Source organism: Bos indicus x Bos taurus, chromosome 18 (genome assembly GCF_003369695.1).
Source record: "Bos indicus x Bos taurus breed Angus x Brahman F1 hybrid chromosome 18, Bos_hybrid_MaternalHap_v2.0, whole genome shotgun sequence".
In the NCBI taxonomy this organism is placed as follows: domain Eukaryota; kingdom Metazoa; phylum Chordata; class Mammalia; order Artiodactyla; family Bovidae; genus Bos; species Bos indicus x Bos taurus.
In genome coordinates this window covers 39136656-39208744 of record NC_040093.1, presented here as the reverse complement: position 1 = coordinate 39208744, position 72089 = coordinate 39136656, and positions in this window count along the sequence as shown.

Below are 72089 nucleotides of genomic sequence, written 5' to 3'. Positions count from 1 at the left end.
TGTTGAAAACATAATTGTATAAAATTGGTTGCAGTCACCTTATTCTAGGGCCTTGGCATGGACTCAAACCCTATCCTTCCCTCTGTCAAAATATGTCAGAAATCCTGTGGAGACTTTCCCTCCACAGGTTTTTCAATAACTAACAGTTGAACGTTGAGTCAAGTAATTAAGACAGCTCTATTTGACATAACCAAGAAACATTGCTCTGGGAGCTAGGGAAAAGATAGTATAGCTGGCCTCATATAGCAAATCTACTGAATTATAAATGAATGAATGAATGGCAGAGGGAGAATTCAGGACTTAATACTAATGTCAGCTCTATGCTGGACACTGTATGTCTAGATGCTGTATACTGTGAGAAGTGCAGTTATGGAACAGAATGTTACAATTAAGCAGATAGATAAGACTATGACTGGAGCTGAAAGAAGTATGTGTAGGGATAGATGAATGAGAGGAGGTTGAGAATGAATTGGAACAGCTTTGAGAATGGAGGGGTGCAGTGGTGGTTTCAGCAAAGAGCTGGCATGCGTGTGTCTAAAGGAATGAAGAGAATTTTGCAAGGGAAATTCCGGAAGAGGACAGCAGTGATGCTTGTGGGTAAAGAGTTAAGGCTGTGGGGTCAGCAACCCTTAGTTCTCAGTGGACTCTGCCACATTCTTATCTGACCTGTGAGTCTCAGTTTCCTTGTCTGTGCAATACAGGAGGGGCTGGTGGAGACCAGGCTGGTTGTAAAGATTAAATGAGGTGACGCACATAAGGGACTCTGCATAGAATCAGATCCAGTAAGTGCTCGATAAGTGTTAGCCACTGTTGTAATGATAGTTATTATGATTATTTTCCCATTTTAACTAAATGTAACCCACTCCGGTATTCTAGGCTGGAGAATTCCATGAACAGAGGAGTCTGGCAGGCTCTAGTCCATGGGGTTGCAAAGAGTCGGACACAAATGAGCGACTAAGCACAGCACGAAGTTTTTTGTAGTGGCACGTGTCTAGAAAATCCAGGCAGATCTCCCCATGGAAAGACAAGGAGCAGGTGTGGATTTCAGTGAGAAGAGGTTCGATTCTGCCTGGCAGGGGAATTATGGAGAAGGCAATGCCCTCTTACTAGATACTCACTTCTCTAGATGCTGGGAGCTTTGGAGGGCACAGATGTAGTCCTGCCTTCTGGCACTTGCTTGGTGAAGGTCAGGCAAGAACCCGCATCATCCTGAATGCAAGAAAGACTGCGATTAGAAGTCAGTATGTGTCAGTTGCTCAGTCGTATCTGACTCCTTGCGATTCCATGGACCATGGCCTGCCAGGCTCCTCTCCCTGTGGGATTTCTTGGGCAAGAATACTGGAGAGGGTTGCTGTCTCCTTCTGCAGAGGATCTTCCCTGGACTGAACCCCCATCTCTTCTGTATTCTGCATTGGCAGGTGAATTTTTACCACTGTGCCACCTGGGAAGCCCTGATTAGAGTCTCTAAAAGAGGTGCAATTGTGTCACAGAGAACAGAAGTAGGAGTGATCAATTTCCCTTTGAACTATTAAAAAGAGGTGATATTAATATGCATCTTTTAGAAGTGCCACCAGTTTTCTGGTTCTGACATCAGGGTGAATTGTTTAACCTCTGTGAGCCTTAGCTTTCTTATCTATTAAATAGGGATAATGTGGTACCTATTGCTTAGAGCTATTGTGGGGTTTACAGAAGGTAATCCATGTAAAGGAGCTTACTTGGCACAATGTCAAGGAACTGATTCAGTGAATCACTTGTATTTATTATTATTATTTCAAGACTATTTTATAGGATACAAAGCTTGTTGTTATAGATTATCTCCTTTGATCCTCATAACCTTCTGGTAGCATTGGCAAGATAAACAACTATCATTCCCATTTATTTATTTGGCTGTGCTGCATCTTAGTTGCAGCGTGTGGGATCTTTAGTTGCAGCATACAGAAGTTTTTTATTTTTTTAAGTTGGAGCATATGGCCTCTAGTTGTGGCATGAGATCTAGTTCCCTAACCAGGGATCAAACCTGGGATCCTGCATTGGGAGCTCAGAGTTTTAACTGTTGGACCACCGGGAAAGTTCCTATCATTCCCTTTTAATTGATGAGGAAACTGAAGATTGAAGAGATGGGTTTATCAAGTCTTACAGAACTAGTATGGGTCAGAGTCAGGACTCAATCCCAGATCTAACTCCCTGAGTACGTTTTCTTTCATTTCTGTCTAGTGATATCCAAACCATCCTCAAAAAGATGTAATTGTTATATCGGCTTTAACATTGTGGTTTCTTTAAAACTTCAGAGCTTCTGCTATTCAAATGAAATCTCATTAAACCCCTAATATATACAACAGTAAACAGAGATGCTCTGTTTAAAAACTCAAGACTGTAAGATTCTCTCCATTCCTCTTCCCTCAACAGTGCCATGTAGCCCAACTTGGGAGAAAAAAATAACCTGAAGGAAAGATCTAGATTTGGAGTCACCAAGAACAGCTGAAACAAGGGCTCCGTTGTCTGACAGTCCACAGCCTTTCACAAGCTCAGTGGTCTGAGAGTCCACAGCCTTTCCCAGGCTTGGAGGTCTGAGCCTTTCCCAAGCTCGGTGGTCTGAGAGTCCACAGCCTTTCACAAACTCTTGAGGAGTTTGATGCTCCACCTGCGGCTGGACCAGCTTTGGACTCAGTGCCTGTGAAGTTCATTAACTGTGGCACCTGGGCGTGTCTCTTAAATTCCTTTTGCCTCAATTTTCTCATCTACAACATAACAAGTAATAGCATCTACCTCATGGGTTATTGTAATAATAAGCAAAACATTTATGTTCATGGCATATAGTAAGTGCTCAATAACCATTTACTGCAGATAATTCCATCTTTCTGGGCTTCACTTTTCTCTTCTGCAGAATAAGAACAATAATTTATTAATACCAAGCGCATTTTGGTCAGACTTCCATGGCATAATGCATATCAAATGCCTGGCACATAACTAGTGGTAACTAGATATCATCATAAGATTCTCCTTGTGACTTCTCTCTCTTTTCTGTATCCTAACTTTCTCAGGAAAAGCAAGTCTTCTTTTGTCTTTCCAGTTTCTTCTTCCCCCACCCCTGCTCACACATGAAGGACCTTTCCTGTTTCTGATGTCAGTCCCTCGACTCTTTTCATAGGAAAGACTCATGTCCTTCCAATTAGACCAGTACCAATTGACTCGGGCCCTTCGGCAATCCTGATGCCTTCCACATTAATTTGACATCCTCACTTCACCTTGAAAATATGCTAATTGCAAGAGGGATCTTAAGATTGCATGAAACATGGGTTTGCAAGAGTCTGTGGTATGCTAGGAATAATTGCAAATTTGATTCCCTTTGAGAAGGTGTACAAAAACCTGACCACTCCCATTAGCCCAGAAGAAATTAAAATCTCTGAAATCAAGTGAAATGAACTAAATTAAAGGACAAATATTTCATTTTAGAGGAAAAAAAAGCTCTGCATTTTATAATTTAAAATCTTCCCAGAAAAAACTTTGGTTTGGAAAGAGTGTTTCTCAGCCTATTTGTTTCCATTAGGCAATTAATTTTTAAGAGTTAATATTCTGGAAAACAACTTGCCCAACTTTATTTTTCAGAGACAAGTTTACCTTTAAAAATAAGTAAAAAGATGTATGTAAAAATTCATTGTATAATTGTCAAAGGAGCACTAATTTAAGCTAAGCATGCAGCATTATTGTCAAGAAAAATATAATCTTAAATTTTAAAAACAACTTTATCAAGGTATATTGTATATATCATAAAATTCACCCATTTCAGGAATACCATTCAGTGATTTTTTTTTTTAAATTAACTTACCATTGCCATCACCTTAAATCAGTTTTAGAACATTTTTACTTCTCCAAAAAGATTCTTCATATCTATTTATAAGTTAATCCCCATTCTTTTTTTTAATTTTATTTTTAAACTTTACAATATTGTATTAGTTTTGCCAAATATCGAAATGAATCTGCCACAGGTATACCTGTGTTCCCCATCCTGAACCCTCCTCCCTCCTCCCTCCCCATACCCTCCCTCTGGGTTGTCCCAGTGCACCAGCCCCAGGCATCCAGTATCGTGCATCGAACCTGGACTGGCGACTCGTTTCATACATGATATTATACATGTTTCAATGCCATTTTCCCAAATCTCCCCACCCTCTCCCTCTCCCACAGAGTCCATAAGACTGATCTACACATCAGTGTCTCTTTTGCTGTCTCGTACACAGGGTTATTGTTACCATCTTTCTAAATTCCATATATATGCGTTAGTATACTGTATTGGTGTTTTTTTTTCTGGCTTACTTCACTCTGTATAATAGGTTCCAGTTTCATCCATCTCATTAGAACTCATTCAAATGTATTCTTTTTAATTCTTACCTCTAGCTCCTGGCAACAACTAATTTACTTTCTGTCTCTATAAATTCACCATTTCTGGAAATTTCATATAAATGGAATTACACAGTATTTGGTCTCTACTGTATGGCTTCTCTCACATAGCACAGCATTTCTGAGCTTCATTCATGCTGAAGCATGTGTCAGTAGTTCATTCCTTTTTATTGCTGAGTAGTATTTCACTGCAGAAAGAGACTTCATTTTGTTTATTCATATACCAGGTGATGAACATTTAGGTGGCTTTCAGCTTTGACCTATTGTAATGTAATATTATTTTTTTCACATTGGATAAATTTGACATGTAACATTCTGAAAATTTAAGGTATAAAGTGTGTTACTTTGATATATTTATATATTGTAATATGGTTTCTGTCAGAACAATGTCACATCACATACTTATAGCCCAGTATTATTGTCTATATTCAATATACTGTATGTTAGAGCTCTATAGATGTCATTTTATTTTTATGAGATAAATGTGTTAACAATTTGGTGCTTTTTGGTTCTTCTCTCCTGATCCCAAACAACATGGGGAGTTTTGGAATGAAGCAGAAAGGCATCACCCATTACCACCAATGGCTCCCGAGGCTTCTGTAATCCTCAGCTTTCTTTGTTCAATTCTGCTTAATATTCTTCCTCAGAAGATGAACAACACTTTCTGCAGTTTTGGAGCCTAGTTTAGGTCCATAACTCAAGAACCACAGATTATTTTAATGAACAATGAGGAAGGGGAACTGCTCAATGTTCCATGTTGTACATTGGAGAATTAAGCTTTCAGGGCAAATTCTCTACTCACACTTGGTAAAATTCTCTTTCTGTCAAAATTTCCTTTTCAGCCCAATTGAAGAAATATATCAAAAGTAAGTGGGTGAGTGACTCCCAGTTTAAAATTATACATTCTGTCCATTCTCACCCACATTTTTAATATAAATGTGAAGCCATCATGAGTAGTGTTAAGAGCTCAGCTGGTTGTATTTTCATGGTTTGTGCTTTGCTGAGACAGCTTTATCCATCTCTCCAAGGATGGCTTCGGAATAGCATTTAGAACCCCAGATGGCTCCAAAGGATTCTAGGTAACAAAGTTAGAGAGAGACATAGAGATACAGAGAGACAGAGGGGGACAGAGATATTATTAGTGTCAAAGGAAAAAGAAAATGGGAAATAGAAATGGACTCATCTCCAGGTATTTTCAATTCACAGTCCATATTTGATAGAATCCATTCATTTCTGAGCAGCCAGCACTTACCAAGCACCTGTTATATACAGAATCCTGAATTATTAGCTGGAGATGCAAAGATAAAAATGTTTATCCATTTGATCACTAACAGTATTCACTGAGTAACAATTTTGTGCAATGTACTGTAGATTCTCAGCATTCAAAAGTGAAAGCCACCTTGGTGCCTGCTTTTGTGGAGCTAGCGGGCGAGTGGGAATAAAGATAAAGCAAATGAAGAAATATAAAAAAATAATTGCAATGTAGTGATGAATACTGTGAAGAAATAAAAGAAGCTGGGGTATTGAAGGGGAGTATAAAGAGAGGTATTTAGATCTCTGAGGAGGTGGCAATTAAGCTGAGTCCTAAAGGAAAGGAGGAGACAGATCAGAGTCAGGAAACGGCACAAGCACGGGCTCCGGGAGGGCAGGGAAAGAGTTTGGAAGACAGACATGGCTCTGTGTCTAAACTGTCTGTTTCTGGAAGCAATTGTGGATGACGTACACGCAGGTGCTATGCGGGCAAGAAGCAGCAGCTCAGAATGGTACTTTGCACAGAAAACTAGAAAAATGAGTTTAATGGCTGAATGGATGAATGAATAAATGAAATGACAGAATGGGCAGATGAACGAATGACTGAGTGACAGAATGCATGAATGCATAAGTGGAAAGAAGCCCTTTCTGATAGGTGGGTAGAGAAGACTTATGATACGAAATTTATAATCCAAGGACTGTGAGAGGAAGCAGGCATATAAGCAAATGGGAAGGAAAGGAGACCGAGTTGAGGGTTCTTTCCAGCTTCGTGTTTTTTTTTCCCCCCCCTTAGGGGCTATCTCTGAGTGTCTTCTTGCATTCTAATTTGAAGAACCTTCCCTGCACTATTTTAGGCATAAAATGAGAGCATCCTCCACCCCTGTGACAGCTGCCTGGCGAGCAAAGGAAAATTAATTAACTGGCACGAATGGCCTACAGGTCAGATTTTCCACATAAATAGCGCATAAAACAGTTGTATCTTTTAAGATTGGATTCATCTTGAGAAAGCAGGGGAGGCAGGATATGTGAGCCCAGAGTAATTCAATGAAAACTATCAACTGAGTCATTTAAACATGAATAGACACACACACACACACACACACATATTTGTTGACTTCGGGAGACAGGAGACATTTATCTCCAGTGCAGTCAGATTATATAGCTCCAGGTTGCAGCATCCTCTTGTGTTACACCACAGGGAAGTCTTGACAACTGTATGTATTATGTGATAACCATCGTGGGCCAAGATGGCATACACTATCAATATTTTAAAAAAATTGGGCTTCCCTGATGGCTCAGTGGTAAAAAATCCAGCTGCCAATGCAGGAGACGTGGGTTCGATCCCTGGGTGGGGAAGATCCCCCAAAGAAGGAAATGGCAACCCACTCCAGTATTCTTGCCTGGGAAATCCCATGGACAGAGGAGCCTGGCGGGCTGCAGGCAAAGGGGTCGTGAAAGAGTTGGACAGGACTTAGCGACTAAACAGCAACAACAATTTAATAAATCACCTGTACCTCTTACCAATTTCCAACTGGATGGATTCTTTGTACATGTAGGGAATAAGCAGGAGTGGTCCTGGAAGCCTGAACTTACTGGTTTCCCTCCAGAATTATTTACTTTTGTTTCAGGAGGAAATGAATGCATTCCATCAACTCAGGAAGCCCAGAGTCCTAATGCAATTTCTCACAGCACAAGCAGCACCTCCAGAAAAGACACTTAAGCTCCCCACTCATGGCCGGTAAAATCCTTTTTTTCCTGATAGCATTAATAAAAATGACACATGGAACATTTGCTCAAGTGGCAAAGTGGGACATTCCTGGCTCTAACTTTTGTTTAAATCTTTCTCCTGTTATAGTTTATTCTTTCAGGTCACAAGGAAATCGGTCTAGATGGAGGCCACAGGGAGCCAGTGGCCATAACAGTGACTCCCCCAAATGGCTTAAGTTCTCTGTAAGCAGAGAGCATCTGCTCGCTGCCAGGTAGAGGCTTTTGGGTAGACGGTGCTGACGCCCTGTCCTGACTGCAAACAAGCAATAGGGATAGGAAGTAGTGTCAGAACATGGAAATTGGCTCCTGCTTCTTTGCATGTCTACCGATATCTAAACTTTTTTTAGCTCCTTTTTCTTCTCTCCAGTTTTATTGCCTCACCTCAATGACTTCTGTTGGGTTTTCAAAATACAGTATAGCATCTCTTATTATGCATAGCATTCTTAGGTCCCTCTTCCTTACATTTAGAGCACCTTGCATGTACCATCATCATGTCATGCGTCAAAACTCCTATCAGTTGAAATGATTTGGCTAAATCTCCCACCTAGGCTCTCCTGTTCTTCCTCTTTGACAACAAACTGCTCTGACAGCCATGGCAGGAGATTTATTTAAAATTGTTGTAGGGACTTCCCTGGCAGTCCAGTTGTTAGGACTCCATGCTTCCATCGCAGGAGGCATGGTTCCATCCCTGGTTGGGGACTAAGATCTCACATGCTGTGTGGTACGGCCAAAAAAAAAAAAAAAAAAGTGGTAAATTGTTGTGGTCTTTATCCTGGGGTATTGCTTGTTTCACTGTTGGGGAAAGAACTGAATGCTTTTACCTCTTATTAGGCCTTTCTTCACCTTAGGGAGCTGAGCCCTGTAGGTGCCACCACAGGGCTATAGATTCCTGGAAAAGGCATAAAGATAGAGCCAAGGGAAGACATAAGATAGCTGTTACCATCACACCAGCTCCACATCAAAGCCCCTGCCTTTGAAGGGCTCAGTGGAGGCTGTTTCATCAGACACTTTCCATCTTCATACCTGAGCACAGAATGGATAAAATGTGTTGTACATCTCCTGGGGCAACTTCAGCCTGGTCATGCAAAAACTGTTGAATCTTGATTATCTGGGACTTCTTGATTTTTAAATGGAAACTGTTTCCTCTTTTTATCCCTTTCTGTTGTTTTTCATCATTAAAAAATGAAACTTTGCATCTCTTAAAAATACAGTCTTATTAAATTTGGAGTGTGTTTTAGTGTGTGTGTTTGTGTGTGATGCATATTTTGGATGAATGTTTGGGATGTGGGGCTGATACATACAATTGGTGTGACTTATCTGGTCTGGCTTATGTAGTGGCCATGTCTTGGGTATGTGAGTGTAGGAGAGGTGTATGCAAGAGGCACATGTATTTTGTTTTGTATGAATGTGTGAAGGGTGTGTGTGTATGAATGTAATATTGTGAGTATCAGTATTCATGGGGTATACACTCTGTGCATTGAGTGGGTGTCTGCCATATGTATTTGTTGTGATAGACATGTGGGACTGCGTGTGTGAATATGTATGTGTGTGTCTTCACCTGTCTTTTTATGTTAGTTTTGTATTTTTCGCTGCATTGCTCAAAAGCTATAGAGTTATAGATCAGAATAGTTCTCATAAATAGAAGCATTTGGCTTCTGTGGTTCAGCTGCATTGCAACTGGCAACACACTCCCTCTCAGGGTATCTATTTCTAGAGGTGTGGCTTTGGGGAAATTCCCCAGAACTATCTGGAGGCATGTTGGATGATTCACCTTCTCGGATTGAAACACCCCCGAGATCTTATTGTTTCATGTTAATCACAGCCCTAATTCTGCCTTTCAAATTGATTTTTTTTCACACCCTAAGAATAGAACCACCAGGATCCCACTTCAGCCTCTGTACTGACTCATAAACCCCAACGTTCATAATTCCTTAGGAGAGCTATAGAGTTGGCAGCAATCAGGGATCTTTTTTTAAAAACCCCAACCCAGTGTAAATGTATTTTATCAGGAATAATATGCCCTGTTAATCTGATCATCTGTTCTGCTCACACTGCCTACACATTTGCACTTGGCCCATGCTGAATATTTCCTGCCTTAGGAGGGAATCAGTGTGGGATGTTCCTATAAATCTCTGCAAGGAGGCCTTTCCTCACAGCATCCCCACTGTGCCCTGCAGTGATTGCAGGTGTCATCCCTTTCCGTAAACCTTCCCTGACCATCCCAGTGATGGAGGGGGAAATCCCTTCTCTGTAAGTTTGGAGTTTCTTTACCCTGATCTTTGCACGTCTGGCACATAAATCCAAACTCACAATAGGCACAGGGTCTTCCCCACCAGACTGAAGTGTATCCATATCTGTTCCCTAAGCACTGTGTAGTCTCTGACTTAGAAGAGGAGATAATGGACTCAGAAAAGGAGGAAGGAGGAAGGGAGGGAAGATTAAAAAAAGACAGCCATCAAAAACGTATTTCTTTTCAGTGCCAGTCACTCTTCTCAGTGCTTCATGTTATTACCTCACATAATTCATCTATCAGCCCTATTTAAGTAGGTTCTACCATTCACTGCAAGTTATAGATGAGGAAACAAGTAACAAGCAAGGATCAAATGGCTTGCCCAGCATCATTCAGTTTGCTAATGAGCCAGGCTACAAACCTAGGCAGTCTGGCTCTAGTTTGTTGCTGTTTTTCAGTTGCTAAGACCCCTGAGACCCCATGAGACCCCATGAGTTCGACTGCCTAAGACCCCATGTACTGCTGGACTGCACCGTGCCAGACTCCCCTGTCCTTCACTATCTTCTGGAGTTTGCTCAAATTCATGTCCATTGAGTTGATGATGCTATCTAACCATCTCGTCCTCTGCTGCCCTCTTCTCCTTTTGCCTTTAATCTTTCCCAGCATCAAGGTCTTTTCCAATGAGTCGATTCATTGCATCAGATGGCCAAAGTACTGGCTCTAGTTGCCAGTCTTTAATCAGCCCATGTGTTGCCTGTTTTGGCTTTGTGCCCTGCCCGAAAGTGTGTGTGTTGTTGCTTCTGTGACACTGGGAAGGGACAGCTTCAAACTCAATCCGTGTCTTTGTCCACAGAGACTTTTTCCCTTTTTATCTCCTTAAAGATATTTTTTTTTCTTTTTAATTGATTTTTTTATTGAAGGACAATTGCTTTACAGAATTTTGTTGTTTTCTGTCAAACCTCAACATGAATCAGCCATAGGTATACATATATCCACTCCCTTTTGAACCTCCCTCCCATCTTCCACCCTATTCCACCCCTCTAGATTAATGTAGAGCCCCTGTTTGACTTTCCTGAGCCATACAGCAAATTTCTGTTGGCTATCTATTTTACATATGGTAATGTAAGTTTCCATGTTACTTGTTCCATACGTTTCACCCTCTACTCCCCTCTCCCCATGTCCATAAGTCTGTTCTTTATGTCTGTTTCTCCACTGCTGCCCTGTAAATAAATTCTTCAGTACCATTTTTCTAGATTCCAAATATATGCAATACAGTATTTAGAATATATAATCCATATATATAGAATCCATATACATAGAATCCATATATATAGAATACAATATTTATCTTTCTCTTTCTGACTCACTTCACTCTGTATAATAGGTTCTAGGTTCATCCACCTCATCAGAACTGACTCAAATGCATTCCTTTTTATGGCTGAGTAATACTCCCTTGTGAATATGTACCACAACTTCTTTATCCATTCATCTGTTGATGGACATCTGGGTTGCTTCCATGTCCTAGCTATTGTAAATAGTGCTGCAACAAACAATGGGATACATGTGTCTTTTTCAATTTTGGTTTCCTCAGGGTATATGCCTAGGAGTGGGATTCCTGGGTCATATGGTGGTTTTATTCCTAGTTTTTTAAGATATCTCCATACCATCTCCCATAGTGGCTGTATCAATTTACATTCCCAACAACAGTGCAAGAGCATTCCTTTTCTCCACACCCTCTCCAGCATTTATTGTTTGTAGACTTTTTGATGATGGCCATTCTAATGGGTGTGAGGTTTGTAGTTTTGATTTGCATATCTCAAAATCACTGCAGATGGTGATTGCAGTCATGAAATTAAAAGACGCTTACTCCTTGGAAGGAAAGTTATGACCAACCTAGATAGCATATTGAAAAGCAGAGACATTACTTTGCCAACAAAGGTTCATCTAGTCAAGGCTATGGTTTTTCCAGTGGTCATGTATGGATGTGAGAGTTGGACTGTGAAGAAAGCTGAGCACCAAAGAATTGATGCTTTTGAACTGTGGTGTTGGAGAAGACTCTTGAGAGTCCCTTGGACTGCAAGGAGATCCAACCAGTCCATTCTAAAGGAGATCAGTCCTGGGATTTCTTTGGAAGGAATGATGCTAAAGCTGAAACTCCAGTACTTTGGGCACCTCATGCGAAGAGTTGACTCATTGGAAAAGACTCTGATGCTGGGAGGGATTGGGGGCAAGAGGAGAAGGGGTCGACAGAGGATGAGATGGCTGGATGGCATCACCGACTTGATGAACGTGAGTTTGAGTGAACTCCGGGAGATGGTGATGGACCGGGAGGCCTGGTGTGCTGCAATTCATGGGGTCACAAAGAGTCGGATACACTTGAGCGACTGAACTGAACTGAACTGAATAATTAGTGATGTTAAGCATCCTTACATATGTTTGTTAGCCATCTGTATGTCTTCTTTAGAAAAATGTCAATCACTTCTCGGCCTTATGGCTAAGATCAAGTGTAGAAAAATGTCTGTATAGGTCTTTTCCCCAATTTTTGATTAGGTGGTTTGTTTTTCTGGCATTGAGTTGTATGAGGTGCTTATATATTTTAGAGATTAATCCTTTGTCAGTTGTTTCATTTGCTATTCTTTTCTCCCATTCTGAGGGTTGTCTTTTCAACTTGCTTATAGTTTCCTTTGCTGTGCAAAAGCTTTTCAGTTTAATCACGTCCCACTTGTTTACTTTAGTTTTTATTTCTGTTGCTCTAGGAGGTGGGTCATAGAAGATCTTGCTTTGATTTATGTCATCGAGTGTTCTGCCTATGTTTTCCTCTAAGAGTTTTATAGTTCCTGGTATTACATTTAGGTCTTTAATCCATTTTGAGTTTATCTTTGTGTATGGAGTTAGGAAGTGTTGTAATTTCATTCTTTTACATATCACTATCCAGTTTTCCCAGCACCATTTATTGAAGAGGCTGTCTTTGCCGCATTGTATATTCTTGCCTCCTTTGTCAAAAATAAGGTCCCCTGGGTGCATGGATTTATTTCTGGGCTTTCTATCTTGTTCCATTGGTCTATATTTCTGTTTTTGTGCCAGTACCATACTGTCTCAGAGAAGGCAATGGCAGCCCACTCCAGTACTCTTGCTTGGAAAATCCCATGGACGGAGGAGCCTGGTGGGCTGCACTCCTGGTGGGGTCACTAGGAGTCGGACACGACTGAGCGACTTCACTTTCACTTTTCACTTTCATGCACTGGAGAAGGAAATGGCAACCCACTCCAGTGTTCTTGCCTGGAGAATCCCAGGGACGGGGGAGCCTGGTGGGCTGCCATCTCTGGGGTCGCACAGAGTCGGACACGACTGAAGCAACTTAGCAGCAGCAGCAGCAACCATACTGTCTTGATGACTGTAGCTTTGTAGTATAATCTGAAGTCAGGAAGGTTGATTCCTCTAGTTCCATTCTTCTTTCTCAAGACTGCTTTGGCTATTCAGGATCTTTTGTGTTTCCATATGAATTGTGAAATTTTTTGTTCTAGTTCTGTGAAAAATGCCATTGTAATTTGGTAGGGATCACATTGAATCTGTAGATTGCATTTGGTAGTATAATCATTTTCACAATATTGATTCTTCCTACCCAGAAACATGGGATATCTCTCCATCTGTTTATGTCATCTTTGATTTCTTTCATTAGTGTCTAATAATTTTCTGTGTACAGTTCTTTTGTCTCCTGAGGTAAGTTTCTTTCTAGATATTTAATTCTTTTTGTTGCAATGGTGAATGGGACTGACTCCTTACTTTCTCTTTCTGACTTTTCATTGTTAGTATATAGAAATGCAAGTGATTTCTGTGTATTGATTTTGTATCCTGCAACTTTGCTAAATTCACTGATGAGCTCTAGTAATTTTCTGATATTATCTTTAGGGTTTTTTATGTACAGTATCATGTCATCTTCAAACAGTGAGAGCTTTACTTCTTTTCTGGTCTGGATTCCTTTTATTTCTTTTTGTTCTCTGATTGCTGTAGCTGGGACTTCCAGAACTATGTTGAGTAATAGTGGGGAAAGTAAACACCCTTGTCTTGTTCCTGATCTTAGGGGGAATGCTTTCAGTTTTTCACCATTGAGAATAATGTTTGCTGTAGGCTTATCATATATGGCCTTTACTATGTTGGGGTAGACTCCTTCTATGCCCATTTTTGGAAGAGTTTTAATAAGAAATGGGTGCTGAATTTTGTCAAAGGGTTTTTCTGCATCTATTGAGATTATCATATGGTTTTTGTCTTTCAATTTGTTGATATGGTATACCACATTGATTGATTTGCATATATTGAAGAATCCTTGCATTCCTGGAATAAACCCAACTTGATTATGGTGTCTGAGCTTTTCGGTGTGTTGCTGAATTCTGTCTGCTAAAAATTTGTTGAGGATTTTTGCATCTATGTTCATCAGTGATATTGGCCTGTAGTTTCCTTTTTTTGTGTTGTCTTTGTCTTGTTTTGGTATCAGGGTGATGGTGGCCTCATAGAATGAGTTTGGAAGTGCTCCTTCCTCTGCAATTTTTTGAAAGAGTTTTAGAAGGATAGGCATTCACTCTTCTCTAAATGTTTGATAGAATTCTCCTGTGAAGCCATCTGGTGTGAGCTTTTGTTTTTGTGGAGATTTTTGATCACAGACATTTTTCCTCCCTGATAATTTCTGTTGGGTTGGCCAAAAGTTCATTCGGGTTTTTCCACGAGATGAGATGGTACAGAAAAAACCAAATGAACTTTTTAGCCAACCCAATGCAAAAGTCTCAGGAGTGTTCTCACAGGTTAGGCTTAGTCCACGCCTACCATAAAACTGTCACTGGTGGGGTTGATGCTTACCTTGTTTGGCTGGGCCAACCTCAACTGTCCCCTACTGGAATGACGGGGGTGGGGGCGCTCCTCTTAGACCACAGGGTCTGAAGATGGAAAAGCGTGGTCCCCACAGACACCCGCGGCAATCTTGAGTAGAAGCAGATCTGTCACTGTGTCTCCTCTGATCTCTTTCCCTCTATTATCTTCTTTCCTTAATCGGTAGACGTGGGCATGAATCTGCAGTTACTCTGAAATAAGTATATTTGTGCTAATACTCTGGGGTCTGGGACACCAGAGAGCAAAAACCATGCTCTTCCAACCCAGAGTTCTTATCTAACTAAAGGGCTTTCTCATAATTTGAGTGGATCATGCTGGCCCAAAGACCAATGGATTCAGTGAGTTCTTTGCACATGAAAAAAAGACCTATTTGAATTTGAAATGAGGATCAGCCTTGTAACCCTGGATACAGTCAGAGAGACAAAAAAAATCTTTAGGGCCATAAGGAAAGGAGACTGCATTCATAATACAAGAGGAGATGGTTTAGATTGTTTAAAGACAGAATATATTTTTGATAACAGAAGTGTGAAGAAGCATTTATACACCATCCTGCATTTTTAAGCAACTGGAGAACAAACAAAACCAGGGGAAATTATCATTGGCAAGTGCCATTCTTTCCACTCAGACATTCCGTTCAAGTACCTGAGGGAGGGTCCTATAATTCAGATTTAACTGCTCCACTCTCTAGCTCAATGATCCCCCATTCCCTGCAAGATAAAGTTCAGAGTCTTAGACATAACAAAAGAGCTAGGCTAAAACCTTTAGAGACTGTAAGCGCTGAAAATATTGTAGTATATACTTCATATGTAATAAAAGGTGAAAACAATACTATGATTTTTCATAGTATTCTAAGTTTTCCCATGGTCACTTCTTGTGATTTGGTTTGCATCTGTAATAACAATTTTTTTCTCTCTCTTTCCTCTCCTGAGTGCTATAGCATATGCCAAGTCTCTCTGTAGCTTGTTATGTCTGTGCTTGTTATAATTGGTCTCAGATTAATGTGTGTGCTAATCACATGACATCTTGTTAAAATGCATATTCAGATTCAGTAAATCTGGGACAGGGCCTGGAATTTTTTTTTTTTTTCTTAATCTCCATTACCTTCAGTTCCAGAACCTGGAGGATGGGCCGTTTTGATTTTAGATTTCCTGGTGATTACTCTTTAGCTTTAAGCTATACACTTGTAACTCCTTTTCCTTTTTTAAAAATCAACTTAAGGCATTACTATTTACTCCCTTTTATGAAATATGAAAATTTTGTAATGCCACCTCTTTACCCCACCTTTCTTCCTTCCAATTTTTAATAGTTTGATGTTAATTTTAGTTTTACTGTTACTTCCTTGTTTCACATTCCATCACCTCTAGTCAATAGTCATCTCTGCTTTGTGTGTGGTAAGAGTTACCGCACCCCTTCATTCCCCTTGTCTTTGCATCTGTATTCCACCTTTCATCTTCTACCGTCTGTCATTTCTAATTTTACTCTTACTTTTAAAAGAATTCCATTTATTTTATTTTATATTTTGTTGTTGTTGATGAGCTGTGCAGCATGTGAGACCTTAGTTCCCTGACCAGGGACTGAATCAGTCCCCGGCAGTGGAAGTGCAGAGTCCAGAGTCCTAACCACTAGACTGCCAGGGAAGTCCCTTTACTGCTGCTAATGGATAATCCTTTCCTTCTGCAGAACTGTAGGGGTGCTTTAGTAAAAACAACTGGGGAGAAATGGGATGAACTTGATCAGTGGTTCCCAGACCTAGAAAGACTTCCCAACCTGAAAGTTTTGGACCATACACCTGAAAATTCTTCATTTCTAGGGCTTTAGAATCTGTATTTTATTAAACATTTTCAGGTGGGTTTGGCGATTCACCAGATGTGGGAATCAGTGAATGAGAGACTTCATTTGTTCTTTGGATGGTGTTTTAGTCAGGATAGTCGATATCAGCTGCTGCAGCACATAACCCTGCAATCAAGGAGTTTAACATACTAAGGGTTTATTTCTTACTCTCAATCTCTTGTGAATCAGCAGCATCATGAGGGACAGGAGTTTCTGCTTCATTCAATCAGGGACTCAAACTTCCTCCAGTGGTTCTATAGACACTGAAACGTTAACTGAATCCTAGGCTTTTGGCTAGGAAACAAAGAAAGAAGGAGAGTATGGAGTATCACATAGCAGATCTTAGCAGTGGTTGCAGGAGCTGGCTCAAACTGGGTTGTGAGAAGCAACTGCTAAATTTGTAGGAATTTTGTGAATTGTTTTGAAAATATGACCACTATGAACAATTAAATTACGTAAACTTACAATTAACTAAATTATATTAAAAATAAACATCATTTCCTAATATTACTACATTTTTATGTGCTCTTAAGGTTATTTCCATCTACTGTTCCTATGTGATGGAAATACTACATAATACACTTTTCCCCCAACTCCATGTTTAGTAACATTATGTTGGTACTTTGAAATTAGGCATGGTGGGAGAAGTTTACCATGGAAATCAGCAAATGCTGCAAACCAAGATTCCCCCCCTCACTTTCTCAATAGTTGGTTGTTAAATCTTTACTAGCACATACTTATTTAGGGCTGGAAGTGGCATATATCCCTTTAGTATGTATTCCATTCACCAATACATGTTAGTTAGTGTTGGTGGCTTCACCTAGATGTATGGGTTTAGTTTAGTTGATCCATCAAAGACCATGGATATTGGTAGGCAGGCATTTAGAACCTTATCCCAAAAGACAATTTACCCATTGAAATGACTACTTTCTAGGACATTTCCGTAGGTAAATTATATAACATGTATATATAATGTGCTGATATATGTAGTCACTTAGGAAAATTCATGAATCCCCAGAAACTAGGATTGGGGGTATCATGTGAAGAAAGGCATGGTAATGCTAAGCTTTAATATTTGAATATTATATTTCAATTGATCATGTACATTGCTACTCTAAAATTCTCCCATATCTCAAGACCTGCAATTTTATATTGACCTTGTAATTGTGAATCAGAGTATAGTATGTCAATGAGAACACCTGCCTCAGGATAAACATATTTAAAAATCAGCCTTTTACTCTGATTGGCTTTGAAAGTTCTACTGATTAGATATAGATATTTAAAGCCTTAATTCCTAAAAAAGATATAAAAAATGAGTATATAATTAATTCTCAAATAACTCATTCATCAAAATGCTAGGAATTTCCACATGGTAGTAAAACTTGTGACCAAAGTGACCTGGGTCTCAGATAAATTGAGTTGATAGTAACATTTAGATATTTAACATGAATCGAGAAACTTAATGTATTAATTTCCATTTTGTATTTGTATACTATTATTATTCTTAAGGAAACTGTACATTTATTAAAAATTTTGTGTGCAGATTTTCTTGAATACATTGCATTTTAAATATGCTGATTGAGTAACAATGGTTTTTTTTTTTTTGGCTGCTCTGGGTCTTAGTCGTGGCATGTTGGATTTTTAGCTGCAGCATGTGAAGACTTAGTAGTGGCATGTGGGATCTAATTTCCTGATTGGGGAACAAACCTGGTCCCCCTGCATTGGGAGTGCAGAGTCTTAATCACTAGACCACCTGGGAAGTCCCCACAGTGGGGATCTTATTCTCTATAATTTCTTTATTTTTTATTTTGTTCATTTTTGCTCTTGTGTCCCTCTATTAATTTCTCCTATGTTTATTCTCCCCCTTTTTTTTAAACTCACGTCTTTATTCAAGTGATTATTCATTTAAAATCTTTCTTTCTTATTGTATCCATTTAAGGCTTTAATTGGGCTTCCCAGCTGGCTCAGCTGGTAAAGAATCCACCTGCAATGGGGGAGACCTGGGTTTGATCCCTGGGTTGGGAAGATCTCCTGGAGAAGGGAATGGCTGCCCACTCCAGTATTCTGGCCTGGAGAATTCCATGGACTGTATAGTCCATGGGATCGAAAAGAGTCAGACACAACTGAGTGACTTTTACTTTCAAGGCTTTAATCTCCCTATAATTATTTGCTTTAGAAATAGCTCTTCACTTTTACTAGTTAATTTTTAATACAAAATTATATATATTTTAAAGTGTACAGTGTGGTGTTTTAATATAGATATACATTGTGAAGTTATTATGACAGTCAGGCTAATTAACATATCTACCACCTCAAATATTTATTTATTTTGAGGTGAGAGTACTTAATAATCTACCCTCTTAGCCTATTTTGAGTATATTATGCAGCATATGATGCAGCAAATATAGCATAATATTATGTTATATTATTAACTATGGTCCCCATACTCATTTCTACACTTCAGTTCAGTTCAGTTCAGTCGCTCAGTCGTGTCTGACTCTTTGTGACCCCATGAATCGCAGCACGCCAGGCCTCCCTGTCCATCACCAACTCCATGAGTTCATTCAGACTCACGTCCATCAAGTCAGTGATGCCATCCAGCCATCTCATCCTCTGTTGTCCCCTTCTCCTCCTGCCCCCAATCCTTCCCAGCATCAGAGTCTTTTCCAATGAGTCAACTCTTCTCATGAGGTGGCCAAAGTACTGGACTTTCAGCTTTAGCATCATTCCTTCCAAAGGAATCCCAGGGCTGATCTCCTTCAGAATGGACTGGTTGGATCTCCTTGCAGTCCAAGGGACTCTCAAGAGTCTTCTCCAACACCACAGTTCAAAAGCATCAGTTCTTCAGTGCTCAGTCTTCTTCACAGTCCAACTCTCACATCCGTACATGACCACTGGAAAAACCATAGCCTTGACTAGACAAACCTTTGTTGGCAAAATAATGTCTCTGCTTTTCAATATTCTATCTAGGTTGGTTATAACTTTTCTTCAAAGGAATAAGCATCTTTAAATTTCATGGCTGCAGTCACCATCTGCAGTGATTTTGGAGCCCCCCAAAATAAAGTCTGACACTGTTTCCACTGTTTCCCCATCTATTTCCCATGAAGTGAAGGGACCACATGCCATGATCTTCGTTTTCTGAATGTTGAGCTTTAAGCCAACTTTTTCACTCTCCACTTTCACTTTCATCAAGAGGCTTTTTAGTTCCTCTTCACTTTCTGCCTTACTCATCCCATATAACTGCTATTTCGTACTCTTTGATCAATATCTGCCCATTAGTCCTTCCTTAGTTCCCAGCAACCACCATTTTACTCTCTGCTTTGTATGAATTTGACTTTTTTCAGATTTCATATATGAGTGAAATAATGCAGTAGCTTTCTTTCTGTCTTTGGCTTATTTCACTTAGCATAATATCTTCCAGGTTCATCCATCTTGTTGAAAATGGCAGAATTTTCTTCTTTTTAAAGGCTGAATAATGTTACGTTGTATATATATATGTGTGTATATATACACACACACACATATATATGCTGCTGCTGCTGCTGCTACTAAGTCGCTTCAGTCGTGTCCGACTCTGTGACCCCATAGACAGCAGCCCACCAGGCTCCCCTGTCCCTGGGATTCTCCAGGCAAGAATACTGGAGTGGGTTGCCATTTCCTTCTGCAACGCATGAAAGTGAAAAGTGAAAGCGAAGTAACTCAGTCGTGTTCGACTCTTCGCGACCCCATGTACTGCAGCCTACCAGGCTCCTCCGCCCATGGGATTTTCCAGACAAGAGTACTGGAGTGGGGTGCCATTGCCTTCTCTGACACATATACATGGTTAAAGTTAAATATATAGTCAAATATAGATAATGTAATACTGTAATGGTAGTGTGTAAATAACTTATGTAAAATTTAAAAGGCAAAAATATTAAGAATAATAAGAATCACAAAATTTTATTGATGGATATATAATGTAAAAAGAAGTAAACTTGGACTAAAAAAACAAAGTATAAATTGGGAGTGGTTAAATTGCAGTTTTTGAATGCAATTAAAGTCAAGTAGTTACCAGCTTGAAATAGATGATTATACCTGTATTTTGTGCAAACCTTGCAGAAACCACCAAGAAAAAGCTTATGATATATATAGTCAAAAGATGAAAAGAATCAAAGTAATCATTATAAATTCATCAATAACAAAGGAAGATAGTAGGAGAAGAAGAGGGGAACAAAACAATAGCAAAAGAGACAGAAAACTATTAAAATGGCAATACCAAGTCATTGCCCATCAATGATTTCTTTGAATGTGAAAGAATTAAAGTCCCCAGTCCAAAGCCTGAGAGTGTCTGAATGGATTTAAAATCCATAATTTCCAATGACCTACCTTTGAGGTCTCTCTTTTTTGTTTGGTTGAGTCAGCTGTTGAAGTTCTGTGCTACATTTTTCATTTCAGCCATTGTGTTCTTCAGCTCCTCAATTTCTGTTTAATACTTTTTTATGATATCTATATCTTTGTTGAGCTTCTTGTTTTGTTAAAGTATTATTTTCTTGATGTCATTGAACTGTTTACCTGTGTTCTCTTGTAACTCATTGATCTTTAAAAAATTATCTTGAATTCTTTGGCAGAGTGTAGATCTCTATTTCTTTGGAGTTGGTTATAGCCAGTTATTGCGTTTCTTTAGCAGTGTCATGTTTCCGTGAATTGTTATGTTTCCTTGTAGTCCTGGACTGTTGTCTTCATATTTGAAGAAGTAGTTTTCCCTTCTAAACATGAAGGACTGGCCAAGGCAGGGAAAGACCTCCTCTCATGGGTGGTTGCAAGGATATTAGCTGGGTGATTAGCTGAGGTGAGCAATAGATCCATGTGGGAAGATGTACGAGGATGCCAGTTCTGGGAGTACACAGTGGTGTGGTCTCAATGGAGCATGCCGGTTGGGTCTTGGGTGTGTGGGGATGCACACGTAGCTGCGGCAGGCAGCTAGGCTCATGGGTGTACCTTTGCAGCTGAGATAGATGCCTGGTCCAGCATGCATGTGGCTGCATGTGTGGTAGTGCTAGTGGGTGCTGGGACCAGTGCATGGGCACATGCTTCATGGTGGGTGTCAGTTCCCAGGCGTGGGGGCTGTGGCCTCACCAGGACTCAGGTCAGGGGAATAGCACCTCTGACTCCAATGGGGAAAGGGTGGCTCTTGATAGCTCCCATTCCAAGGGGCACAGAACCTCTGGCTCCAGGCAGGTCCAGCAGCTGAGTCTGTGTGATGACTCAGGGGGTGCTCTGTGGTAGTAGCTAGGGCTGCTGTGATCAACAGTGGCCAAGGCTGCTGAGATATCCCACTGTTCTTTCCCTCCATGGGAGGAACTCAGGGCCAACAGGATTCTTTATGGTGACACATGAGTGAAGGTGATGGGGCAATGTAGGCAGAATGTTTCTGGCCTCCTTGAATGCTGCCATTCCCAGTCCTCATGCCACTCTGAGTCACTGCAGCCCCCTAATGCTCCCCACAGGGTTCTTCCAGAGCTGTCCTCACCCATGGATCATTTACTTTATCTTTGTTTTTGTGTGGCAGTGAGGGCCAGGATCTCTTTGTCTAATACCTTGCTGATGTCATTCTTACTGTATTATTTAGAAATGAAGCTTTGGGTAATATTAAGTTATGGTTTGGCATATTTTAAGGTATTAACACATACATTAAGGTATGTATTAAAGTGGAATTACCTGGGTTCATTTCCTGGGTAGGGAAGATCCACTGAAGGAGGGCATGGCTCCCCACTCCAGTATTCTTACCTGGAGAATCACATGGACAGAGGAGCCTGCTGGGCTACAGTCCACAGGGTTGCAAAAAGTTGGACACAACTGAAGGAGACTTATCACACACATACAAAGTGGAATTATGTTGCAAGACCCAAGAACCTCTTGCAGAAGAAGTGAACACAAGGAGTAATATGAAGTGGATGCACAGTGCACTGGTGACTGGACCAGGGTTCAGTGCTCTGCAGAACAGCATTTGGGAAAGCAGGTTTGGAGTGTATGTCTTTAGGCTTAAGGCTTAAATGAGATTGCCAGTTTCCCCAAATCCTAATGTAGACTACAGGACCTTATTACCCTATGCTATGCTAAGTCACTTCAGTCGTGCCCGACTCTGTGCGACCCCATAGACGGCAGCCCACCAGGCTCCCCCGTCCCTGGGATTCTCCAGGCAAGAACACTGGAGTGGGTTGCCATTTCCTTCTCCAACGAATGAAAGTGAAAAGTGAAAGTGAAGTCGCTCAGTCGTGTCTGACTGTTAGCGACCCCATGGATTGCAGCCTAACAGGCTCCTCGGTCCATGGGATTTTCCAAACAAGAGTACTGGAGTGGGGTGCCATTGCCTTCTCCATATTACCCTATGGATTACTGCAGTAATAAATCAGTGATGAGGGAACCCTGAGGTTTCAGGCTCTTAAGTTTGCCAACCTAGCTACACTGAGCCACACCCATATGAGTTAATGCTTCATGCAATAGTTATCCTGCTGATTGATAAACACAGACCAGTTTGTGTCCCAGACATTGACAAAATACTTTAACAGTCCTTTCTCCTTGTGAGGCTAAGGGAGAGAGGGTGAGAGTATGTTTCACTCAATCATCAAACCATTGCTTCAAAGAACATATCTCATCAAATACAGTAACTGAAAATAGGGAGCAAATGAAGATATTGCCCCCTGCTTGCTGTGTATATTAAATACCATGGAATTGTTGTCCACATTAATCATCATGCTGCTGCTGCTGCTAAGTCGCTTCAGTCGTGTCCGACTCTGTGTGACCCCATAGACGGCAGCCCACCAGGCTTCCCCATCCCTGGGATTCTCTAGGCAAGAACACTGGAGTGGGTTGCCATTTCCTTCTCCAATGCATGAAAGTGAAAAGTGAAAGTGAAGTGGCTCAGTCGTGTCTGACTCTTCTCGACCCCATGGACTGCAGCCCACCAGGCTCCTCCGTCCATCATATCAATAAAATAAATAAAAAGGAGATATATACCATATATAAACATTTTTCATTTGGAAACATTTATCCTTTGTGAGAGCCGTGAGATTATACCTTGCAAATCTCTAAGTGTAATTGACTAAGAGCACAGGCTGCTGTGTTCTGAAATCCATAGCAGCTTGTGTGTTCAGAGAGTGTTTCCTGCCAGTTGCTCCCAGAATGAAGGAGTGTGGCAGAGTAGTAAAGTGGGCTCATTCCAAGGAGACATGGGGTTCATCTAATGGTGATTCTGGCTTGAGGGCTTGCTGATGGTCTTATGAAAACTTCCTATGATTGCATCACAGTTCAGGATGCCTTGACCCAACCTCTCTGCATCACTTTTTCATTTGAGATTAGATTGCTTCCTGGTTTGACGGTTTTCCCAGCCTTTGCAACTCTCACATAGGTGTTTTCCCTGAGAGCATCTTTGAATGTTTAATTTTTTTATTTAAAAAAATTTTTAAAGATTTTTTTGATGTGGACCATTTTAAAAGTCTTTATTGAATACATTAAAATATTATTTCCATTTTATGTTTTGGTTTTTTTGGCTGCAAGCATGTGGGATCTGAGTTCCCTGATCAAGGATCAAACCTGTACCCCCTGCATTGGAAGGTGAAGTCTTAACCACTGGACTGCCAGGCAAGTCCCTGAATGTTTAATCTTAGATTAACACAACCTTTTAAAATGGTGATCTTTAAAAAAAAAAAAAAATGGTGATCTTTATACAGAGTCCCTTAACCTGAACATTTAAGAAGGACTTGCAAAAGAGTGATTTTAATAATTTTATTAAAAATGTGTAATTTATGATGCCTTTAAGAAAGACTAATGAAAAATATCTAAATTTTTCTTATGGTTTTGCCTTACTATTTAGTTGCAGTTTTCCACATTAAGGAAGTTGTTTCACTGTAAATTTGTTAAGTTTAATAAGCTGCCTTCAAGGATTGCTGTATTTAAGCTTTATTGGTTGAAAGTACATTTTCTCAGAGGCCATGCTTTTAAAGAAATCATTGATTTGGAGGAAACTGAAGAATAAAATTTTCCATAGCTTACCTCATATAGAATCAAGTAGCTAAAGTTCTATCAGATATGATTGATCTACTGATTGATAGATCAGCATCTATTTATCATCAATTATTAGTTTATTGTTTTAAAGTTTGGGCTAATACAGTCTGGCAAACATGTTATCTTCAGCTGATTATCTTAATCTGTAATAAGATTCAAGAAAAATGCAATAGGAAATCTGAATTATTCTAAACAAGGTGTCCATAGGATAAAGGGACTCTGCATTGCTGTGGTAAATGCATAGAGTGTGGTTCATGGTGAATGAGGGCTTGGCTGGGTGTATCCCTTACTCAGGTGGTCTCCACAGGCACGCTTGCCCAAGTTCTAATGAAGCTTGAAATTAACATGGCTCTGTTGGTTTAATTCCTGGTTTCTGCTGGAATTCTAGCAACACTGGTCTATCAGTCTTAAACAGGGGGCCAGTATATTTTTGGCAACATCACTTGTTGATGGGATTTTATCAGGAGAAAAATCGATAGCTGCATAGTTATGCTTATCTTTCTTCTGCCTGGTATGTTTATAGTGGTTAAGCAAAATTAATGTGTATGTGTACATGTGTGTGCATGTGGTGGTTCTTAGAGCAGATCCATCTCAATAAATATTAAGTTGATGAAAATGATGATAAATAGCCTCTGGATAGTATGTAAGAGCTCATAAACCATGTCCACGTGTACTGTGTATTTAAATCCTAATTGTAACTCTGAGGAGATGTAATTATCCCTGTTTTACAAATGAAGGAACTGAGGATCAAAGAGGTTAAGAAACTCCTACAGTTAATAAGAGAACATAAACCAGGAAGGTGTGACTATATTTTCATATTCTTACCAATACATATTACTTCTCTTTTTTGATATAGCTTTGATTGTGCTTATGATGTATATTCAACTAGATATTCTGTGATTTTGGATGACAGATAATTTTCATAAAGTTTGAAATTCCTTTATTATTTTTCTCTTATTAAGAGGAAAAAAGAAAAATATTTTCAAATGTTTATAACATGCTAGGCAATGGTTGGTTATTTTTTACATGTATTATCTCACTTGGTCTTCACAATAACAGTTTAAGAACAAATTATTTCCATTTTTAGAAAAATTAGGAGATTTTCTGGAATGGACTTCTCATTGTTTATGGAGAATATTACAAGAAGAAAACATACTATTATGGAAGACCACATGTAACTTCTACCATAGACATTATTTTTATTATGTCACTTTATTCCCTTAGTCTAATGAGGTAGGCAGCACAGGTCATAATATCCCCAATTTATTTTTATTTACTTTTTAATGTTTATGTTTTTTATTCTTTTTAATTGAAGTATAGTTGATTTACAGTATTATATTAGATTCAGGTATACAACATAATGATTCAATATTTTTATAGAAATATTATACTTCTATACTTCATTTAAAAATATTACAAAATAACGGCTATATTTCCCTGTGCTATGCAATATATCCTTGTTGCTTATCTGTTTTATACACAGTGGTTTGTACCTCTTAGTCCCATACCCCTAACTTGCACCTCCCCTCTTCCTTCTCCCTATTGGTATTGACTAGTTTATTTTCTGTATCTGTGAATCTGCTTCTGTTTTATTATATACATTTATTTGCTTTATTTTTTAGATTCTACGTATGTGTTAACATATATATTTGTCTTTCTCTGTCTGACTTATTTCACTAAGCATAATACTCTATCAGTTCAGTTCAGTTCAGTCGCTCAGTCGTGTCCGACTCTTTGCGACCCCATGAATCGCAGCACGCCAGGCCTCCCTGTCCATCACCAACTCCCAACCAGACTCACGTCCATCAAGTCAGTGATGCCATCCAGCCATCTCATCCTCTGTCATCCCCTTCTCCTCCTGCCCCCAATCCCTCCCAGCATCAGAGTCTTTTCCATTGAGTCAACTCTTCACATGAGGTGGCCAAAGTACTGGAGTTTCAGCTTTAGCATCATTCCTTCCAAAGAAATCCCAGGGCTGATCTCCTTCAGAATGGACTGGTTGGATCTCCTTGCAGTCCAAGGGACTCTCAAGAGTCTTCTCCAACACCACAGTTCAAAAGCATCAATTCTTCGGCACTTATAGGGCCATCCATATTGTTGCAAATGGCAAAATTAATTTCTTTTTATGGCTAATATTTCATTGTGCATACACAGACACACACCCACAACACATCTTCTTTGTCCATTCATCTCTTGATGGATAGTTGAGTTGCTTCTATACCTTTGGCTAGTACAAATTATGCTGCTGTGAAATTGGGGTACATGTATCTTTTCAAATTAATGTTTTCCTTTTGTTTGGATTTATTCCCGGTGGTGGAGTTGCTGGATCATGTGATAGATCTATTTTAATTTTTTGAGGAGCCTCCATACTGTTTTACATAGTGGCATCACCAGTTTACAGTCTGACCAACAGTGTACCTGGATTCCCTTTTCTCCATATCCTTGGCAGCATTTGTTATTTATAGACTTTTTGATTATAACCACTCTGACAGGTTTGAGGGGATATCTCATTGTGATTTTGATTTGCATTTCTCTGATGGCTAGTGATGTTGAGCATCTTCTAATGTGCCTGTCTGGCATCTGTGTGTCCTCTTCAGAAAAACGTTTATTCAGGTCTTCTGCCCATTTAAAAATTGGGTATATCTTTATTTCTTTTTTGATATTGAGTTGTTCATTTGATATTGATATTGTTTGAGCTGTTCATGTATTTTGGATACTAACCCCTTATAGGTCATATAGTTTGCAAATATTTTCTACCATTTAGTAGGTGGCCTTTTTGTTTTGTCATTGGTTTCCTTTGCTGGTACAAAAGGTTTCAAGTTTTATTATGCTCAATTTGCTTATATTTCTTTTGCTTCTTTTGCCTTGGGAGACAGATCCAAAAAAATACTATGATTTAAGCCAAAAAGTGTCCTGCTTATGTTCTCCTCTAGGAGTTTTATGGTTTCAGGTCTTACATTTAGGTCTTCAACCTATTGAGTCTATTTTTGTATATAGTGTGAGGGACTATCCCCAGTTTTAGAGATGGGAAATTGGGATATTAAAGACATAATATGCTACTCAGAATTCTTGGTTGCACTGGATGTTCATCTACTGATGAATGGAAAAAGAAGTTATGGTACATACATATAATAGAATATTGTGTGAATGTGTGCTGAATGCATGCTACATGCTCAGTTGTGTCCGACTCTTTGTGACCCCATCAACTGCAGTCTGCCAGGCCCCTCTGTCCTTGGAATTTTCCAGGTAAGAATACTAGAGTGGGTTGCCATTTCCTATTCCAGGGGATCTTCCTGACCCAGGGATCAAATCCATATCTCCTGTATCAGCAGGCAAATTCTTTACCACTGTGCCACCTGGGAAGTCCAGTAGAATATTACTCAGCCATAAAAAATAATGAATGTGAATCAGTTTTAGTGAGGTGGATGAACCTGGAGCCTGTTATACAGAGTGAAGTTAAGTCAGAAAGAGAAAACAACTATTGTACATTAATATGTATATGGAATCTAGAAAAATGGTACAGATCGACTTATTTGCAGGGAAGGAATGGAAATGCTGGTGGAGAGGACAGATTTGTAGACACAGTAGGGGAGGGAGATAGTGGTACCAATGGAGGAAGTAGCATCACTGTGAATACACTACCATGTGTAAGCTGCTGTATAGCACAGAGAGTGAGCTCAGTGCGCTGTGATGACCTAGAGGGGTGGGATGAGGAGCTGGGAGGTTCATGAGGGAGGGATATATGTATAATTATGGCTGATTCACATTGTTGTACAGAAATCAACACAACATTGTAAAGCAGTTTTCCTCCAATTAAAAAATAAAAAAATAATTTTTGGTTGCAGATGATGAGAAACTTTAACTTATAAAAAAATGATGGTTTATTAGAAGAATATTGGGAAGCCCTGAATTCCACTAAGACTCGAAAAAGAAAAGGCTTCTCCAAAATGTGAAGAGGGATCAGTTCTCAAAATAGGAAATATTTACAATAGTGATAAGTTGCCCAGTGTCACATTTAGAAATGTAGTTGATGCCCAACTCTTCTTTTTATTTAAATTTTTTTAGAACGCCAAACTCACATTTCTCTCTTTTCAAAGTGGAAAGTTTTGTACTTCCTTTCTCATCTTAGGAGAACTCAAAATGTTAAGGTACTCATCATCAATTGTCTATGAGTACTTAGAATTTGTGAAAGTAGCTTTAAGTTTTGTGGTGAGTACAAAGAAAGAAAACATAGCTTTGGTGATCCTTCTTCAAGCCTCCCTTGAGGACTGCTGTGCTGGGCTGGGTAGGGAAACACTTGGACTGGTCTAAGCCTCTGGGCTGGTGGGAGCAACCAGTCCTCTGGTTGGAGTGGCCATATGGTCTTGGCCCTGGAGAAGGAAATGGCAACCCATTCCAGTATTCATTCCTGGAGAATCCCATGGACAGAGGAGCCTGACGGGCTATAGTCCGTAGCATTGCAAAGAGTCGAACATGACTGAAGCAGCCTAGCACATGATCTTGACAGTTACTCATGCACGAGATTGGGGAGGTGATGAAATGCAGAGATGGAGTTAAACTGTTTAATCCCAAGTGATATCAGCGGCTACAAAGCTGAATGAATGACACAGAAAACTCCCCCATCTCCATATTCTGTATTTAGGAGACAGATCATATAGACTTTGAGTAGCCGCCCAAGGATGAATAGATTTATATCGTAAACAATGCTTATTTCATTAAAAACATTCTGTAATGATTAACTCTCTTAAACTACAAAATCCTTCTTCATTAATAATCAACTTCATTATTTAAATGTACTGCTGTAGATTTCAAATATCAGGCCGCTGGTGACTTATTAGCCAGTCTCTAACTAATAAGAACTAATATTTATTAATGAGGGTTTAAAAGATGTAAACCGTATAATTTCTTAATCTAATCCCAATGCAATGAAATCATTAATACACGTGAGTCCATATCACTGTATCGTATTCTCACAGTCTGCTTCCTTGGTTCCCTTGTTATTATCGTGAAAGAATCAGTGTTTGTCATATGGCGTATAATGAAATTGATAGTAACCCTGTCTGCCAATGAAAAACATGTATGTCACTTTTCATGCCTGTTGTCCTTTTCCCCCACGTCTTCCAGCACTGATGAATGAAATGTCATGTGTAGAATGGCATTATAGATTTGCCATTTAGCTAAGTATTAGATCAGATAATAAGTGCAACACTGTTACTTATTCTTTGTCTTCACCCTTATTTAAGTATGGTTTCAACTGTAAAATGCGCTTATTGCACATGGAACCTAAAGTTGGAATATAAAAATTTCTGATAAAATTATGATTCAGTTTTTTATGTGGGGAAACATTTTATTTATTTATTTTTAAAATTTTATTTATTTATTTTTGGCTGCACTTGAGCGGGCTTTCTCTGGTTGCGGTGAGCGAGGGCTCCTCCCTAGTTGCGGCGTGCAGGCTTCTCATTGCAGTGGCTTCCCTTGCTGCAGGGCACAGGCTCCAGAGCAAGGGCCCAGGAGTTGTGGCATGCCAGCTTAGTTACCCTGAAGCACGTAGAATCTTCCTAGACCAGGGATCAAACCTGTGTCCCCTGCAATGGCAGGTGGATTCTTAACCATTGGACTACCAGGGAAGTCCCTGGGGAAATATTTTAAATGTGTAAAAATAAACATATGCTCTTTGATTTCAACATTGAACTGTACCTGGTTATAGCATATGATTCGTATGTACTGGAATGCTGCTTTGGGTTTGGGTAATTCTATGCAAATTTTACTTCAGTGTAACAGGGTCACCTATCCGTATGCTGGGTGAAGTATAAACTACTTCAAAGACCGTTGGATAGAGGGGCTGTAATAATTTATACTCACATTCCTGCCAGTGATATAAATGTTCTCTTTTTTTTTGGTGGAGGCCAGCCATGAGAAAAAAGCTGCTTCACATGACAACATTATATACCATATTTAGATTTGCAGCTATAATCGTGTCAAGAGTCGATTATCACATGATTGGAACAGAAGAAAAAAATGAATTGGAGTTTAAACTTTTATGAAAAAGCACTTATATTATGGAGTAAGACTTCTTAATGGAGAAAAGGCATTAAACAGACCTTGTATTAGGCTCTGAAATTAATGGGTCACTATATAACTTTCTAGTTTTCATAGCCAGATAAGATTAATGCTTGCTTATATAGCAAATTCAATGGCTCATTTAATTTCATATGAATGTTTAAAGTCAAATTGCTTTTGGATTAAGTCTAAATTCATTATTCATTTTAATGTCTGAAAGAACTTTCATTTTATTTAATCAAGTGCATCATCATTAAGTAAAGGCTAAAGACCTAGATAGCTAAAAATAATATGAAAAGGAAATTTATTAATTTCCATTGAAAAGAGACTTATTTGTAATAAAAGTTATTCAATACTATTCCATGCTTATGCATGGTACTATTTCAGAGACAATGAAATATTTACAGGCTTATGGTCATATTTTAAAACACCCAACTGAGAAGCTGCCCATCGGCTACCTAATGTTCAATGTGCACTCCTTGAGCAAAGATTGCCATTTGACCTTTATTTATACATTTTTCATTTATTATTGTAGTTAACAAACATTTATTCAGAACCTGCAGTCAATAAGCACTGACCAAGTACTGTGGTGTGTTCACCTATGAAAACCCTTCTTTGTCTGTGACCTGTGAGAATCAGCAAGTCTAACAGAAGGGAACATTTCTGCAGAGGGCTGTGGAGTTCTCACCTGTACCATATGGGGAGTTCCAGTCAAGACCTTGGAGGTCCTCTTTGAAAAGACAAAAGGTTTATTGACCTGAAGAGAAACCAGAATATTGAGGTCCTGGTCAGTTCTTGTATTCTGTGATCCCTCGGCTATATCATCCTTTGGGTTGTGGGGAGAAAAGAAAAAAAAAAAAGAATGAATCTTCAAATGTATACTATTGGTCATATTAATATAATATCAGTAATAGCCATAACTACAACTATAATTATTAATTAGAATATTCCTTTGAAATATATAAAGCATGTTACTTTCCATTCTGTCATTTCATGTTGACCAGGTAACCATTATTATCTTCAGTTTGGATAATAGTAATGATAGGCATTTGTTGAATGTGCACTGTGTTTCCAGGACTTTGCCAAGCTCTTTGAGGCATGGGTGTGTTGGTTTGTATTTGTCAATGCTTTGTCCATATGGCCTGTAACAGTGCTTGGCATGTGGTGACTAATCAATATATACTGGTTAAGTGAATGAATGAAATGATTGAAAGAGTGAAGAAAATATTGTGGTTTTTTACAGGATATTGAGTGTAGTTCCCTGTACTATGTAGTAGGATTGTTGTTTATCTATTGGGTTGGCCAAAAAGTTCGTTTAGGTTTTTCTGTAAGATGTTACCTGAATGAACTTGGCCAGCCCAGTGTTTATTTTCAATATATCTGTCTTATCTCTTCCTGGCCAGATTGAAGACTACTAAAGGCAGTGAAAAGAAAAGAGTGAAGGAGAGATGGATACTTTTGTTTCATTTACTCATCATGAGTAACTGATTGTAGTAGATATTTTATCTTCATTTTATAGATGGTGAAACTAAAATTTAGAGAGATTAAGTAGAGTAGAATATATGTGGTAGGAAGGATATGGCTGAGTTAGAACCTTAGTCACTCTCTGCTCTTTCTGTGTTAACACAAAACAGAGATGCTGATTCTGAGAACAGTAGATCATAGTGTATGATCTACTGGCTGTATGTTTCAATCACCTAGAGTTCTTTTTAAATTTTTGCTTGCTTATCTATTTTACAGTTCTTTATAAAACCGCCCATGCCTGGATCCCACCCCAGCCCAATTAAATCAGAATTCCTGTCATGTTGGACCTGGGCTTATGTATTTTTAAAGCATCCTTCCCACTTCTTTCCTCTCCTTTCTTCTTTCCTCCCTTCCACTAATCTTTACTGTACTAATCTGGGAGGAAAGACATAAAACGTTGCGCTCAAAAAACTTATAGTTTAGTACAATTGCTACTGAGCAGTCAAATAGAGAAATGCTAAATCTAAGAATGCCATCAATGTGTTCTTCACCTGTATCAACCATTATCCTCAAACCATAATTATACGAAATCTGTCAGTTTAGAGCTGCTCTTTGCTCTTGACAACTCAAAAGCTCCAACATGCCTGTCTATAAATACCTTGAGAGTTTGTGAAAACTAGAGATTTACTGAATGGAAATTCACAAGGAAAGGGGGTATGAAATTGTGCCTTTTCCTCCTCAGGCACTCCCAGGTAATTCTTAAAAACGGGCCAGTGTGGGAAATATTAACATAACCTGAAAGTTCCTAAAAATGTGATCCCCTGTAGCATCAGCATCAACTTGGGAGCTTGTTTTAAAATGAGTATTTTCTGAGCCTTTTTGGATCTACTGAATCATCAACTCTCCAGTGTGGCCCTGTAATCTGTATTTTGACAAGCTCTCCAGGTGTGCACTAACATTTGAGAGTCACTGATAGAAGGAGGCTGTTTAGTGTTGGGCCCTATAGGAGATGGGAGCATGTCCAATGCCTTGTTCAGTAGTTAAGTTCATGTCTAACTCTTTGCAGCCCCACGGACTGCGGCATGCCAGGCTTCTCTGTCCTTCACAGTCTCCTAGAGTTTGCTCAAACTCATGTCCATTGAGTCAGTGATGTTATCTAGCACATTGTCTGCCGTCCTCTTCTGTCCTCAATCTTTCCCAGCTTCAGAGTCTTTTCCAGTGAGTTGGCTCTTTGCATCACGTGGCCAAACTATTGGAAGTTTCAGCTTTAGCATCAGTCCTTCCAATAAATATTCAGGGCTGATTTCCTTCAGGATTGACTGGTTTGATCTCCTTGCTGTCCAAGGGACTCTCAAGAGTGTTCTCTAGCACCATAGTTCGAAACCAGAACAGTACCTACCTGGTTTGAAATCTGAAGGGTTAAAACAATACAGACCAGCTTCTGGTCTTGAGAGTGGGGAGTGAGGGTGCAGATGAGAACAAAGAGGCACCAGAAAGAGAGCTGCGAGCCTGCCTGGACTCTGTCCCTGCTGAACAGGGGAGAGATCTGAGGTGCCTCCCACAGGCTCTGCAGAGCAAGTATGTTCATGTCTTGCTCATGTCTTATGGTGAAATGGAGGTAGAGAGAGGATGCTGATTTAGAAATGGATTTAACCAATGGAGAGGATTGTCTTAGAAGCCAGATAGAGCCAAGGTATGGGGCTTCGCTGGTGGTTCAGTGGTAAAGCATCCGCCTGCCAATGCAGTAGATGTGGGTTTGATTCCCAAATCAAGAAGATCCCTTGGAGGGGGAAGTGGCAACCTATTCCAGTATTCTTGCCTGGGAAATCACATGGACAGAGGAGCCTGGTGGGCTACAGTCCATGAGGTCATGTAAGAGTTGGACATGACTTAGCAACTAAACAACACAACCGAGCCAAGGTCTGGGTTTGGAAATCATCTAGGATGTTGGTAATGGAGCAGCAAAGCCCACATTTCCCTGGTATCATTTTTTTTTTTAACAGAAAAAAAAGGTTTTGTGATGTTTTCTTTGAGTTTGAGAATTCCAAAGCCCTTGCTTTTTCTGCATAAGGAGTGCCACAATGTGATTTTTTTTCCCCTCAGTTATGTCGGCTTAGAGAAACATATTAGATAATGAGTTATTCAGGGTGATTTCCTAGGTTGGAGAAGAGACGCACCTGTCTGAGACGCTTATAGACTTGATTAGATAACATTTGTCAGCTGCATCAGCCGCAGGTAATTCCTGACGTGAATTGTCTTTCCCCGTGGGTAGTGGAACCAAGCAATGTTCCAGATTTCATGGGGTTGCTGAAGAGGCTTGCAGGAGTGTCTGCCTAAGAGGCTGTACTGCGTTTGTCAAGATAATCAGACTATTTGCAATCACTATTTTCTACCCTCTTTTTTTCAAAGTTCCTAGGTGAGAATGTAAAATAACCGAGAAAAGGTGACATATTTGTGTGCTATATAAATAGACCGTTTTCAGTCAAACTATAATAGATATATACTTCTTTTGATAAATTCTATGAGTGGTTCTTTTCTGTTTTTTTTTTTTTAACTACCATCATTGGGTGCAACTCTTAACTTGTAAATACATAACGAGCCACATTTATCCTGCCAAAATTTTGTCTTCATACTCGAAACTACTTATACTATGCACTGGAGATTTTCCATTTTGCTGAAAATACTTTTTCTCTTAGAAAGGTTTGCATCTTCTGGAAGGCACTCTTTGGAGCTTGTTTTTAAAAAAATGTCTCCCAGAAAAGCACAATATTATTTCTCATGTTGGAGTAGGAATATCTGTGGTTCTGCTCTCAGCATAGGCAATGAGAATGCTGAGCTTAAATTACCGTGTGTGATGAAGTATTTGAGAAGCAGTGTGACTGCATTCAAATCCAGCTCCCTCACCAGCCAGTTCTGGGGCACCTTAAGGATGGTACCTGGGCTTCCTGAGATAGTGCTGGTGGTTGCCTGAAACAGATGTTTTGGCATTAAATAGAATAATGTATGCAAAGTGGTTTTGCTCAGTGTTAATAAGCTGTTTATAAATGTTGGTTTACATTTTTGGTTGGAGGTAACAAGGCAGAGTGAAAAAAGCCCTATGGGAAGCTGGGTCAAAAATTCACATACAGGCAGTATGTGCTGTGCTCAGTCACTCGGTCATGCCTGAGTCTTTGAGACCCCATGGACTGTAGCTCACTAGGCTCCTCTGTCCATGGGATTTTTCAGGCAAGAATACTGGAGTGGGTTTCCATTTCCTACAGACAGACCTTGTAGATATGGTGGGTTCAATTCTAGATCATTGCAATAAAGCAAAGACTGCAGTAAATCGAGTCCCACAAATTTTTTTGGTTTCCCAGTACATATGAAAGTTGTTTACACTACACTGTAGTCCATAATGTGTGCAATAGCATTATAGCTAAAAACAATATGCATATCTTAATTTATAAATACTTTATGGTTAAAAAATGCTAACCATCATCTGAGCCTTCAGTGAGACATAATCTTTTTGTAATAGTGACATTAAAGATCACTGATCACAGATTACTATCACAAATATAACAGTAATGAAAAAGTTTGAAATATTAAGAGAATTACCAAAACATGACATATAGGCATGAAGTGAGCAAATGCTGTTGGACAAATGGTGCCAGTGGACTAGCTAGAACCAGGGTTGCCATAGACCTTCAGTTCGTAAAAAGCATAATCTCTGCAAAGCATGATAAAATGAGGTATGCCTATAATTTCTTGTTAGTCCACAGTTTCCTTATCATTGCCAAGAAGAGTGTGAATGCCATGGTTTCTAAGAGCTGTTGCAATGATGGAACCTTGCCTTTCTATTAAAAGGATCCCAGACCTATTTTGAGGGGGGAGAGAAAAATGTGGAACTGATTACGAACCCCTCTCTCCCTTACTTTCATTTTTCTTTTTTACTTCCACTCCCCCTCTCTATCTTCATATTACATATCTCTCCGCCCCTTAACATATCACCTCAGCATTTGCAGTGTTAGAGGGAGGAGTCAATTGAGAAAATGGATTTCCTTCCTAAGAGAACTTATTCAGCAGCCCCTTGTTACCAAAGCACGTATTTCCACATCGTGCCTGGAACCGCCTCACTGACAGCCTTTAGGAAGGTGGCTGCCACATGGTTCTGTGATGTGAAGTCGGGACCTCTGGGTTTGTGTGAAGGCTGAAAGATAAGGGAAAGGTGATTCAGTTTGGAACTTCAAGTGGTGTTCCAAGTCCTGAGGTCAGTTTTGGCTGCCAGTCAAAGGGTAAACATTAGCTCTCTCTCCATCATCATGAGAACGTGGAAAGAAACTTCTCTAACTCAATAGTATCTCAATATTAAGCTGTTGATTGGAGTATCATGTCTAAGTGAATGATTTGTAAACAAAATATATGAACAACCACAGATGGTTGGCTAAATAAACTACCAGATTTGTGGTGCTATTAAAAAATAGGCAGTAGAAAGAAAATTAGCTGGCTTTTAAAGATGATTATATTGTATTACTTGATGGTAGGAGTTAAATAGTATGTACTACTTCGTCCATTAAGAATGTGTCTGTATGTGAGACTGCAAGCCATGAAAAGGTGTTAGAGGTTATCTCTAAATGTTGAAAGTTTGAACAGATGCATTGCTATACTTTTAGTATATACGCTTCTAACTTTAAAAGGGTGGATAGAAATGTTAGTGTTTGTTGCAAATACAAAATCTTTGCAACCTTGGGAGTTATCTGGGTGCAATCTGAAACTGGCCTCGTGGATAAAGGGCAGGGAGAGACAGAAGAAAGAGGCAGGCACTCCAGGTTGGTAGGTGGCAGGTTTAATAAGAAAGGGAACTTACATAGGAGGCTTGTCTCTGGCAGCTTCAGACAAGCAGATCTTTGCACCTGTCTGCTAAAATCTTAAAATTTCATAGAGGCCTTAATGGAGCTCAGTAACATATACTGTCCAGGTGGTATCAATGCCACCTTATTATCTCAAGGCTGTGTCCTTGGTTGGCTTCTAGTGTGGGAAAGGCAAGCAGAGCTCACATTCCAAGGACAGGGGAGGGTGTGAGGGCCTCCTATTGCCTGTGTACAGCTGTGGGTCAGCTGGCAATCACACATCCTTTCAATGACCTCCTCCAACACTTTATCCCTCATTATGGGCTCTTATATATATATATATATATATATATATATATATATATATATATATATATTTTGGCCACCCCGTGTGGCTTACGGGATCTTAATTCCCTGAACAGAGAACAAACTCGTGCCCTTACAGTGGAAGTGTGGAGCCTTAACCACTGGACTGCCAGAAAATTTCCTCATTATAGGCTCTTATAATCTCGTGTGTTCTCCTCTTCTGAATGGCCAGCAAGAGGTTTCATTAGCACGGAGGTGGCTTGTTTGGCCACTGACTGCATTGGAGGCCAGATGTATCAACAATACAGGCACATGTAAGAGAAAACAGAGATGAAGACAATGATTCCCAGAATCAAGGAAGATTTTTTTTTTTAATCAAGAGCCCCATGATCCAAGTCACTGATTTATTAAGTCCCCTAGGCTGGAGGTTGGATCACTCAGGGCATTTGTGTTTTTATGTGATTTAATAAAGGCACTACATTAGCAGACTCATCAGGTATGAACACAACATTCTGTTTGGATAACTGCTCAGGAGCCCCCTTGTGAGGCAGTAATAGTGTCCAAGCCCATCCTCTTTTGGAGGACACTGTTGCTCATTAGACATATTTCAGTGTTCAGTAAGGACAGGCTTTGTTGGCTATCATTTAAGCCTTTCTGGGTGAATTTAGGAAGGGCTTCTGTGTGTGCTACAATGTCCTCCAGGTCAACGGAGGAAATAGTGAGGGAAGCCAAATGACTGTACCAGTGAAAAACAAAATGTGGCCCTCTGGCCTTGAGGAGAAGGAAGCTGGCAATTTTTGCTGTGGGTGGCTTTTCCCCTGTGCCCAGGAGGACCCAGGGTGCAGTGGCCAAAGCATCCAGGTGGAAACCACGGACAGAGGTGTGTGCCACACGACAGGGAGTCATGTGGGGTTACTCAGTGAATACCTGGCAGGTGTGACAGTCACTGCACATCAGTCACCGTCCTTTACGATGATGCCCTCTCATATTCCTGGTACAGTCGAGTTGGTTCTCTTTAGAGTGATTTTCCTGTTTCTAACACAGGAGTGCCTGGAGGTTCAAATGTCCAAATTCTGGGGTAAAACCCATAAAGTCATTCCAAATCTGAGCATAGCCACCCATAGCTTTAGTGGTGGTAGTCCTAGGATCTTTCTGGTCACTAGTCTGATGGACTGCCTATTGTAGTTTGATTGGCAGAAAAGAATACTGTGCCCTGTGTTATTGATGGTGTGTGCCACCAGCCAGGTTTTTGGATTAGTGTTGGTAAATCAGTTGAATTGAGTCTTAGTTGTAGCTTGTTCTTCCTGAATGTACTGCTTTCGGGCTTTCCAATCCCCTTCCTGGAGCAGTGGTAGCCACCATGGTGATCCCAATGAGCTAGAGATGGGGAGCTGCTCACATACCCAGCAACTGGGTTGATTTCTTTGCTGGGCATTCTTTGCGGGCCACTGCAGGAGGGAATTTATATCAGGTGCCCAATCCTGTGACCGAACACCATAGGAGCAACAGAAGTCTAAGGTTAAAAAGACATTACTGGGACTTCCCTGGTAGTCCAGGGGTTAAGAATCCACCTACCAGTGTAGGGAACACGGGTTAGATCCGGGAACTGAGATCCCACATGCCGCAGAGCAACTGAAACCCTTGCGCCTAGAGCCTGTGCTCTGCAACAAGACAAGCCATCACAGTGAGAAGCCCATGCACTGCAGCTAGAGAGAGTAGCCCTTTCTTGCCACAACTAGAGAAAGCCTGTGCAGCAACAAAGACCCTGCATAGCCAAAAAATAAAGAAGTAGTTTAAAAAAAGATTATCTAATAGGAACTTGTATGCGGAGGTCTTCCCTTCTGCAAGAACTGCACTTGTGGCCTGATCCTTAGATGTTAATGTGGCTGCACTGTGGGAACTTGACCTGGTTGTCCAAATCATATGAGTAGTTGGGCGACTGCAGCGGGGGAGGCAGCACTGTCAGGTGTGAAGAGGGGCAGGGTATTCCACACCAGGACCTTTACTTTCTTTCCTCTTTTGATGGCATGTGGTCCATCACACGTATAGTGTATTTTAGCAGGCCTAGCTTGCAGCAGGACAATGGGATCCCAGCGGGTGTGAAGTAACTCACTGGTCTGGTAGGATGTCCCATAGCAAACTCTAACAGGGAACTCCTTTCCCAGATGTCAAGGGGCTTGTCTTCTCAGCAGCATAACTCATGGACCCATGGTGTGAGTGGGGGAAATACCTTTCCAATTATTGATGCCTTGGTAGGGGTTCCCAGTCTGGCATATGGGACACTAGGCCCTGCAGGTTAATCATTCAAATGTGTTAAAGCCGGGGAAAGCACTTTAGTCCATGCAGCCAAGGTGGTTTTGAAAGTGAAAGTGAAAGTCGCTAAGTCATGTCTGAGTCTTATGACCCCATGGACTATATAGTCCATGGAATTCTCCAAGCCAGAATACTGGAGTAGGTAGCCTTTCCCTTCTCCAGGGGATCTTCCTAATCCAGGGATTGAACCCAGGTCTCCTGCCTTGCAGGCAGATTCTTTACCAGCTGAGCCACAAGGGAAGCCTAAGAATACTGGAGTGGGTAGCCTATCCCTTCTCCAGCAGATCTTCCCAACCCAGGGATAGACCTGGGGTCTCCTCCACTGCAGGCAGATTCTTTACCAACTGAGCTATCAGGGAAGCCCATGGTGGTTTTACCTGTTACTGATTTAATCCATTTTTGCTTTCTACCAACCCTGCTGCTTGTGTGTTAGAGGGAAGATGGAACTTCCATTCAATGTCATGTTCTTTTATCCAGTCTTGAATGTTTGAAATGTGACCCCAATCACTGTGTATTCAATGAGAGTATCCATACATGGTACTCAGTGTCCCTAATCCCCTAATGGTGGCAGCCTGCTTTGCATGGCAACAGGGGAAGGCTTGAAGCAGTGTCTATGTAAAACAAGGTGTATTTAGAACCCTTACTCTCAGGGAGGAGACCAATGTAATCAATTTGCCAACCCCTCACCGTTGGGAATTCCACTGGATAGCCCCTGACTCCTTGGGCCTTAGGACTTATGAGAATACGCAGAACATGCTGTTACTGAATTAACCAAGTCACTGCATTTCAACGGCAACTTGGCATCCTTGTTAATACATCATTCCATGGAGGCACTGTGGTAACAGTCTTTCTAGGGGCTTCCTCTGCTGTATCTACTGAAGGGTCAGTTGTAAGGGCTCGTACCTGGGCTAGGGCTTCCGCTTCCTGAATCCAAGAGGTGTCGGTGCCTTACGAGCTGAGATGTGGAAGATAGTGAAGATCGTTTCAGGCTCGTGCTGGTGAACCCTGATCATGATCATGATGATGATGACTCATGATCATCCATCCCTCAGCCTCCCGCTGTCTAAGCCACAGCGTTCATCTATTTAAAAACAGCCTTACCATCAGTGTGAAGGATTAATGGCCAGGGCTCATAAGTGATCATCAACCAAACCGCTCTGAGCTCAACTCTTTGGCTGCTGCTGTTTGTTGCTTTTTCCTTCCAGGGGGTGTCATTACGGGGCTGAACAGTGTCTGCAGTCTGTGTGGACGGATGGCTAGGCTAGCTCCATCTACACGCCAGGCATCAGTGGGAATTTCCCCATTCTCTCTTTCTCGGCTGCAGGGGCTCCCATAGGCACAGGAGTGGGGGCTTCTGGAGGACAATATATTCTACAGTGACGATCCCCAACCTTTTTGGCATCAGGGACTGGTTTCATGGAAGACAGTTTTTCCATGAAAAACCGGGGGTCTGGGGGGATGGTTTTGGTTTCGCTTGCCACTCACTTCTTGCTGTGTGGATCGGTTTGAAACATGTCACAGGTCGGTTCTGGTCCATTTCCTGAGGACCCCGTTCTACAGGGCCTAACAGCACCAGTACTTTTAGAGGCAGTGGACTGCGGGACAGGCTGCTCCTCTGCTGCAAATAGGCAGGCCACTCAGTCAGAGTGGAGGTTTGCATCTCGGCAGAGGTGGGTTGATGGATAGGAATGGACGTTCTTACCATGATACACTGCTCTACCTGGAGGAGTGCCGTGTACACGGTAGGAGCTGCCAGTACAGCGGTGTATCAGCTTCCTGCCCACTTTTGGAGCTGGAGCCAAAACCCTATTGGTACTCTCTCCCTTTGCGTCTCTGCCCCAGTGCCCTCTGCATCCCTTCCAGAGTCACAGGCGCATCAGACTCAAATGGTAGCCATGCTTCGGAGATGCCCAGAGCTTTAATCTGCTTCACTCGTAGTTTTGCCTCTCAAAGGCAGCTTGCCGCTTTGATCTCCCGGCCCATATGTGCTCTTTCTGTACCAGGTGGTACAAGGGATGGAGATACTGTGCCAGGTGGGGAATAAAATCCTCCTAAAATCAAAGTCCCTTCAAAGACTTGCATCTCTTTCACGCTCTGAGGGGTTGATAGACTTTCATCTTCTCAATCACAGGTTCCAGGGCAACACCCTCTTAACCAAATGATTCCCTGAAACTTGGTGGCGGTGCCTGGGCCTGGAATTTTCTGTGGGCCCACTTCCCAGCCTCTCCCTCACAGATGTTCCAGCAAAACCTGCAGTGCGTACAGCAGAGGCAAGTCTTCACATGTTAACATTATTTCATCAATGTAACGGGTTCATTGTATTGAATTGAGGAAGGAGGTAACAGGTCTTGGGTTATAATCCCATGGCATAAAATGGGGCTCTGCTGGTAACCTTGGAGAAGCACTTGAAAGGTCCATTCTTGCACCCTCTCTTGTAAAGGCAAATTGATCTGTGACTCAGTGGCCAAGTATTTGCTGAGCCCAACCCAGTATGGCTTTTGCCTCGGACTAAGGCCAGGGTATCTAAGATGGTGACAGTGATGGTATAGCCACATGAATGGGGGACATTACCTTGTTCAGCTGTCAGTGGTCCACTCATGATGGACCGAGCCATCTGATTTTCTTATCAGCCATACTAGGCCAATAGTTCACTTGAGATTTCCTCCACGTATGCCTTTTTCCTAAAATCCATTTCTTCTACCCCCTGGCCAGCTTGCCAATTATTGGTTTGCAGACCTGGGAGCTTCCTAGGTGTAATCCAAAACTGGCCCCCATACTTGGAGGGCAGAGAGAGATGGAAGAAAGAGGGAAACCCCTTTAGATTGGTGGCAGGTTTAATAAGCAAGGGAACTTATGTATGAGGCTTGTTTGGCATGGTGCAAGATGGGTAGATCCCTGCACTCGTCCTCCAGAATCATAAACTTTATAGGAAGTCTTAACAGGGCTCAGTCACGTAGACAGTCCAGCTGGTCTCCACAATACATCACTGTCTCAGGCTGTGTCCTGGGGAAGCCTCAGGTGTGTGGAAGGCAAGTGGAAGATACGCTCCAAGGGCAGAGGATGGGTGAGGAGCCCAGGTCCAGCTGGTGGGTCAACTTGCAATCACATTCTCTCAATAACCTCCCCCGACAGATGCACTAAGCACCTGCTAGTCAAGGAAATGACTCTGTGGACAAATTTGCACCAGGCAAAAGGATGGAGAAATTGCCCTGTGATCGAGCCAACTCCCTCTCCCCATTCCCTTACCCTGGGTGCCTGGCTCAGCCTCCTAACTCCACTTTTGCTCCACCTGGTTGGAACCAAGCTACTGAACGATTGACACAGCCTTAAACTTGACTCCTTGAAAGTGAGTCAAGGAGAGAATTAAGTAGCAATTCTAAGAGACAAAAACATTAAGAAATATTGCCTCAGACTAAAAAATTGCCCCCAGATTTTTCTCAAGTGCAGCGGAAATGAAAGCAGAAAATTGCTCTGTGCCATTTCTGGGGCCCACTGCTATTAGAGACAGATGATAAACCTCACCAAATTGGCGCACCACGCAACGGGCTGGAGCAGACCGACGTAGCTTGCCCTTTTTAAACAGAGCTAACATGGCAACAAGCTGATTGCAGCTAAATCAAAGCCTGCCACTGAGCTCTCTTTCTGGAGGCCACCAGTTGAAAGGAGTAAATATAAATACGTATGTGAGAGCTGCTCATTTTCCTTTAGTTAGAGCCCTCCAAAAAGGGGCAAAAAAGAACTAAGCAGCTTAAACGTCCTCCTGCTTCATCATTTCAGATGTGGTCTCTGAATACCTAATTTTAAGGCAGATTTGGGGTTTCAGAATCTCCCTACAAGGTCCACTGCCTGAGTTTTAACCTTAGCTCCAGGGTTGTTAGCTGAGTAATCTAAGCAGCTACCTTCTTTCCCTGTTCTCAGTTTGAAGGCGAAGATTTATTTTATTGGTTTGTATTACTCTCCGTCCCTCCATTCCTGCGAACAGAGTTAGCTTTTTGCCTCTTTTGTTTTTGGCAGTTGCATCTCCATTGGTAAATGTGAGAAATAGATTGAGAGGAAGAATGACGGAGATTTGAGAGGGAAAATGAGAGAGCACAATAAAGAGCCTAAAGTGGAATAATAAAGAGATGAAAGAGAAAGGGGAGGATGACAGGGACTGGGGGGTTTGGCAAAGTCCCATGAGAGGGTTTGGAGTGGCCACAAAGTTCCCGAGAATAGAAAATTGGTGGTGGGAAGTTTGAGAGGCGACTGTAAGTTAGGAATTTGATCCCTTTAAATATATTTTTAAGGAGATGCATGTAAAGAATGGATTCCCTTGATAATTCCTGAGTTTGGTTTTATGGCTAGGTGCAAAGAGGCTGGACCATGGTTTAAATTCAGGTTATACAAACATGAATTTGTTTTGATTTCATAGTGTTAAAGCATAGGTACAGATATTTTAACTTTATATGTGATAATTCTGATATTCTGAGAGTTATATATAAATTATTCAATGAGATTATTAGGTAGGGGAGTCAGATTTTGAAACCAGGTCTATCTAAATATCAGCCCCTATTCCTTTCCATATCATGTTTCCAAGACACCTGGATTCTGAATGGAGGTATATGACAGAAATAAGTGATTGTTTTCAGTAACAGCAATTGTTGCATGAGGAAGCTTTTTGCCTTGTTAAACAGTTGGAAGGCACAGGTTCAGCTGATGGCCATAACTGGGTCAGATATTCATCAGTACACACATTCATTCAACCAGCAACATTTGTTGTATGTGACACATACTGTAAGGAGCTGGGAAACAAATATAAATAAAAAACAGGTGCAATCGCTGTTCCCATGAAGCTTACAGCTCCAGTGGGGAGATTGGCATTCATCTACTCATAAATTCATAAGTACGTATAGATGTTTGCTCCTTCGAAGAAAAGCTATGACAAACCTAGACAGCATATTAAAAAGCAGAGACATCACTTTACTGACAAAAGTCCATATAGTCAAAGCTATGATTTTTCTAATAGTCATGTTCGGATGTGATAGTTGGACCATGAAGAAGGCTGAGTGCTGAAGAATTGATGCTTTTAAACTGTGGTGCTGGGGAAGACTCTTCAGCGTCCCTTGGATTGCAAGGAGATCAAACCAATCAACCTTGAATATTCATTGGAAGGACTGATGCTGAAGCTGAAACTCCAATAGTTTGGCCACTTCAAGTGAAGAGCCAATTCACTGGAAAAGACCCTGCTGCTGGGAAATACTGAGGGCAAGAGGAGAAGGGAGTGACAGAGGATAAGATGGTTGGATGGCATCATTGACTCAGTGGGCATGAGTTTGAGCAAACTCAGGGAAATAGTGAAGGATAGGGAAGACTGGCGTGCGGCAGTTCATGGGGTCACAGATAATCAGACATGACCTGGCGACTGAACAACAACAACAAATAGACCAAGGTATTTGAAAGAAAGAAATATGGTTTTCCAAAAGCCTGTACTGAGGTAACCTATGATTGAGAATCAGAGAAAACCATGAGGATGTGCCTTCGGACCTTTTCAATCTGGAATGCTGCTGCATCTCTTTTGTTCAAAATATCCATTAACTGTTCACTTTGTTTACTGTATTCAGAGCTTAGAATAATGTCTGGTAAAGGCCCTGCATTGTAAAACTTACATTTTGGTAGAGGAGATGAACAATAAACAGATAAACCAACATATGACGTATTTTCAGGTGGTGACAAGGGAGATGGAGGAAAATAAGAGGAAGAGTAACAAATGGTGTTATCTTTCAATAGGATGTGGGATAAAACATCTGAGAAAGTGACATTGAAGGAGAGACCTGAACAAAGGCTGGGACTGACCCATGTAACACAGAGGACAACAACATCTCACATCAAAGAAACCTAAAGTAAAGCACAGGTGTATTCTTGTGCTTTGTATAAGACAGGTGTATTCTTAGTGTGGTCAAGTAACAGGGAAGCAAGGGACAAGGGGCGGATTGAGGGAAAGCTATAGGAAACACCGTAGGAGAGATGATCAAGGGTCACTTTGTAGACCTTGGTAAAGATTTCAGATCATAATATAATGGGAAATATTTGGGTACTTTTGAGCAAGGAAGTTACCTGCTCATATATATCTTTTTTCTTTAATGGATCAGAGCAGTTTATTGTTGCAAACACATATATGATTTCTTCCCTTTCTTTTTCTTTGGGGTGTTGTTAATTTTTTTAAAATTTATTTTTGTTTTTTTTTTAAATTTATTTTTAGTTGGGGAAAATTGCTTCACAGTGTTGTGTTGGTTTCTGCTATATCATATACATTATTTTTCCTGTGGTCATGTATGGATGTGAGAGTTGGACTGTGAAGAAGGCTGAGCGCCGAAGAATTGATGCTTTTTAACTGTGGTGTTGGAGAAGACTCTTGAGAGTCCCTTGGACTGCAAGGAGATCCAAGCAGTCCATTCTGAAGGAGATCAGCCCTGGGATTTCTTTGGAAGGAATGATGCTAAAGCTGGAACTCCAGTACTTTGGCCACCTCATGCGAAGAGTTGACTCATTGGAAAAGACTCTGATGCTGGGAGGGATTGGGGGCAGGAGGAGAAGGGGAAAACAGAGGATGAGATGGCTGGATGGCATCACTGACTCGATGGAGGTGAGTCTGAGTGAATTCCGGGAGTTGGTGATGGACAGGGAGGCCTGCCGTGCTGCGATTCATGGGGTTGCAAGGAGTCGGACACGACTGAGTGACTGATCTGATCTGATCTGATACATCTTTTTTGGTTGCTTTTCAGGGGCGGTTATTTGTTTATTTCTGGCTGTTCTGGGTCTTTGTTGCTGCCCATGGGCTTTCTCTAACTGCAGCGAGTGGGAGCTACTCTATGGTTGTGGTGCACAGGCTCTCATTCCGGTGTGGAGCTTCTCTTGTTGTGGAGCATAGGCTCTAGTGTGCAGGCTCAGCAATTGTGCCCAGAGGCTTAGTTGCCTCAAGGCATGTGGAATCTTCCCCGGTTCTCCGGAGTCGAACCCATGTCCCCTGCATTGGCAGGTGGATTCTTAACTACTGGGCCACCAGGGAAGTCCTCCATAGATATCTATACGCATTCATATATATGTGTGTGTATATATATCAGTACACATATCTTAGATGTATCTCCTAGGAATAAAGGTGACTGTTTCCATCACTGGGCACACTCTGTCAATTGGCATAAATCAAAATGTCTTAGATCAAATTCGTACCCCTCCGGCATTATGTGAATGATAAAGGGAAGGGATCTCATTTTGTCATTTTCCTTTCAAATATCAAGTTGTATTAAAGAAAACATTTTTCTCAATCACAGGTGCAGATGGGAAGAGTGAGTGACATCTTGATGTCCTCTCTTTGATAAGTCTTCTCCCTTGGCAGCTTCCAGTGTACTTTTAGGAACAACCTTCCATTTATCTTTTACAGGGTAGATCTGTGTCTTGGAGCCAGCAGAGCTACATTTAAAAGTATGCTTCCCGCTTGAGACTCTCAGAGGAGCAACAAAGCAAAGAACAGAACATTGCCCTGAATGTTTGGAGAACTCAGATGGAGGCTAAGCCATCAAATGTAGCTGTCATTATCACAAGCCCTTGCATTTAAGTTTCCAAAACACTTCTTACATTCACTCATTCATTTGATCTTTGTAACAATCCAGTGTAATCATCTGGGCAAGAATATATACTCCAATTTTACTGATAAAAAAGTAAAGTAAGGCTTAAAAGAGGTGAAATAAATGACTGGAAATGATGGCACATGCATACATTTGTGGACAAAATTGTACATGTCAGTGATGGGCACAGAGTAAGATCTCAGTAATTTTAATATCCTTGTCCTATCAGCCATGCTATATACATTAACATATGAATTGTTGAGGTCTCACTGGCCAGTGTTTAGTGATTTAAGAGGACTTAGTCTTTTGTATTCTCTTTGGTTGTTATGCTTCAGTCTCTATAATTTCAGCAGCCCGCTGACAGAGAATTACTTATATTCAGGATATTTCAACAGAACCTCTGTTCCTGAGACCTCGTGTTTTCTGGGTTGCCCATGGCTGCATTCCAGGTGGCAGTCTGTGAAGTGAAGAAGCTCTTGGAAAAGCTAGAACTGCTGTCAATGACGAACTCCCAGAGTTCCCAGCATTGCTGTGCTTCTCCATAGGAATGGCGATGCTGGTTCCTAAAGCATTAAGACATCCTGGGAACCTTCACAGAATCTCTGTGTAGAATATAGCCAACACCAAAATCAAGCTTCAAATATTTTAAACTCTATGTATATTCTTTTAAAAAATATGGTTTAATTATACGTGAAAGGCAAAATTTCTTAGCACACTAAATAGAATGAATACTTGTTGAAGGCTTGAGGCTTTTTGGAGCTTTTATTTGAAGGGGATGGGGGGGAAGTTTAAACTTTGAGGCTACTCAGATTTCAAACTTTCTATTTAGAATAAGCTCCCTATTGTATATAGTGTAGGGGTACTTTCCATTTCTGAAACTCAAGGGTAATTGGGTAGAGTTGAGGGGATCGTTCTTTCCTCACCCGTGTATCCAGAATGCCATTTTATGGGATTTATTATTAACAAAGACTCTTTCTCCTTGTCTTCCTCCTCTCCCGCTCTCCTCCCATTTCCTCTTTTGCCTCCTCCTTCCTTCTCTTCCTTCCCTGCCTTTTTTTTGTGGTCCACACCCTGCGGCATGTGGGATCCTTGTTCCCTGACCAGGGATCAAGCCTGAACCCCCTGCAGTGGGAGCACAGAGTCTTAACCAATGGACCACCAGGAAGTCCCCTCCCTTCCCTTCCTTTTCTCTCTCCTCTTTCCTGCTTTTTTGTCTTTAATACTGAGGGAGTTATCCAAATAGTAGAGAATAGTGTCGAATTCCATAGTTATAGCAGCAGAGTCAAGAGTCATTTGTAGTGACACCAGCTGTCTGGCGGCTGTTCTGGTTCCATGTCAGTGGTGATCCTCAGACTCATCCTACAAAATGACCTGGACTGTGTTTTATGTTGGTGTTTCTAGGTGGTGCTAGTGGTAAAGAGCCTGCCTGCCAATGTAGGAGATGTAAGAGATGGGGGTTTGATCCCTGGGTTGGGAAGAGCCCCTGGAGAAGGAAATGGCAATCTGCTCCAGTTTTCTTGACAGGAGAAGCCCATGGACAGAGGAGCTTGGTGGGCTACAGTCCAGGGGGGTCTCAAAGAGTCCAACACGTCCCTTGGTTGGCGTCCCTTGGTTCCTGCTCATTTTCCTAGCTCTATTCTCTGCTTAATGTTGATTTTATGAAGTTTAGTATATCCTTTCAACAAGGTCTTTTTTTGTGCATAAATTAGAATAGGTTCCTATTACATATAATAAAAACCAGACCAGTAGATTGAGTAACAGCAGTTTCTGTACTTACCTGTCCTTATTTGACTCATTCTATAAGAACTGATTTAAATTCCAGCTCAAGTATAGCCCACCATGACTATTTCACTTCTTCATAGGTTTTTGTGCTTTTGGAGTGTGTGTATGTGTGTGTGTGTGTGTGGTGGTTGGGGGGGGGGTCCTATACCACTTACATTTTATCATGTTATACCTGGTAATTTTTTCTAACTGAACTAAAGCTAATTTATTTCAAGTTCATAATTCCATCAAAAGTTCCTCAAGGGCAGATTCTTTATCTACCCCACCCACTCTGATTTTCCTCCCTTTCCTCTCTCCCTGGTAGAACCAGGTATGAGACAGCACATCAAAGTTTTGAAGGTCAGAAAATACTTGTTTTTCTTTAATTGATGTATATCTTAGTGCTCTGTAGATTGAAAAAGATTAAACCAAGCCTTGCAACCTGTGTTGGAAAAGCCCATGTCTGTGTTTGTAGCTCATCCAAACAAGAACAGCATACTAGTGGGTTTGAACATGAACTCTAGAGGAGACAGACCTGGATATGACCTTGGAAGGCTTAAACTTTTTCTAGCTGTATAACCATGGTGGTGGTGGTGGTGGTTTTTTTCGCTAAATCATGTCCGACTCTTGTGACCCCATGGACTGTAGCCTGCTAGGCTCCTCTGTCCATGGGATTCTCTAGGCAAGAATACTACAGTGGATTGCCATTTCCTTCTCCATAGACTGGCTTAAATTGGCTTACTTATAAATGGTTTGAACAACCCTTTCTTTCCAGGGTAGAAAAGAGGATTAAGAAAAGTAATAATAAAGAGAGCTCAATAAAGTTTGAGTGTATTCACTCTCAGTCTCTTGTGGCTTATCAGAATAATGAGTGCATAGAATGAGTTAATGTAAGTACAATATTAAAAGTGAGGGAGGTGAAAATTCCACTGTCCTTAAGCCCTTATTATCTATTGAAAGTAAGCATTTCTGGGGTCCTTCAGGTAGAATGTTGACAAGCTAGTACATTTTCAGGGACGAGGAACCAGGATGTTGGAGGTTTTCCTGTGGAGGGTGAGTCTTTATCTGTGTTGCCCTGGATGTAAGGTCTGGAAACAATGGATTCTGTCTGAGTACAGTGAAGAAGACTGCAGTCTGACATTAGGAAACACTTTACTGTGTGATTGTGGGAACACCGAATGGCAACTGGAGATGCTTAGTTAGAAACTGCATTAACACTTGGCCAGTGTCTGGTGGGGAGGACTGAGCAGCTGAAAAGTAGGTTGCATTAAATTATCCTTACAGATTCCTTCCACAGTCTCTCTAGTTCTCCTTACGGCTGTTCATCATCTAGAGAAAACAGTTCCCAAGAATCCTAAAATCCTTATGTGCCAGCATACCTCTGGAAGTGCTCCAGCACCAATATTCCAGATGTCTCTCCTTTACTTCTAGCAACATTTCCCAAACTTTTCTGATTACATCCAGTCGTGGGTCAAGGAAGCTTGTTTGAATTATTCTACAGTGTCTTGTCCTCCCCTTCTTCTCTCAACCACATCCATTTACACAGTGATGGGCTCAAAATGCAGCCTGCAGCTCAGAGCAGTGGGCTGTACTTGCTTGTTTTACTGGCATCACTATGCATCACCGCGGAGTCTGCTATTGTGCCTGTTCAGGGCATTTTGTGAAAATTGCCAGTGAAATGGCTTGCACATCTGCTGGTGTCAACCTTTAACATGATGGAAGAAAAATTATGGAAGTACTAGAGATGCTTATTACTGTACAGTTTGAGCTGTCTATGGATGTGGCCAATTACCTAAAGCTTCCTTGTAGAGATGCTTTCTGATTCTGCTAAAGCTACCTGCACTCTAAAGCAGCCTCACATAATTGCTAATTTCCTCCTTCACTCCTCAGGATCAGACTCTCTTTGCCCATTGACAGTGGGCACAAGGAAAGGAACTCACGATCATTGGACACTGCTTTGGTGTTTTACATTGGTTATCAAATTCTGAGCTTACTGTTGTAAGCCAGAAGCCACCCAGATAGAGTGGCTCTGTGATTCTCATTTTATAGAAGAGAAAACCGAATATCAAGGAGTTCAATAAGTTGTCAAAGACACAGATCTAGTCAACAGTTGGAGATGAGTTAATGAACTTTATGATTAAACTTATAGGAGTCAATTTTGCTTGCCACTAGGAATCCCAATCCAGGAATCAAGTCCTCTTTAAACCAAAGCTTATACCCAATCATCGGCTCAACCTCATCACCTCTCTTTGAGACGAACCTAGTAGATGAGTCAGCCTGCTTAAAAAGATCTGAAGAGAGATACTCTTGTTCCCGAGGGCCCTGCTGAGTTATCATTAGTCGGGGAAATAAAAGATTGTGTGTGTGTGTGTGTGTGTGTAGAGTCTGCATGATTTCAAATTCAAGCTCAGTTTCTTCTTCTTTTTTTAAACTATTTATTTGACTGCATCGGGTCTTAGTTGCAGTGCATGGGATAATTTGTTGCTGTGAACGGACTCTCTAGTTGTGACTCTGGGGCTTAGTTCCTCCTAGGCATGTGGGATCTTTGTTTCCTGACCAGGGATCAAACTTGGGTCCCCTGGATTGCGAGGCAGGTTCTTCACCAGTGGACCACCAAGGAAGTCCCCAGGCTTGATTCTAGATTAGCTATTTGAAGTTCAGAGAAATTAAGCAGCATGATCCAGGTTAGCTTTCTCATGTGAATGATGGGCATAATATGCATCTCACCCAGATCACGAAATGAGCCATTTGTTTAAAACACTTCTCACAAAGTAGATGTTAAAAATACTCACTAATGTTGGTGATGGATAGGGAGGCCTGGCCTGCTGCAATTCATGGGGTCGCAAAGAGTTGGACACGACTGAGTGACTGAACTGAACTGAACTGAACTGAATGTTCCTTTCTGTAATGACCTTTAAGAACCTGTGTTTTCCTGGTGTATGCAATATTACAAAGTCAACAAAACTGGGGAATAAAGCCAAGTGAAGTAGGTGCCTTTATTTTTGTTGATCAAAAGTAGGTGGAAAGCTTCAGCCAGTTGAAATCTGTCCACCCGCTTGCAGAGTAGGGGCAGGACTGACAGAAAGTTAAATTCCTCAGATGTGTTGGAGAGAGGGTTAAGCACTGGAAGCAGTTATGTCCCACATCAGTGTTTTTCAAAATGTTCTCAAAAGTTCTCTGGAAAACCTCAGGGGTGTCAGTGAGAGGAGGTGATATGGGGAGGGAGTGGTGCATGACCGATGCTCCATTTGAGCTCTTCATCATCTTTTAAAGTTACTGCTTGAATCATGGTGTCCAAACCAACAGACTCACTGGCCATAGTTGTTTCCTCTTCCTCCTATTTTGTACAAACCAGGGCTTCTGCTTTCCAAGGTACTCATGTCTGTTATGTGTACCATGAAAGGAGCTGTGATTAGTCACTGGTTTCATTCACGATGAGACTCAGGCTTGTGTGGATTCTCCATAGGCAAACTGGCCCCCTCTCCTTATCTCTGGCCTTGGATTCATTCACAAGGGCATCTGCTCCATTTTCCAGCTCTGGTGTTGACTCCTCCTCTCTGCAGATTTGGATGCTGGAGTCTCACAGGAGCTCAGCATGTGAGTTTAAATTCAGATGGTCAGATAACTAAGGAAGTGCTAATAGCTTATGCTCTGGTGAAATATGCTTTTTTTTGTTTTCTGTATATAATTGCTTTTGTATTTTGCTCCCCCTATCCCCAACTGACAATATTTTAATTAAAAGTTGAGGTGCGAGAACATGAGGAAGTTTGTGGAGAAGTGTGCTTGCCTTTTGTTTAATCCTATCACTCCAAAAAACATGCTTTCAGCCCTTTGGTAAGCAAGAAGCGAATTGGAAAGGGAGAAAAAGCCAGACACAATGTGTTTTTGAGTCGTCAGTCCAGGTTCGATACACGGTACTGGATGCTTGGGCCTGGTACACTGGGAGGACCCAGAGGGAGGGTAGGGGAGGGAGGAGGGAGGAGGGTTCAGGATGGGGAACGTGGGTATACCTGTGGCGGATTCATTTTGATATTTGGCAAAACTAATACAATATTGTAAAGTTTAAAAATAAAATAAAATTAAAAAAATATCTTATTTTGTTATTTCTTATTTTTTAAAGACTCATTTCAAATGCCTTTGCTCTCCCAACTCTGTATTATTGCCTCAAAAAATGATCAAGAACGTTGAATCCTTTCATTCTCAAATTATATAAAAATAGACAAATCATATATCTATCCCTCTATTTATGATTTTAAATGGCAAATTCGGCATAAGACCTAGTCTAAATCAAATATGAATTCCAAACCTGAATCCAGTTGATTAAATTAAAATCAAAACTTGTTTATAAAAGCATGCTCCTATCTATATATTACTGCTCATAGGGTTGCAGTGGGAAGAGTGCATTATTTTATTTCTTCCGTCAGATGGGTTTTCTCCATTCACTTCCGCAGAAAAGTAGAAGTTGCAGGTAACGAGAAAATGAATTTATTTCTCTTCTCACTGTTATATAACCTTCCTCACTTTTAGCTGCCCGCTCCCAGTTCTATGTCATCTCTCTCTAATGTGGTCTTCTTCCTGATGTTTTTCCTGAGCTTTATTTCCAAGGGAAGGGAACATGCTCCTAAGCTTCTCCTAGAAGCATAGTTGTTTGTCTTTTGCCACCTTTTCTTTTTCATGATGTAGGGTCAGAAAAGCAGCCTCTAGCCTAGTTTATTGTCCACAAATGATCTTTGCAAACAAGCTGATAAGAGGTGCCAGAGGAAAATAAAGCTATTTTAAGATTTCTCCTTTTTCTGGATATGATATTATTGAAGGCTTATTGGGTTTTGCCATCTTCTATTATGGATACCCTGTAATTCACACAGGAAAAGTTCTTCTAGCATCCACCCTGCCATAGACTGAATGTTTGTGTCCACCCCCACAATTCATATGTTGTCCTTCTCAGTGTAATGGGATTTGGAGGTGGGGCCTTTGGGAGGTGACTAGATCAGGAGAACAGAGCCCGCATAAATGGGATTAGTGCCCTGATACATCTCAGTGTGCCCCTTGCCCCTTCCAGCACGTGAGGACACTGAGATGACCGCTGTCTATGAAACACAATGAGATGACAGCTGTCCCCGTGCGTGTGCGTACTCAGTTGCTCAGTCGTGTCTGACTCTTTGCAACCCCCATGGACTGTAGCCTACCAGGCTCCTCTGTCCCTGGGATCCTCCAGGCAAGAACACTGGTGTAGGTTGCCATTTCCTACTCAAGGGGATCTTCTCAATTAAGAAATCAAACCTGCATCTCCTGCATCTCCTGCATTGGCAGGCGGATTCTTTACCAATGTAAAATGGTAAAGCCCCGGCCTTGGGAAGCCCAACAGCTATCCTCACTACACATCAAATCCACTGGCGCCTTGATCTTAGGTTTCCCAGCCTCTGGAACCTGGGGTGGGGAGTGGGGAGGTGGGGGAAATAGGTGAAGGTGGTCAAAGAGTGTGAACTTCCAGTTGTAAGAAGACTGAGTTCTAGAGATCTAATGTACAGCATGACGACTGTAGGTAACAATATTGTTTATATACTTGAAAATTGCTAAAAGAAGAATGTTCTCACCTCTTCAAAAAAAAAAGTAATCATGTAAGGTGACAGATGTGTTAATTAACTGTATTGTGTTAATCTCTTCATAATATATACATGTATCAAATCATCACATTGTACAACTTAAACATATAATGTTATATGTAAGTTATATGTCAATAAAGTGGAAAAGTTTTTTTTAAGGGACCAAAATATATATATTTATAAACATTTCACAATTATGATTTCTGGGCTTAGACATAGGAGGCTACATGTATGTGATTTTTATAATAGTGCTTCTCATATTGACATACTTGATATTATAGTATTTGTTTTATTCATTTATGCGGGGCTTCCCTGGTGGCTCAGCAGTGAAAAATCTGCCTGCAATTCAGGAGCCACAGGAGATGCAGGTTAGATCCCTGGGTCAGGAAGATTCCCTGCAGCAGAGCATGACAATCCATTCCAGTGTTCTTGCCTGGAGAATCCGGTGGACAGAGGAGCCTGGCAGGCTACAGTCCTTGGGGTGGGAAAGAGTCGGATACAACCGAAATGACTTATCACAGATGCATGCATTAATTTATCCATATATCAATGCATTTGTCACAGGTCTACACCAAAACAGAGCCCAAGGCAAGGATAAATTCTGATACAATCAGCACGTATTCATTTGACAGTTAAAAAGATAGCGAAAAAGAATATGAGTTGAGAGAGAGGAGAGGCATTCAAAAGAAGGTGGCCACTGTTTTACAAGCCACAGCAGACACAGCTGATTACTCAGCAGATCCGGCTACTCAAGATCACAGGGTGCTTTGGGACAGAGAAGCTGTTTTGGAATAGTACTTTGAAGGGATAAAGGATAAGAGAGTTTGTCTTCTGAATTCTTATTATCCATCTCCTGTCTCTCATTGGTCGACCTTTGTCACTTTGGGATTAGTGTCTCCAAACCTCTGGGTTGTTTGAAAATTGCTAAAAGAAGAATGTTCTCACCTCTTCAAAAAAAAAGTAAAATCTCTGTTGGCAGGCATTATAGAAGTCATTTGGGATGGCACCTCTTCAAAAAAAAAAAGTAAAATCTCTGTTGGCAGGCATTATAGAAGTCATTTGGGATGGCACTTCGGGTCTGAACTGATATAATAAGGCAGAAATTTTATGATTAGCAATTTTGCCTCCCATTTGTAATATTTTTACTTCCAAGTCATGAAGATATTTTCTTATTTTTTTCTAGGAGCTTACTGTTTTATTATTTACTTTTACAATTCATATAAAATTGAGTTTTATATATGGTGTCAGGTAGGAGGTCAATATTTCAATTTGCATTTTCAATCGGCCCAGTAACAATAAAGGCTGTTTCTCATTTTATTGCGATTTCACTTCTGGACTTAAGAAAATCTTTCACTGGTCTTTTAGTCTTTCCTTATACCAATATCCAACAGTCTAAATTGTTATAATTTCATAATTAAGTTCTGATTTCTAGTAGTGTAAGTGCACAGCTTTGATATTTAAAACAAAGCTTGGACTATGCTTCCCTATAAATTGTTCTTACATTAATTTATGTACATAGACACCTTTGAAATTTCTTTCCAAATTGCATAAGATCTACAGATCAGTTTAAGGAAAATTGATACCTTTAGATCACGGAGGTTTTGCATATGACTTTTCTTTTTTTTCCCATTTTTTTTTCATTCCATCTTTTTATCCTTTAAAATTTTTTTTCTCAGTATTAGTTTTTAATTTTCAGCACCAAAGTCTTGCACATTGTTCTGAGATAAATTTCTGGGTATTCAATTTTTGGATGATATTTTGATAAATATTTTTTGAAAAATAAATTTCTTTTTGTTTCTAGTGTTTATCAATACAAATGTTTTTTGTATATTGACATTTTCATTAGGAATTCTTGCTAAGTTCACTTATTATCTCTAATATATTGTCCATAGAGTTGAACTATGTACACAACCATATAGTGTGTAAATAATGACACTTTTAATTTTGCTTTTCTTTGCATTTTTTAATTCTAAAGCCTTGGCTGGGCACTTTTTCATTATTAAATGTTGGATTGAATTGCTAAGCAGTGATATTGTTTTGTTATTCCTGATCTTGGGGAAATCTTTTAATAGTTCACTTTATTTTTTTTTGCATCCTATGACTATGTACACCATAAAGTTTATCAAATAAGTAGAACTCTAAAGTTGGAAGGAAGTTTTGGTGAATTTATCCTCATCAAATGTTTCATAATTTGGACATTTTCTATTTAGTATAGATTTCCCCCTAGACACACTATATTATACGGGCAAGGTTCTACTTTATGTAAATAATTAAATATGAGGAATGTCAAAGAAGAGGACTAGGGAGTAATTCATCAGTTGATTCATAAAATATTTGCTAAATGCCTATCTTACATTTGGACAAATTGCTTAACTTCTGACAGGTGAGCTTCGTTTCCTTAAACGTGAAGATAATGTCTATCACAGGGCTACCATTAGGATTAAATAAGACAAAGTATGTGAAATTGCCCTGCATATCACCTGCTCAATATGGGATTTCAGTGGTGATTTTTTTTTTTTTTTTATTGCCATACCTCATTTTACTGTGCTTTGCTTTAGTGAGCTTTATAGATACATGTTTTTTTTTTTTTTTCCTTGTTAATTTTCTGTTTAGTTGATCTATCCATAAGTGTGAGTGGGGTATTAAAGTCTCCCACTATTATTGTGTTATTGTTAATTTCTCCTTTCATACTTGTTAGGATTTGTCTTACATACTGCGGTGCTCCCATGTTGGGTGGATATATATTTATAATTGTTATATCTTCTTCTTGGATTGATCCTTTGATCATTATGTAGTGACCTTCTTTGTCTCTTTTCACAGCCTTTGTTTTAAAGTCTAATTTATCTGATACGAGTATTGTGACTCCTGCTTTCTTTTGGTCCCAATTTGCATGGAAAATCTTTTTCCAGCCCTTCACTTTCAGTCTGTATGTGTCCCCTGTTTTGAGGTGGGTCTCTTGTAGACAACATATGTAGGAGTCTTGTTTTTGTATCCATTCAGCCAGTCTTTGTCTTTTGGTTGGGGCATTCAACCCATTTACGTTTAAGGTAATTACTAATAAGTATGATCCTGTTGCCATTTACTTTATTGTTTTGGATTCGAGTTTATACACCATTTTTGTGTTTCCTGTCTAGAGAATATCCTTTAGTATTTGTTGGAGAGCTGGTTTGGTGGTGCAGAATTCTCTCAGCTTTTGCTTGTCTGAAAAGCTTTTGATTTCTCCTTCATACTTGAATGAGATCCTTGCTGGGTACAATAATCTGGGCTGTAGGTTATTTTCTTTCATCATTTTAAGTATGTCTTGCCATTCCCTCCTGGCTTGAAGAGTTTCTATTGAAAGATCAGCTGTTATCCTTATGGGAATTCCCTTGTGTGTAATTTGTTGTTTTTCCCTTGCTGCTTTTAATATTTGTTCTTTGTGTTTGATCTTTGTTAATTTGATTAATATGTGTCTTGGGGTGTTTCTCCTTGGGTTTATCCTGTTTGGGACTCTCTGGGTTTCTTGGACTTGGGTGATTATTTCCTTCCCCATTTTAGGGAAGTTTTCAACTATTATCTCCTCAAGTATTTTCTCATGGTCTTTCTTTTTGTCTTCTTCTTCTGGAACCCCTATGATTCGAATGTTGTAGCGTTTAATATTGTCCTGGAGGTCTCTGAGATTGTCCTCATTTCTTTTAATTCGTTTTTCTTTTATCCTCTCTGATTCATTTATTTCTACCATTCTATCTTCTAATTCACTAATCCTATCTTCTGCCTCTGTTATTCTACTATTTGTTGGCTCCAGAGTGTTTTTAATTTCATTTATTGCATTATTCATTATATATTGACTCTTTTTTATTTCTTCTAGGTCCTTGTTAAACTTTTCTTGCATCTTCTCAATCCTTGTCTCCAGGCTATTTATCTGTGATTCCATTTTAATTTCAAGATTTTGGATCAATTTCACTATCATTATTTGGAATTCTTTATCAGGTAGATTCCCTATCTCTTCCTCTTTTGTTTGGTTTGGTGGGCATTTATCCTGTTCCTTTATCTGCTGGGTATTCTTCTGTCTCTTCATCTTGTTTAAATTGCTGAGTTTGGGAGTCCTTTCTGTATTCTGGCAGTTTGTGGAGTTCTCTTTATTGTGGCGTTTCCTCGCTGTGTGTGGGTATGTAGAGGTGGCTTGTCAAGGTTTCCTGGTTAGGGAAGCTTGTGTCGGTGTTCTGGTGGGTGGAGCTGTATTTCTTCTCTTTGTTCAGTCGCGCTATGGGGAGGGAGGGAGGGATGCTGCAAACAAATGACACTGGCGTGCGCTCGCAGTGCCTCAGCCACACTGGGTCTGCCCCCGCTCACGGCGCGTGTAGCCTCCCTGCCCACACTGCTCAGGCTCTAGGTTGTTCCGCCGGGAACAATCCGAGGCTGGCCCTGGGTTGCATGCACCTCCCAAGTCCAAGCCGCTCAGGTTCAGGCACTCAGGTAGTCCTCAGAGGCGCAGACTCAGTTGGGGCTGCGTTTTGTGCTCTTCCCAGGTCCGAGCAGCTCAGGTGATGAGGTGTTTGGCAAGCGCCAATGCTGCGACTTATTGCCTCCCCGCCACTCGGTTATCTGGGCGTAAAACCGGCGCACCTTCTCAGGCAGATGTTAACCGTCCAGACCCCCAATAAGTTTTAGTTAGCAAAGAAGCCTAATAGTTCACTTTAAAGTTGGAAGAATTTTTATATGAAAGCATGTCAAGTGTGATTTTTTTTAAAGATGTGATTTCTCAGATAAGGAAAATGCCCTGCTATTTCTAATTTGCTGAAAGTTTCATTTTGAAATAATGAAAGAGTTTTGAAGTTTATTAAATACCTTTTCTGTATCTGTAAAAATAATAGTAGATTTCCCCCCTTGTTTTATTTTCTTAATTTGATGCATTATGTTGAATTTTCAATGCTAAACTAATATTGTTTAGAAGAAATGCAAGTTGGTTGTAACATATTTTCCTATGTACTGGTGAGTTTTGTTGTGTTCAGGAATGTGTGTCTATGTTCATTAAAAAATAGGTTTCTCTGATTAGATTTTGGTGTTAGCTTACCCTGGCATTATAAAATGAGTTGGAGGTTTTCTCCATACTTTCTTCTGTTTTTGTGGAAGAGGTTGTATACTGTTGGGGTTCTTTCTTTCTTAAATATTTAGATTATACTAGGCAAGTTACCTGATTTGAAATTTTATTTGTGGTAAAATTTAATAATAAGTTTAATTTCTCTAAATTTGAGTATAAAACTATTTAGAAATTCCTTATTTTCCCCTGTATTTCTTTTAAAGAGATAGTTTAAGTTGTTTTTATCTAGAAAATTTTTTGTAGCATCTAATTCTTAAATTTATTAGCACAGAGATGTTGATAATCACATCTTATTATCTTGCTAACATCTGAAGAATCTGTAGAAATATCCCTTTGTCCTTAACTGAAATTGATGGTTTGTGCATTCCTTTTCTCTGTTTTTGTGAATCATTTTTGTTAGGAAACTGTTAATTTTTTTTTATCTTTTCAAAAAATTTTCAAGTTTGTAGACTTATTTGATATATTTGTCTTCAGATTATTTTCTGCTCTTGTTTTGTTACTTCTTTCCCCGTTTCTCCGGATTTTATTTTCTATTTTTTATTTTGGAAGATTTTCTCTTTGAAGTGATACTTAGTTATTTCTCTTTCCTAACACATGCGTTTAAGAGTAGCTTTAACTGCATTCAAATCTTGGCAGGTACATTGCTCTGTTGTTGGATGTGTGTGTGTGTGCCTATGCAGAGTGTCTAGTCTGTTTATGTTTACTGTTATATTAACTGACTTAGTATTTGTTCTCTGTTTATCACATTGGTCATATTCTTTTTTTCTCTCATTTCTTGCCTTTTATTGAATAATCATTAGAAGTTATTATTTCATTTCCATCACTTATTAATTGTTATTTCACTTTTCTTTTGGTGGTTTCTCTAGGCATTAAGACATTAAGACATGCATCCTTAATTTGTTTCAGTGTAATACAGTTTAGTACTTTTACTAATTCAATAAAAATTCTAGGGTTGTAGCGCACTTTATTGATTTAACTCTTGCCCGTACTGTTATTATTCTACACTTTTTAATGTATATTAAATATCATAATTTATTACTATATTTATTGTTTTGCCTAATAAATACTTATTTAGATTCATCCACCTTAAAAAAAAACCCTTTCGTTGCTTTTTATTTCATCTTATATTCTCATATTTCCATCTGGGATCATTTTCTTTCTGGCTAACCAACACACTTTAAAAGGATGTTTACCATTTTTTTTGCTAGTGTTTCTGGTTGTTTTTAGGAGCTTTTTCAGGATAACTAACCAAGTTCCAGAAATATAAATCTGTTGGTTCTTTTCAGTGGACTTACTTTCTCTTCTGTACAATTCTCAAATTAAACTGTATGAGCTCTCAGATCTTTTTTTGTATCGATATTATTTTAAATAAAATTTAGAATTTAGTAAAGTAATTTTGGACTAATAAGCTCAATTAGACTTCATTATTTTTTATGGGTAGATTGTTATGTAGTGTTGATGCTCAAATATGCAGGGAATTAATTTCTTTTAAACTTGTTGAAAACACATGATTGATTGAGGCTTCCTAAAACTAAGATTATGGCATCTGGTCCCATCACTTCATGGGAAATAGATGGGGAAACGGTGTCAGACTTTATTTTTTTGGGCTCCAAAATCACTACAGATGGTGATTGCAGCCATGAAATTAAAAGATGCTTACTCCTTGGAAGGAAAGTTATGACTAACCTAGATAGCATATTCAAAAACAGAGACATTACTTTGCCAACAAAAGTCTGTCTAGTCAAGGCTATGGTTTTTCCAGTGGTCATGTATGGATGTGAGAGTTGGACTGTGAAGAAAGCTGAGCACCGAAGAATTGATGCTTTTGAACTGTGGTGTTGGAGAAGACTCCTGAGAGTCCCTTGGACTGCAAGGAGATCCAACCAGTCCATTCTAAAGGAGATCAGTCCTGGGTGTTCTTTGGAAGAACTGATGCTAAAGCTGAAACTCCAATACTTTGGCCACCTCATGTGAAGAGTTGACTCATCGGAAAAGACTTTGATGCTGGGAGGGATTGGGGGCAGGAGGAGAACAGGACGACAGGATGAGATGGCTGGATGGTATCACTGACTTGATGGACATGAGTTTGGGTGAACTCCAGGAGTTGGTGATGGACAGGGAGGCCTGGTGTGCTGCAATTCATGGGGTCGCAAAGAGTCAGACACGACTGAGCGACTGAACTGAACTGAAAACAGAAATATTCTGTATCTATATATTTTTGTCTCTATCAAATATCACATCTACATTTTTCTTTTTCTTTCTTTCTTTCTTTTTTTTCCAGTGTTACAGCTCTATTTTATTTAGAAGATAGCAGGAGAATCCAAGACTCGAAGAGAAGAGCGTGGAGGAGTGCGTGGGGAGGGGGAGAGAGAGAGAGAGAGCGTGCGCATGCACCCGGGACAGAGAGTCTGAGAGAAAGCGCTTTGGCTCCTCCTTTTATATGTTTTTTCCTCCACCTGGGCCTGCCCTATGCAAATTGGGCTTAGCCAGGAGTGCTGTTTGTTCTGTTTGTTCTGCCTGAAGTCTTCACTCTGGTCCTCGGACCTTCCTTGTCTTTTAGCCACCGCCATTTTGGACTCCTTTTCCCTATTCTACCTACCTAACATTCCCCCCTCAAGAGATGGGAGGCCCAATTCTTTGGGAATAGGGGCGTCGAGGTCTTTCTGGCTACTTCCTGCTGAACTGGGACGGCGAGGGGTATTGGGCCTCCTCCTCTTGCTAGTTTCAATCCTCAGAGTCCTTATAGCGGTGTCCAAGGGTGTGTGATATTTTCCGTGGTCAGCTTTAGTTTTATATTTTTGTTGAACTGGCACTGCATGTTGTAGCTGGTTGACCTGGGCAGAGACAAAACAGGTTAGACAATTGACAGTACATGGAATAAGCATAAGCATCATCAATATAGCATAACAAGGACTAGTAGGGACATTGGTCAATTTTAAATTCACATGGCCAGGATGGCTCAAGTCCCTCTTTGTTCAGGAATCAGAAGACCTATCTCCTGTCTGTTTTGGAGTACAGTCGAGCTGTGTTGGCTCCTTAGAGTTATCCTGAGAAATCTTATCTCCAGAAACCAGATTTTGGGGGTGTTCATTAGAATGACAATCATTGGTAGTTCTGAATAGGTATCTGAGATCTCCCAGGGGCTCACAGGTGTATTGAGTGTCCTCTTCTGTTTTCTTCCATGGCTTGACTCGTGAGTAGTGAATCCAGGAGTCATGTCCTGGTACCTTGACTGCTGTGGGGGTAGAAAGTATTACAGGATAGGGGCCCTTCCATGTGGGCTGGAGTTGAGCCTTTGGGGACCCATCTTTCCAGACTTTAATTAGGACTTGAGCTCCTGGAGCATATAGTGGTGACTCTTTAGAATCTTTTGGGTCCTGGTTCATACCCCACAAGCGTATATCCTGTTGGAATTGCCCAATGGCCATGGTATAAGACTGGAGGGTCTGAACCTCTGGATCTAGGAAGAGGTCATTGACATAAACAGAAGGTCTCCCATATAGCATCTCATAAGGACTAAGACTAACCTGTTCCTTAGGGGCAATGCGGGTGAAGAGGAGAGCTATTGGTAAAGCCTCCTTCTACATTTTTCTATAGTTGTGTAGTCCTGGATTGAACCTGGGCCCCCTACATTGGGAAAGTGGGGTCTTAGCCATTGTGGTATTGGAGAAGACTCTTGAGAGTCACTTGGACTGCAAGGAAATCAAACCAGTCAATCCTAAAGGAAATCAATCCTGAATATTCACTGCAAGGACTGAGGCTGAAGCTGAAGCTCTAATATTTTGGCCATCTGATACGAAGAGCTGACTCATTAGAAAAGATCCTGGTTCTGGGGAAAATTGAAGGCAGGAGGAGAAGGGGATGACAGAGGACAAGATGATTGGATGGCATCACCGACTCAATGGACGTGAGTTTGAGCAAGCTTTGGGAGATGGTGAAGGACAGGGAAGCCTGGTGTGCAAAGAGTCAGACAAGACTGAATGACTGAACAACAGTGAGCCACTGGATTGCCAGGGAAATCCCTCGTATTTACTTTTGTATTTGATTAATTTTATCCCCTGAAACATCATGCTTTTCTCTATGGCAGCTTGGTAGTAATAGTACTAGTAGAAATAGTTGTTATTGTTTTTATTTCCTGTTCTTTTAGAGGACAAAGAAGAGCCCAAGGAGTATTGCCTGGTGAAACCCTGTTTTGAATTTGTACTAACACCTACCTTGTTTTCTTCCTCAGATAATACACACAAGGTCATGGTATCAGAAACATCCTAGATGCTAAAAATTTGTATTAGCAAAGGTCTCTTTCACAACCATAATCTGTTAGAAAACTGTTACAATGTTCCCCCCACCAGGCTTCATTTAGGATGTGAAATTTATAAACACTGCCTTTGCCTCAGACCCAAATGTTAGAAAATCAAATGCTTTTGAAGAATCTGACAGATTCACTAAAGCCAAATTTTATTTCTATTATGAAACAAGTATTGTCTGTTTGGATTTATTATATATCATTAGGAGCTTACTAGAGTCTAATGAAGGCTATCTGTATATCACTACTATTGCAAAAAAGTACTTTTGACAATCGATTTTTTGCATGTAGAATAGAATTTAATTTTGTGTGTTAGAGATATTTTAGTATTCAGGGATTGTCAGACCTTTGGTTTAAGGAAGTTTGATGGGGTTACTGTGGACTTCATTGTTCAAATGAAAAGTTCAGAAAAGAGAGTATAATGGAATTTGGAATCTACTCTATCTGGTTTTGAATACAGTCCAGCTATTATATTAATACCAAGATAGATAGAACGGAGCCGACCCTATGTGCAATTTTTCTTACTTTGAAGCAGGCTACATGAAGAATTTTTATGTTTTGTTTTTGAAAAGTAGGTAGATTATATTCTTGGTTCATCTTTGTTTTGCAGAGGTAAAATTAGAGGCCTCAGCCTCCTGCTGGCAGAACAAGCTCTCAATTTCTCACTGTCGAAATTCAATCTGATTTCTATCTTTTTCACTAAAAAGCTGTCAACAGCAAATAAGCATTCCCCATCAAAGAGCCACATTCATTTCTGAGGTATACAAATTCCTCTCATGGGAGAGGATTCAAGTAATTTAAATTGTTTCTGACTTTTAATTTCTTTTCTGGGAAATGGGAAATGATATTAGCATGGACTTTAACTGCAGTCCAAAATGAAAGAAGAAAAGACATGCACGGATAGTCTTCAGTGTGACATTCCCAGTACTTTTATGCCTCAGAGTGCAGGATGCTTAAAGAGCATAAAACAGGGTTTCCATCTGCATTCTTGTTTGCAGCTAGTCATCTAGACTGAGCTATAGTTTCATGCTTTTAAGATGCATTAATATAAACTCGTTTTTTTAGAAGCAGACTTGCTGTTGAAATGTATATTGCCAACATAAAAGTAGGAAATGCCTCTGAAATAAAAAAATATATTTTTCTTTCTTAAAAGTTAGTTTGGGAAGTGGCCTTTTCTTTCGAAAAAGATGAAATTCTGGGCATTATCTTGTCTCCTTATTTTTACTTTTTGGGGGCTTAGTTTATTTATGGAAGATAAGTGTTTAATAGAGTGTATTGGTTTGTAGCTAAACATTTATGGTGAGCATATGCATTACTTTGGTTGCTGAACTTCTTTAAATAGACTTGTAAAAATGTGGGCTTTTGGTTTTAAACCATAAATTTCATTGTCTTTCACTGTCCCCTGGCAGTTCGTGCAAACTTTCACAATCTCAAAATCTTATGATTGGGATAAAAGTAGTAGGCATGGTGCATGCATGCCAGGTCACTTCAGTTGTGTCCAACTCTTTGTGACCCTATGGACTGTAACCTGCCACGCTTCTCTATCCATGCAATTCTCCAGGCAATAATACTGGTGTGGGTTGTCATGCCCTCCTCCAGGGGATGTTCCCAACCCAGGGATTGAACTCGTGTCTTCTGCAGCTGCTGCACTGCAGGCAAATTCTTTACTGCTGAGTCACTGGGGAAGCCCAGTAAGCATGGTATACACATACAAATAAGTAAGGTGCCTATCACAGTTAAAAGCAAAACTCTCTTGCTGTGCAAATGCAGTTGACAGTATTTAGAAAGCAAAAGGCATTTAAGAAGTAGATTTAGAGTGAGCAAGATATCTACCACTAAGGTTGTCAGATGACTTCCAGGACTTTGAAAGTCTTCCTATTTTTATAGGAGTATTCTGATTAGTGAAGGTCTCCTTAAAATGAAGACACCTAGTATCAAACTCAAAATTGTAAATGGTGTCTCATTGGCACAGAATGAAAATGCAATCTAACTGTATTTTCTGATCTAGCATCTATATATATGTATATGTATATTTATGTCTTTATCTGTATCATTTGTCTGTCTAAATCCTGGGCTCATTCCTTTCTTTTATTCAGTATAATTTTTGAAGATCTACCTAGGAGGTTCCCAGCAGTGAGCTAAGAGCTATGCAGTCTTGACAGAGAATGAGCAAAGCTGAATCTGACAGTGTGGGGCTAGGGAAGATGCATGCTAATACACCACTGCATGTGTGACATATTTTAACAATGGAGGAGTGGGGGACATTAAAGCAGTCCATAACGGGTATCCCCAGTCCCCAGCTAGGTTTAGAAGTTTGAGCAGCCTGCTAATGTAGCCAGCCCTCGCCCCAGCTGGATAAGTGTGAGAGCATCTGTTCATCAGGTACTTGCAGGAGAGGCTGAATAGGGGAGCGGTGGTGGCAGTGCTGAGACTCTCCTCATGAGGAAGTTTAGCTACTGCGGCTTTTAGGCAGTCAGCCCCTCTGAATTTCACCCCCGCCAGCAGTTCCATAGTACATACTAGAAAGGACTCCTGTAGATTCAATGTCTTCTCATTTCATTTCGAGTGATGTTTCTCTACCTTTTCTAGAGGAGGACTCTGAAATGTTGGGTCTGCTGAAGTCTCCCTGAGAAATGGTGTTTAAAGAGCCTCTGAGGAGGAGGAAAGACTGTGAATTTGAAGAAGGACTGGGAGAAGGAGTCTGAGAAAAACGGAGCATTATGTCCAAGAGTGCTGGGGAGAAGAGAGCAGCTGCTGAGACCAGGAGGTCAGCGGAGATGAGAGACACCCGGGGATCAGGGAAGGGATACGGAAATACGGGAGGTTGACTTGAGATGGGGCTAGAAGGATGGGTCAACTTTACCCCTTTTATTCACTTGTACCCACAGTTCTATCCTTTTCCCTTTTCTGCTCTTTTCTGTGCTTTGCACAGTGACCCTTGCAGAGTACCTCACTGAGACTCCCTGGCTGGAAGGCTAATTGTTGGATTTGACCAGTAAGATGCAGTGGCAATATACTGAAATGTGTAGAGAGAGAGAGGTCGGCATATATCTCTCCAAACCCTCTTCCTGCTTTGGTTCCTGTCTCAGGCAAGAACGACACCCCCCCCCAAGTTTCTCTGAGAACTCTCCTGCAAGGCTCCATCTCCATCTTGGGTTCCTGAAACATCTTAACTTTGGCTTTAGGGATATTAATGTCATCTCTTCACATTATTATTATTTTTAAAATGTATTTATTTATTTGGCTGTGCCAGGTCTTAGTTGCAGCACATGGGATCTTCCATCTTCATTGTGGCATGTGGGATCTTTAGTTGTGGCATATAGGAACTTTTTTTTTTAGTTGCAGCATGTGGGATCAAGATTCCTGACCAAGGATTGAATCCGGGCCCCCTGCAATGGGAATGCAGAGTCTCAGCCACTGGACTGCCAGGGAAGTTCCCACATTAGTATTTCTTCTTGCCCATCATCTTTGATTGTTTCCTAACTATGGCTTCCCTGGTGGCTCAGATAGTGATGCATCTGCCTGCAATGTGTGAGACCCAGGTTCGATCCTTGGGTTGGGAAGATCTCCTAGAGAAGGAAATGGCAACCCACTCCAGTACCTTTGCCTGGAAAATCCCATGGACAGAGGAGGCTGGTAGGCTACAGTCCATGGGGTTGCAAAGAGTTGGAAAAGAGTTGGACACGACTGAGAGACTTCACTTTCACTTTTTAACTGTGGCTGTACTCTTGTAATTGGTCCCTAATTTAAAATATCTTCATCTGAATGATCTAGGATCAATTCTGCTTCCTGCAGGGAGCCTGACTCATTTGGGTGGATTCTAAGGCTGTGTAGTGGAGGAAATATCATGTAAATCCTATAAAATACCACTTTTCTTACCTCACCCGAGATGTTTGATTCCCACATCCTAGCTGCCGTCTATGGGGTTGCACAGAGTCGGACACGACTGAAGCGACTTAGCAGCAGCAGCAGCAGCAGTGACAATAAAAAGATGCAGCCTTGGTGAATCTTAGTGGTTGCTATCATGCCCCTTTCTGGTATGAACCATATATGAGACTGGCCGAAGGCTTATCTGTAAGGTTGTGTGCATGTGTGTGTGCTAAGTTGCTTCAGTTGTGTCCAACTCTTTGCGACCCTGTGGATTGTAGCCCACCAGACTTCTCTGTCCCTGGGATTCTCCAGGCAAGAATACTGGAGTGGGTTGCCATGCCCTCCTCCAGGGGATATTCCTGACCAGGGGATCAAACTCACGTCTGCCTACGTCTCCTCTATTGTAGGCATCTTCTTTACCCACTGAGCTACCTGGGAATCCCATCTGTAAAGTTAGTAGGAGGGTTTTCCATATCTCCTGATTTCCTCCTCTCCCTGCCTACTTGGAAGGCCATTTCTGACCTTTCATGTTGACTGCTATTGTGTGCTAAGCTGATGAATTTTAAAAAACGATCCCCAAAGCTACACACATTTTCAGATCCACAGCCAATACATAGGCTTTATGGATCCATGATAAAATATATATGGTTTATGATGATTTAGTAAGTTACTCCTTTCTCCAAGACAGGAATCCTGGTGATAAAACCTTGGCCCAGAATATAGTATCTCAATATCTACCTCATTTATGATGTGGGTCATGAGTAATTTGTGACCGTTCATAGTTAAGTGCTGAAGTTCGCAAATAATTACCTCAGGATTCATAGTTACCTTGCAATAACAGAATACTTTCTTGCAGAGTGCTGTGCTTCTTTGAGAAACAAAAAAGTAATTAAGATACAGCTAGCATGCAGGAATTGTATAGAAAATCCAGCCTCTTTGTCTGTGTCACAGTCATGAATGGAGTGGTGATTCTGGTATTTAACCAGCACCTTGGAATACAAAGACCGAGAGCCACTGCCTTCACAGTTAACTATGACTAGAGGTAAAATTTCTTATTTTGTGATGTGTGTATAAGGAGATCCTATTTTCTTTTTGTGGGAGAGTAGATGGCAAGGGATAATAATCGCTCAAAAGCCAGGAGTGTTTGCATCTGGGGTGTCAGTTTCAGGACGGTGGAGACTTTGTTTTTCAGTGCTTTTTGGCCCCAGTGAGTAGACTAATATCTGGCATATAACAGATACTCAATACATATTAGTGGAAAGAAGGGTGAATTGGACAGTTTCCTTTCTGGACACACACAGGTACTTCCTTCTCAACCTCTGTGCCTGAGGTGCATTATAAGAGGGCAGTAAGAGAACAGATTTTAGAGGCCAGTAAAACTGCTTGCATGCAGAGCTGTCCTTCCTTTCGAGTGCCATCTCATGTGATTTAACTGATTTTGTGCGCTTCAATTTCTTCATCTATTCTTTTGTAAAATAAGGTACTAATATTTATGTCACTCTGTTGTAAGAGTGGTATAGCATGAGGTGTGTGGAAACCTTAAACAAATGATTTAGCATTATTATTATTTTTACCATATGATATTACTTATGAGCAAACTGTTTTTGTAATTTCTGTTTCAGGAGAAATTGACAGATGCAAAACTGGTAGAATCTTTGGGGTGGAAATAAATTGTTGGGGCTAACCATGGTTTACACCAAGGCCAGGGTCTTTCTCCACCTAAGTTTTACTAAATATGGGTGAAAGATGGCTCTGATTAAAGGAAACAATCGTTTTCATCAGTTTGGTTCAAATTACTCTTCATGTCAGGGGAAGAACAGCCAACTAGTTTTTCTGAAAAGAAGCACAATAGGTTAGCCAGAGCTCTAGGAACTAGGAGACTAGTCAGTTTTCTCATCCCTGCCTTCTCTCTGTTACAGAGCTGCTAGGAAGACCATCTCAGAGAATGGACCGGAATGTCCTATGTTAACTTTGGAACCTATACATATCTTAGAAGTTACCATTCCCTCCCTCCCCCTGAATTTTATTTATCAGTTTACATGACCATGCAGAGTGAAGTAAGTCAGAAAGAAAAAAACAAGTACTGTATATTAACGCACATATGTGGAATCTAGAAAATGGTACAGATGAATCTGTTTGCAGGGAAGGAACAGAAACACAGAGGTAGAGAATGGATATGTGGATACAGAGTGGGAAGGGGTGGTGGGATGAATTGGGAGATTAGGTTTGACATAAATACACTCAGTTCAGTTCAGTCGGTCAGTCGTGGCCAACTCTTTGCGACCCCATGGACTACAGCACTCCAGGCCTCCCTATCCATCACCAACTCCTGGAGTTTACTCAAACTCATGTCCATTGAATTGGTGATGCCATCCAACCATCTCATCCTCTGTTGTCCCCTTCTCCTCTCACCTTCAATCTTTCCCAGCATCAGGGTCTTTTCAAATAAGTCAGGTCTTCACATCAGGTGGCCAAAGTATCGGAGTTTCAGCTTCAACATCAGTCCTTCCAATGAACATTCAGGACTGATTTCGTTTAGGATGGACTGGTTGGATCTCCTTGCAGTCCAAGGGACTCAAGAGTTTTCTCTAACACCACAGTTCAAAAGCGTCAAGTCTTTGGCACTCAGCTTTCTTTATAGTCCAACTCTCACATCCATACATGACTACTGGAAAAACCATAGCCTTGACTAGATGGACCTTTGTTGGCAAAGTAATGTCTCTGCTTTTTAATATGCTGTCTAGGTTGGTCATAAATACACTACCATGTATGGTGGCTCAGACAGTAAAGCGTCTGTCTACAATGCAGGAGACCTGGGTTCGATCCCTGGGTCAGGAAGATCCCCTGGAGAAGGAAATGGCAATCCACTCCAGTACTATTGCCTGGAAAATCCCATGGACAGAGGAGCCTGGTAGGCTACAGTCCATGGAGTCGCAAAGAGTCGGACACAACTGAGCGACTTCACTTTCACTTAGGTTGGTCATAAATACACTACCATGTATAAAATAGATGGTGCGAAGCTGCTGTGTAACACAGGGAGGTCTGCTCAGTGCTCTGTGATGACCTAGAGGGGCAGTATGAGAGGGAGGGAGGTTCAGGTGAGAGGGAATATATCTATGCATATAGCTGATTCATGTCACTGTATAGCAGAAACTAACACAGTAAAGCAATTATACTCCAGTAAAAAAATTAGTGAGTCAGAATGGCCATCTTGGTAAAGACTAACCCATGACGGCAGGTGAGAGTGTGAAAAATTTGTAAACACCCGACTTACTGCTTTTTTGTAGTCTGGCCTTTCAGCTCATGAAAGTTGCTTCCTGTTGCCTATCTAAGAAACCAGGGGAACAAACATCCCAAGGCCAAGGGAGAAAAAGGATGCCTACTCTCTTCCAGGAAAAGTACCTGAAGCTTCCAGGGCCCCTCAGACTGAAAGCAAAAGAGCTAAATACTGTTGCTCATAGAGAAATCAATACCAGCTTTTGTTGGACTTTCCTGGTGGCTCAGATAGTAAAGCGTTTGCCCACAATGCAGGAGACCTGGGTTCAATCCCTGGGTTGGGAAGATCGCCTGGAGAAGGAAATGGCAACTCACTTGAGTATTCTTGCCTGGAAAATCCCATGTACGGAGGAACCTGATAGGCTATAGTCCATGGGGTCACAAAGAGTCGGACATGACTGAGTGACTTCACTTTCACTTCTTCTGTTCTGAAGAATGAGACAGCTCTGTTCCAACTGGAGTGGGATGTTCCGGGTCTCACCTGTCCAGCAATTGCTGAGGTAGGAACCTGATAACCCAGGTGATTGTGACAGTGAAACCCACTGGGGACTTGAAAATGAGAATGTTGGTGCATTGCTTCTATTTACCTATTTCTTAAAGACAGAAGTGGAAGAGGTTTCAAGCAAATATTGTCTTTAAATAATGGAATGTAGTGAAACTCTTTCGCTGTTAAACTAGCCCGAGATGTCAATCTGCCTTATACACAGTGGCTTCAAACACTTTTTGACTATGGGATCCCGTGCTGAATCCAGAAGCCCAGTAAGCGATACAGGTAAAGATGAACCTATTCCTGTTGTAGGGAAATGGGGGCCACTGGTTTGGTCCCTGACTATGTTGTTTGCCTGGTGATTGTCATCTCTAAGATGAAATTCTCTTAGCTCTGGCCACTCTGCTCAGGTTGTTCAGCCCATCTGTCGGGTCACCCAGATGATGCCCCTTCCTGCTGGGCCTCTCAGGTAGAGTCATCAGGGACCATGTGGGCACTTCAGATGAGGACTATCGCATCTCTTATCTTTCCAGGGTATAGTGAAGTACCTGGCACCTACGGATGTCGGTGTGTGCTTGCTTGGTTTACCTGGATTCCACTTTTTCCTTCTTTCTGTTACTACTTGTACCTGGGTTCTTCTTGTTTTTTCTGTCTATCTCTGGGATATGTTTGTTCTCTAAATTCTCGGCTCCTTCAGGTCTGGGCTATCCTACTGACCATTGAGCTTTTCATTGACATGCCA